The following is a 72,089-nucleotide window of genomic DNA, read 5'->3' as shown; positions in this document are numbered from 1 at the left end:
TCTTAGAAATTATTTAGACTGCACATAATTTTATTGCATCCAAATTTAATTTCTGTTCCTATGAACTGTATTTCAACCTTTTATTAGCACATATCTTTCCTTTGTAATGAATGCATGTCAGGAGGAAGAGTTATTACTTTGCTTGATGGGAGAAAGAGACAATTTGCTTATTTAGTGTATCCTTCAAGTACATTTAGTGTTTGCAATGCCTGTTTTATTCCCTTCCTGTCATCCTTTCTTCACCTGTCTCATACCCTCTTGAAGGTTTCTTGACTGCCTTCTTCACTGCCCATTCTGGTAATTTTTTTTCATGGATCTATTACCCTTTCCATCAAGAAGTTGATGGACCCTACACTTTTTTGTCTGTGCCCTCTATTCCTCCCTCAGTTTTCTGTTTGTGAAGACCACTTCCATTTACCTGACATAATGTTTTGTATAAATATGTCTCCCTGTCTCTTCTGTGTCTAGTGAAAAGGGTTCAAACTCTTCTGGTCTGTTTTCATGTCATTTAGTTTTCTTGTGGTCACATGCCCTCCTCAATGTGTGGCTCCCAGAAGAGAATCCACTACAGAAGCTGTGGCCTGACCAGGGCTCAATAAAGCAAGACCTCTTTGCCTCTAAAGTCAATCTCCCTGATGATGCACAATCTTACTGTGCTGTTATTGGTCCAGTCCAGATGCTGTCATCATTAACATAATCATCTCCAGTTCTTTTTCCTGGTCTCTTTCCATCACTAAATGCAGCATTTTACATTTGTCTACAGTGGACTTCAACTACCATCCTTCTGCCTACTCGACCAACTTTTTCAAAACCTTCCTACCATCCTCCGCTGCTACAGTTATCTCTGTGTCATCAATGAATAGTACAATCCTGTTTTTGTTCATACAAACTACTGTCTGTCCTTCCCCATCCACCCTTTGTCCTTTCTATTTTTGGCTAATGTTGACCCATTCACATCTATCTGACATTGAGTATGGAGCCAGGAATACAGTCCTGACTGTTACTTGGATGACCAAAGATTAAGTAACATTCTAGGTTCTAGGTGATCAAGTGAGGGGAGCATGGGAGATGGTACCTGGCACTGTTTTACTCATCTTGGTAGGAGCAATGTGGTCCATTCCACTGTATAGTTGACATCTGCTGGAGCAGTATATTTTTGCAGCATTATGGACCAGAGATATAGACTGGGTTCTAGCAGGTCATTCACAGGGGATTTCATGGTGCATGTTTGTAGGAACTTATATATGTCAGGTGGAAGGTTTTAAAAGCCCTCACTGTGATACAAGTAGATGATTCAGCCATCATAGGTGAAGTTATTGTTAACAGAAAATCTTTCCTTGTCTCCAAGAAAATGTATAACTTATGAGTGATGTAGTGTTGCCATGTAATTATCTGGCCTGGGAACAGTTAGGGTCGATCTTTATTCAAGGACAGCCAAGGTCTGGAGAAATGAAACCAGATCTTCAGGTCATTGTGATGAGGGCAGCACTGTGCAAAACAAGTAGTAGATTCTTTGTGTGGTGGGCAGGTGGGGTTGGGGTGGGGGCAATGCACTCCTCATGGTTTCCTGGATAATGGATATAACTGGACTGCTCTCAGCACACTACCTAACCAACAAAAGTATGTTTTGTAAGACTAACCATCTCTGGATTGAAAGCTCCCATGATCAACTGAAGTGGACTGGGGGAATAAATGGACAAACCAAGATATAGGCTTGATAGTTGGTAGATATGAGGTAGGGGAAGCATATAGAAAAAAAATCTACCTGACATAGCAGAGTATTGATAACAAGCAGTTAAATAAACCTGAATAAGAATGTGAATTTATTTCATTAGATGTATGAAACAAACACAAAGTGTGCCTGACCTTGGATCGATCCCTGCAGTACTCCATTAGTCATGTTTCTTATCTCTTACATTGCCCTTATTACCACAGTCTTCTAAGTACCTCAATATTTGCCCTAGCTCAACCATTGCAGTTTTCCTAGCAGTGGCCAATATGACAATGAGTCACAGGTCATGGTGAAGGCCAGGCAGACCATATCTACCAGTACTACCCTGTCAAGCTCTCATGCAATCATAAAACTTGATTAGACTTGACTGGCAGTTCCTTTGGCCATGAAACCATTTTTGCTGTTGTCCTGGAGACTTTTTTTTTAACAATGAAAAAAGCATTCCTTCAGGACGTTTTCTGAAACTGTCATGGATACTGCTGTTAGGCAAACACTTCTGTAGTTGTCCAGATTTTGCCTGCTTTCTCCCTTCTACAGAGGTGCTATTCTTGTTGCCTTCCAGTCATGAGATCCTTCTGTACTAGTCAATGATCTGCTGATCTTCATCAGTGAATTTTGCAGCACATTGGCCAGCTTTCTATAGTTCCCAGGAGGCAGATGATCAGAATCCCTCTGCTTTATCATCCATAATGATAGCTAGTTTCCCAGTCATCTGCTCACTTTTATCCTGGTGTTTTTTCAGTAATCTCCTCACATGGCTCTCCTTCGTTCCCTGCCTGACATCCTTGTTCCATGTACCTAAAGCCTGAACCTACTATGTATTCACAATATTGTAGTGTCCTTTGTAACCGATCAACAAATAGGCTCAGGCTACGAGTAGTTATAGAAATAAATGCTGTGGTGACTGCAGCAAATAAACAGCAAGGAGTGATCTTTTTTCTAGCCTTAAAAGTTACCTGTCACTACATGTAACCCTATCCTTTAAACAAAGAATCTCTTTTACTCATAAGACATACGTTTTAATCTCTAATAATGCCAAATATAATTCCTTCCTGCCTTATCCTTTATGCTTACTGTTTCCTCCATTTCCCCCAATCTGGCCTGGCTGACATAGAATTTCATTTTTATTACTCTTTATGTTGCAGTGATTTGAAATATTAACAAATCTGCATTCTGACCTAAACTTACTCACATATCACCCCCATCCCCTTTGGTTCCATGCTTGATCCAGGTGAATTCAAAGAATGGGTTCTTCATTATACAGACTGTATATACCTCTCTTTTTTTTTACTCCCTTGTATCCCCTGTATAACACTGAGCCTACATGGTTTCACCAAAGGGGAGCCAAAATATAATACTGTGCTAGTGTTAGCCCTCCAGTGCTCAGACAATTAATTTACTCTGTACTGTATACAAAATCTTTATTAAAACATATACTTTAAACCTGAACTTAGAGCTTTCATCTCATTAAGCATTTAGGGACTTCAGAGTTAAACAATACATGTGACAGCATTTCCTTTATATAACTTTGCCAATCAGTTAATTAACAACATAATCAATTTTTTTAAAATTGAAAAATAAAAAAACACTTAAATGTACCAATAAATACTTAAATGCATCAAATACAATAAATGTAATTATTTATTTATTTATTTATTTATTTATTTTACATTTGTTTGGATAGTTCGACTGGGTACATGTCCATTTTCAGCAGAGGCCCGGGGAGAAAAGCTCCAAAAAGACATTCAACAAACTGTTACATTTTTACAGTTTAAAACACAAAATAAAACACAAATAAAAGGATTTTTACACAGATGTAAATGAACACAAAAACAGATATACAAACAAATTATTACATAAAATCAACATATTATACAATTCTTGCCTTCATCTTTAAAAAAAACTCACAATTGCTACACTTTAATTTATACCCAGTGATTCCAAAAATATGCAGTAAGTATTTGCCCATAGGTGCGAGTGAGTGGTACAGATGAACTATCACAGCAGGGCTAGCCACCCAGTGGTGTAAACCCTGGCTCAATATAATTGTCACTGTTGAAGTGACACCCTGACCCCATGTGCAGAAATGGGAAAAAGGAGTAGAGGATGGATGGATTTTGTTGCATTCAGTCTAATTTGCCACATTAGTTCCTTGAATTCTAGAAAGTTTTCACAGTTACCACCTCTGTCATTTATTTCAATTCTATCTATAATAAAAAAAATGAACTTCTTAAAAGAAAAACATATCAATGATAGTTTATATGAAGCACTAGTGACCCTGCCTTTCTTCATATCATGAACATGCTCATATATTTTATCTTTTAGTTTTCTAGTGGTTTTTCTCACATAAAATCCTGAACATGAGATGCATGTTGCTAAATACACAGCCATGTTTGTATTACAGTTGCATCTCCTGGGGTACTTTAGAGCCTTAATCAATAATTGTTCTTTCTCAAATGTTTCATCATCAGAATATAACCTTGAAAGGTGTACCAAGTGATATTGAGCTGTTTGTCATTATGCAGTGTGTGCAGTTAATCTAACAAATTTGTTTATTTTGATGGTGAGTTTTTCCACCAAATTTCAGGAGTTGCTATGGGGGTGAAACACACCCCAGTATTTGGTTATGGATATACCTGTAGCTCAGGCTGCTGCAGAAAGACTGACCTACTGCCAGCTGTGATATTGAGAAAAGATAAGTGCTTATTCTCACTTTTTGTCTGCATTTTGATTTAATATCTCTGTAATCTGTACAACTGTACTTATTCTTCTTCTTGTGTGTTATAGCTGTATATATCTTAGTGTTGACCTAAGTTGTAGTGAAATCCTTTATTTGGAGACCTTGTCTGTTTTCTTAGTGGCAGTAAGTTTTCAGAACTAGTTTCATCCGGTCAAAGTATTCCTGCATCTGTATTGTTTGGTTTCTGTCCTGTGTTTTAAATCAGATATACCTGTTGCTCAGGCTGATGCAGAGAGATTGACCTACTGCCAGCTGTCACATTGAGAAAAGATAAGTGTTTATTCTCATCTTTTGTCTGCATTTTGATTTAATATCTCTGTAATCTGTACAACTGTACTGTAATCTGTACAACTGTACTTATTCTTCTTCTTGTGTGTTATAGCTGTATATATCTTAGTGTTGACCTAAGTTGTAGTGAAATCCTTTATCTGGAGGCCTTGTCTGTTTTCTTAGTGGCAGTAAGTTTTCAGAACTAGTTTCATCCGGCCAAAGTATTCCTGCGTATGTATTGTCTGGTTTCTGTCCTGTGTTTTAAATCAGATATACCTGTTGCTCAGGCTGATGCAGAGAGATTGACCTACTGCCAGCTGTCATATTGAGAAAAGATAAGTGTTTATTCTCATTTTTTTGTCTGCATTTTGATCTAATATCTCTGTAATCTGTACAACTGTACTTATTCTTCTTCTTGTTTATCCTCACCCACCTTCCCTGTTCTTGTTTTGGTGTTAGTGTTGATGGCTCTGGAATTGCCTGCCCCTCCTGTAAGTCTGTATTTGAACACTCCTCCTGAGTCCATCTAATTTGCTCACTTAACCGAATACAGTGAGATCATATTCTGAGTCTAGTGTTCACTCTACAAAATAGAGAGAGAAGATTTGAGAAGGCCAATCCACTTAGGTTCTTCCTTCCTCTCTCCGTGCACTTTACTAACAAAAAAAATGTCTGCTTTTACTGTATTTGTGTTTCCTCCAACTTTATTTTGCTTTTGCCTCTTCTTAAAAGTACTCAATTTTATTTATTCTGCTGCACTTATTGCTGCATGGCAGTAGCCTGATTAAATTGTAACTGTTATTCTAAGTCTTTTGGTTTAAGCACTTGGGCTTCATACCAGTTGTTTTACATTAAGAAGGTTTGTGGTCTACACTGTTGTGGCAGTACAGGTAGCTTACATCCTTCTAAGCTGGGAATTGCTGATTGAAAGCTCAGTGTCTGCTATTCTAAAAGTGTATTAGTTCTGGTTTAAGCACTTGGGCTTCAGGCCAGTTATTCTACATTAAGAAGGTTTGTGGTCTGCACTCCTGTGAGAGGAGAGGCTGGATTCTGCCCTTCTGAGCTGGGAATTTCTGGTCACAGGCTTATTGTGCCTGCTTATTCAAACTGTTTCTTTCTGAAATTGGTGCACCTTGTTTCTGTAGCATAGGACCAGATTCAGGCCTGCTGAATCTAGCTTTGTTTGTATAACTTGAGCACTGATCCAGGCCATCTTTTTTGGAGAAGGTTCCCCTGCACCCAAGTAGCGAGAGTGTGCAGTTAGAACTTGTCTGATTGAAGACTGCTGGAACAGGGCTCAGTTTTGATTTTTTTCTGGTTAATTGGGTAACTTGTTCAAATCGGATTGTTTGTTTTCTATTGTTTTATATATAGATAAAAAAATTGCACTTTATTCATCTGCTTTTACTGTATTTGTGTTTCTTCCTACTTTATTACTAGGGGCATTGACTACAACTCTGAACTGCGATATATAACAATAAGCATCTTTTTATGGGTATATAAAGTTTTTTTTTGATTGTATCTACTTTATTTTCTGAAAAAAAAAAATATATATATACTTGTTTCCCACTCTTCTAAGCTAGTATAGTCCAGTTTTCAGGTTAGTGCTGAATTCAGGGCTGTGTTACAAATCTCTGTGTTTGCCCATACCTTACTTGGATAGAAGGAAGTTTCTCTGTTCACCTGTGAGAGAGGGGAGCTTTGAGCAGCCTATCTGTCCCTGGAGGAGTGGTTTCAGACAAGAAAGTAGTAGTTTATTGGCCATTTTGGGCTAATTTCTATCTCTTTCATTTTCCTGCTGTAAAAGCCGCATTTGCCCGGTTCTGCGCATGGGCAGCGCCAGTTAGCTAGGGTATAACTATTTCCAGCTCCACAAAGTCTCCTCTTCAAATTTTCCCTTGGAACTAGACAAACTTTCAACTTAAGCACTCAAGCCATTCATTTCTCAGTCCAACACTTGCTCAAAACTCATAGCAAACACTTATAAACCCTAGCACTACAGAAGGACAAGGCTTTCTATTCGACCTTACCAGCCATTCAGTAAAACAGTTTACTGTACCTATCCAGGGATGTCCAAAGGGCAGTTTCAGGTGTACTCTCCAGTTCAACTGGTGAATCTGGTTATTTTGAGGCAATGTTACAACTGCCTCATGTACACAGACAACCCTCTCCTCCTACCACCAAACAATAATACATGCGAGAAATGCAATTATACAGCCAAACTGGAGGCTAAGCTCTCTCAACCCAAGACTGGATCAGACAGTCAACAGGAGAAGAGAAATACTGGCATCACACCACCAGTCTCACATAGACCCATTAAACCAGCACCAGCAAAAAACACACGTAAATACACGAAAACATACTTGGAGGCTCTAAATAAAAATCTGCAAAAGCAACAGACCCCTCCAAAGCAGACATCCAAGCAACCTCCACCCCCCAACACAGACCATGAAACACATACTTCACAAAACCAGTGTGCCATGCAATCACAGCCCTCAAGGCAAAATAACATACCCAAAATACTAGTAATAGGTGACTCTATAGTCAGGCACACTGATGTCCCACTCACTTGGCTGAATAAGGAGAAGATTACTGTTAGCTGCCTGTCGGGTGCCAGGATCCGCCACATAACACAAGCACTCAGGTCACTCCAGAACAAGTACAAATATGACTCTGTCATTGTCCATGTTGGTGTGAATGACCTGAGCCGTACCTCCCTGGACTACATGAAAAGAGACACGGAAGAGCTCTCTGATCACGTAGCCCAGGCCGGTATGACCCTGAGTCTGAGTAGCATCCTGCCCTCACCAAGAATGATACCATGGTATAAAGAAAAAATGATCAGTTTCAACAATTGACTAAGTTTCTGGTGTTATTCAAAGGGGATCCAGTGTCTGTCTTCCTGGGATGACATGCTCGACAAGCCACACTGCTTCGCTAGAGACGGCTTGCACCTGTCACCCTTAGGCTTTCGAATACTGGCCAAGGCTCTTGTCACCCCCATAGTGCCTTTTTTAGGCAAGGCTCAAAAGACAAACCCACCTCCATAAATAGCACAAGTAACAAAAATTTGAGGGTAATACTACTCAGTGCCAGAAGTTTAAACCTCAAAATGCATGCACTCGAGGCACTCCTCAGTATGGAGAAAATCGATATATGTGCAGTAACAGAAACCTGGTTTAAGGCTCCAGAGAGCACCCCAGCACTACCAGGCTACAACTCATACCATACATTTTGGCCACAGAACCCAGACCGAAATACAAAAGGTGGGGGAGTATCCATATTCATCAAGGATACCCACACCTCCAGGTTAGTGGCACAGCACAGTGCTTCAGAGATTATCCACATACAACTAACAATGGGCAAAACTGCAATTCAAATTGTAGCTTGTTACAGATCACCCACCATGTCCCAGGACCCCCATTCCACATTTCTGAAAACACTGAGTAACATAAAGGTCCTATCAAACACCCTAATATTGGGTGATTTCAACTACCCAAACATTAACTGGGTGAACTACTCAAGTACTAACTCCTTTGCCCAACATTTCCTAGAATTTATAAACTCAAATGCCCTGGAACAACTGGTCAACACTCCCACCAGAGGTGACAATATATTGGACCTGGTCATCACCAACATGGGCGACCGGTGTTCCATACCAGAAGTCAACCACTCGCTGGTTAGATCTGACCATAAACAAATCACTCTGGATATCCACATTCTGCCCCCACCCCTAGACAAGGAAACCACCATGAAAACCTTTTCAAAAGCAAACTTCACGTTACTTAAGATGGAGGTAGAAAGTTTCAAAGCCCCCATGCTAAAGGATAACGCTGTCCAAGCTGCAAAATCCTTTACTAATGCATTCTATGGGCACCTACAAGAATGCATGGATTGTGCTATCCCAAGCAAAACCAAGACTCGCTCCTCCAAGAAAAGGAAACCAATCTGGTGGACCCCTGCCACAAACATACAATAGAAAGAGGAAACTAGTACAGAAAAGAGTAAAATCCCAAGAAGGGAAGACATCCCTGATCAGTATCAGCAAGAAACTACGATCCCTCATGAAATCGTCCAAGGCGAGCTTTGAAAGAAAACTTGCCAAGGACTCCAAAGATAACCACAAGGCATTCTTTAGCTATGTCAAGCATCTAAGTGGCAATGCTCAGATCTGCTCGGAGTTAGTGCAGAATGGCACAAAATACACTGAACCAACCGATATTGCCAACATCCTAACAGACAGGTTCAGTGCAAACTTCACCCCCAAAAGAGCCCATAACCATACCAGAAGGCTGTAGAGCCCCTGAAATCACAGACACTCAGGTTAAAATAGCCCTCTCCAAAGCCATAAACACAGCATCAATGGGACCGGACAGTGTCCCAGGCTGCGTCCTACATGAGCTCAAAGATGAACTAACCCCTCACCTAAACACACTGTTCAAACTCAGCCTCTCCAAAGGCTACATACCCATAGAGTGGTGCACAGCAATGGTTATTCCACTCCACAAAAGTGGAGCCACAACAGACCCCGGGAACTATTGCCCTATAAGCCCAACTAGCTTGTTCTGCAAGGCTATGGAGCGCATCATCATGGAACTCATTAACAGAGACATTGGGAACCTCCAAATACTGGACCCTACCCAGTTCAGCTTTGTTAAGGGCAGATCATGCCTCCTAAACCTGATGGACTTCTTTGAGACAGTTACCAAGGCTATAGATGAGGGAAAGGTGGTACACACAGCCTACCTAGACCTTGCAAAGGCCTTCAACACCATTCCCCATTCTGGTATTATAGACAAGCTCACCAGCCTGAACATAAACCCCTATGTCACAAGATGGGTTGCCAGTTGGCTCACGGACAGAACCCACATGGTGAGAGTTGCGGGAGCTAGGTCTGACTCTAAACCGGTTACAAGTGGCGTTCCCCAGGGCTCAGTCCTAGGACCCCTCCTGTTCGGCATATACTTCTCAGAGGTACAGACAAGCACAGGAGGACTATGGCTGACCAAGTTCACAGACAACTGCAAACTAGGGGCTATAATTGACTCATCGGCTGACACAGACATCCTCCAAAAGGGTCTCACTGAGATGGATACCTGGTGTCAAAATCATGGCCTCAAGCTAAATGCCAAAAAGTGCATAGTTATTCCTTTTGGAAATAACAAAGTACCCACAAACTACCACATAGGTGGTAGTCCCCTAAATACGGAAAATGTAATAAGGGATCTGGGGACCCATGTAGATAGTAACCTCTCCTTTGATAGTCACATTGCCAAAGTGGTTAGAAAAGCCTTCTATGTGGCCCACCTAATCAAAAAAAGGATTTGCATCCAGATCAAAAGAGGTCATTGTGCCCCTCTACTCATCACTCATCAGACCCATCATAGAGTACAATGCCCCATTTGGGATGTACCTTACAAGACACCTGCAACAGCTGGAAAGACCACAGAAGTACCTCACCAAGAGGATCACTGGCCTCAAACAGATGCCCTATGCAGCTCGACTGAAGAAACTCCAGTTGTACTCGATTGCATACCACCTGCTCAGAGGTGATTTCTGCCTGACATACAAGGCCATGTCCAACCCAGAATTGATGGACATGCTCCACCTAAAGAAAATCTTATCCCGTCGAGCCACACGCACTAGGGATCTAAACCTCACCACAACAATATATAGGACGTGCTGTAGGGATAGATTCCTGTCCCAGAGACTTCCCATGCTTTGGAACAAGATTCCAATCTACATTAGGCAGAGCTCCTCACTAGCACTCTTCAAGAGAAACCTTGATGAGTGGATGGGAAACAGAAAATTTACCCCGGGGATCACTTCAGTGGCTCTGCTGAACAGAGGCACAGGGAACTAATCTAAGGGGATGGCAAAAGCCAACACATTCTGGCTAGGCTTATAAATGCCTTTGGGCAGATGGCCTAGTACCTACCTATGAACCTATGAACCTATGGCAGAGTGGGAATGCCATTGCTTAAAAGATTGTCCTTTCAAGAGCCAGTTGTATAAATATTTCAGGTTTTTGGATGATATATTTATTCTTTTGGAAGGGGGATGTAACTTCCTTCGAGCAATTTGTAAACCTATTGGAGGGCACTACTGATTTTTTGAAATTTTCTTTTGCTTATGATCCTGATGATATGGTTAAAAATAGGTTTATATCCAGTATATATCATAAAACAACTTGCTCAAATACATTTTTACTTTACCACAGTTGCCACCCTTTTAGCCAAAAAAGTGTAGTAAAAAGCCAGATGGTATGCCTTTTGAGGTTAAGTTCCAATGATGAAACATTTGAGAATTAATTGGAGTTTTTGATTAACTTGTTTAGGGAGTGGAGTTACCCAGCCATGGTTTAAATGGTATAAAGATTGAAATCTTGAATGGGAGGAAAATTAAATATGCCCCTATTCTAGAGTCATCGGAATGGGTAAATAACCAAACGGATGAGGGGGAATATAGAAAAAGCCAATAGGCTATCAAGTTCTCATAGAAATGTGGCTATGTTAATACCATACAACAATGTGGCCCCCTAGTTTGTTAAAGGTTATGTACAACTGTTGGGATTTAGTTTTTACAGATTAATTTAGAAGTATATTGGGAAACACACCCAATGTAGTATATAGTAAGGGTAGAAACATCAGGAGTTATTTGGAAATCAATTACAGCAAGACAGAGAAAGCTTAAAAAATGGAAAAATGTGGACATTGTTAGAATTGTAGGTTCATCAGTGACGGTCCCTATGTCATTGTGGAAGGGGCTATTAAGGCTCTAAAGTGCCCTGGCAGATGGAGTTGTAATACAAAAATGGTTGTATATTTAGTGACATGCATCTCATGTTCAGCATTTTATGTGTGAAAAAACACTAGAACCCTAAAAGATAGAATATAAGAGTATGTTTATGATAACAAGAAAGGCAGGGTCACTAATCCATTATATAAACACTCATTGGCATGTGCTTCTTTTAAGAATTTTTTTTCACTGTAGATAAAATTGAAACAAATGACGGAGATGGTGACTGGGATAACTTGCTGGAATTCAAGGAACTAATGTGGCAAATTAGATTGAATGCAACAAAATCACAGAGTATAAGTGAAAGTGTATCAATTATGAGTTTTTTAAAGAGGAAGGCAAGAGTTATATAATATGTTGATTTTATTATTTTATGCATTTAAGTATTCATTGGTACATTTAAATATTTTGTTTATTTTTCAAATTAATAAACTGATTATGTTGGCTAATTAATTGACTGGGAAAGTTATATAAAGGAAATGATGTCACATGTATTGTTTAACTCTGAAATAGTCCCTAGATGTTTAATGGGATGAAAGAGCTAAGTTTAGGTTTAAAGTACATTTTTTAATAAAGATTTTGTATATGATATGGAGTAAACTCATTGTTTGAGCACTGGAGGGCTTACAGTAGTACGTTATTGTATTTTGGCTTGGTTTTATTCATCCCTGGTTACTAGTACTTCATCAAAGGGAAGGACAATGGATGCATTATAACTTTTTTGGGGTTTTTTTATCCTTTCTTTACAAATTTCACTCATACATGTTCTATTGTACTTTCTGTTTATCTATTTCATTTGTTTTAATGTCTAAATTTCTTTCTGATGCATTGTATCCCCTTTGTAAGAGGTAATGGTTACCTGTATTTGCATGTGGGAACTTGGACAATTACCTGCATTCCTTCCAGTATATACAGACTGCTCCTGATGATGTCCATGGTCCTGCTGATGCATGTAGACATGGAAATGTCTAACTGTATCAGGCATATCACTACACACCTAACTGAGATAGTTCATGCACTGGGTCTATTGTGTATTGCAGTACTGCATACTATGTTTGTAAGAATGGCTATGTTATTTGATGCTGCAAACACAGTCAGTAGCTGTCGATGTTGTTACAGGAAAATAATAGTATCTCAACTATATAAAAAACATGCTGACAGTTATTTTCTAATAATTTCTGAATATGTCCATAGCTGTTTGTTACCATGTCAGAATCAAATCCACTGAAAAACAGTCATGCTAGCAGAAAACACAAAGTCCTGGAAATATTAAGAATAATTTATCTGCAGTAAATTCTGCTTTCATAGATAAGTCTGTTGTGCAATGGTGTTATGGGGTATTCTTACATGCTGTATAAAAGTTTATTTTCATACAGTGGTAGTTTATTTTAGCAGTGAAGTTTATTATCTAGCTTATCCCTTCTTGATGGGCTACAAACGGCAGAACTAATATATTATATATATAAAAGGGGTTCCTATTGAATTGTCAACAGCTTAAGTTGTCGAATGCTTAATCATCGACACCTAATCGTTGAATGCTTACAATAGCGAACAGCCACATAATCAAATTCTTTTCTCGGGAAAGAATTTGCGTGGCCATTATGAGGGATTTTCCCTTTCCCCTATGTAGAGCGATCTTGGAGTTGGCATATTTAGTTAGGGGGTGTGTGGGGGGCACTATGTTTGGGTGTGTTTGTGTATTTTGTTTACGGACGGCCAACCAAATTCTTTCCCGAAGAAAGAATTCGATGATGTGGCTGTTCACTATTGTTAGCTTTCGACGCTTAGGTGTCGATGTTTTAGGATTTGACAACCTAAGCTCTCGATGTTATGATATAGATGCTATAAAAGAGAGCACAGTTAGTGTGATTCTGTTAGTAGTCAGTTAGGGATCTTACTGTTTAATTAACAAACCTTTAATATTTCAGCCATCCTCCATTGCTATGTTGCCTTCTGTTTTGAAATAAACTCATCTTCATTCTTCAGTAATTTAACAAATTTATGCCATGCTACACTTTTTTGTACTTCCATTAGTTGGACAAAGGTTAGTTATTTTTAACTTAATTAACTGACATGGCAAAATATTATAACAATATTAGTTATTTCAGTGTCTTCTACACCATAGCTGTGTGTAATTCCCATAGTCTGTCCTTTATTATTTGTTGAGTCTTCATTATTAATATTTCACACTAAGGCACCAGAAAGCACACATTCATCTTATTGTGTTATAGAGTATGGACTCATGCAAGGCATGGATGTAGGTGTATCAAATGATCTAAAAAGCTGATGTATTTTAGCTTTGTTTTTCACAAAACTTTAAATAAAAAATAGCCAGTATTTTGTTTACCCTGGCTGTGCAGATCACGTTTCATTTGTGTAATCTCCTTATGAGTGAGATTTGACAGTAACACAGTTTTCATTAAAAAAAATGATTGCTGGAAGGTAAAAAGGCTTGAATAAATGCTTTTTATGAGGAACAATTTTTGTTTTTTCCTATCAACTTTTATCAAAAATAAATTTAATTTTTAACTTTGTGTTTATATTTATTCATGCTAATACCTTTCCAGCATTTCTAATTGCCCAATCAATGTGATTATTTTAAACACAGTTCCATGATTTGTGTTTGTAACAACAGAAAATAGTTCATCTTCGTCACTGCTCAAGGAAACCCTGTACACCTGAGCATCATAACTTAACAGTAACCCACAGATGGGTGTGGATAACATAGGATTTACTCCTGGTTGGTGCATATTGATAATTAGAGCAACACTGGAGTGATCAAAGTCAGCCATAAGTAAATATTGCATTATCCACACCCAGTCATTGATTACTTCTGTCATAGAATGACATTATCTAAAAAAGAAATTCTTGCATAGTACATTCCTGTTTCAGCTGTATTTCTGTTTTCTTTTATTATTTTTAACTAGGAGTCAGGAATATACACTTGTAGAAATGTTAGTTCCTGGTTTCTAATTCTCTTTCTAAGTTGAGTTTTTTAACTTGCTGTTTGGGATAGAACTAAAAAAAAAAAACGGCAACTACGAGATCTCAAAGTTGGTAGCCACGTACTACAGTCATGCTTTTAATACAGTTGTGGTGAACTTAAATGAGTCTGATGCATGAAACTGTTGAAAATATTCATTTAGAATGAATAGTTTTGCCCAAGAAACTTGGAGAAAAAATTGCAAAAAAGACCCAACCAGTAAAACCTTAAATCTCCTGTAGTGGAGGCCAATGGGATATATACAAATGACCCCTTAAGAACATACCAGTGTTTCAGCTATATGGCTTCAGTGTGCCCATGACTTTTTACATTTTTATGGGTACATTCAGGATAATAAAACAAAACCTTAAAAACTTGAAAAAGACAAAATCTTAGAATAATCCTTAATCCTTATGTTTTGCCCTGTCTATTCCCTTAGTGTACAGATTTTCTGATTTGTCATACTGTGATTTCCTTAAACTACAGCACAGACCTTACAGATTCTCTGATTTGTCATACTGTGATTTCCCTAAACTGCAGCACAAGCTTTAATCTTTCTGTACATATCAAAGTTGTCACTATGATTCTCTATGCAAAAATAACATAAAATGCCCAAAATTTCATGGGTGCTCTGTGTAGAAAAAAATATTAAGAAGTGCTGTGTTGGTCCTCTAACAGAAAAAAAAGTCACTGAAAGACAGGCGTGATGTAATACCTTTTATTGAACCAACATATAGGTTATGCAATTACTCTAGCTTTTGGGCTACCAGGGACACTCCATCAGCAATACCTCCCTATAAAGGTCTCCTGCTAATCCCAAAGCATGAGCAATTAAATGCAAAATATATGTTAATCCAATAAAAGGTTACATTTGTATTCTAGTGTCTTTGTGTTTACCAGTAACTGGCTACCACAATGGCTACCTCTCACCTTTAATGAGATGGATGAATCCACAGTTTCTTCAACACTAAAGTGCAAATAGATGTTTGCAGTCATAGAGTGTAATCCATTTGCATGTGGCCACATAGTATAATAAGCATATCTGTTTGACTGATACTATACGTTTTCAGATTTACTGAGTTTACTCTAGAAGTAGTCTGGGACATCCCCAGGGAGCCCAAACTCACAATAATCAACTTCCAACACTGTTTTCATTGTAACCAGAATTCATGTATGTATTTTTTTTTTTATTTACCAGAGTAAAGTTCTTGTATTTACCATAAACTGTTCCCCTTCCTTTTAACCAAAGTGCAAAAATTAGCAAATTAGTGTCTATGTCAGATTATTAATGGGACTTGTTTTTCCTAGTCCCTGTCATGCAAAAGACTAGTTTTTGTTATGTCTCCACAGACTAATATTTTTCTAATATTGAAGTAGCTAACAGTTAAATCAATACACAAAAAAAATTGTATGTCCAACATTGTCCAAGTCATACAAGGACTGGTACTGGGAAAGATTAGTATATGCATCTGTTCTTTTAAAATGCATATGCACGTGTGTGTGTGTGTGTGTGTGTGTGTGTGTGTGTGTGTGTGTGTGTGTGAGTGTGCGCGTGTGTGTGTGTGTGTGTGTGTGTGTGTGTGTGTGTGTGTGTGTGTGTGTGTGTGTATGTGTGTGTGTGTATATAACTATGTGCACCCTTGGTTGTGTTGATTTGTGTGCAAATGTATACACATGCATGTGTGTAGGTGTGAATGTGAGCATGTGTGTGCATATGTGTGTACATGCAGGAACATCATATTTGTGTTGTTATTTTATTCTTCTCTGACAAACAATGAAAATCTCACTATAGGTAAAACTGATCTCTACCATTATTTACATAATTCTGACTATGAAAATATATCTTATGCCTTCTTTCAGTTTTTTTCTGAATCTCATTAGTAGACAGTTGCCATTTCTAGAGTGAGGAATGAAGTAATTTGATTGGCACCTCTAGTATCCCACAATGTACGCATTCAAAGCAGTCATCATTCAATACAACGCTCAGAATACTATATGGCCCTTGCTGACTTCCAACCACAATCATTTCATTTTAGGTAATAAAAAGTTCCTATATTTACCCTATAGCCTTTGTAGCAATTTCCACATTTATTATTTCTGTAGCCTTTAGTTGTTGCATGCAGTTTGCTACATCTGACTGGTCATCAGTACCTTGAAGATTAGAAAGAAATGTAGTGGTTCCAGTGTTGGTATATGAGACTAAATACATAACATTGTACCAACTGCTATAATCTGTCTTGGTAAATCATTCTTGTTTGTCAAACTAACTGTGCCTTAAATATGGGCAGGGACCTGCTCAGGTGATGTGACATGACATAGCTCCTTCAACTGTTTAAACATTTTATCCAGATGAATCTCCCTGTGATCATGTCAGCTAATCCATGTCTGTCTCTATATCTGTCTGTCTGTCTATCTGCACAACCTTTTCCCTCCAATCTGATTGTACCAGTGGTCGTTTCCCCCAAGATCCACTGTTAAGCACTGCCGGGTCTACATTTTAATGAATTCTTTTTGTATAAAATCACTACTTCCTACTTTATGTTGATAACAATATTGGTTACTGCTTAGGCTAAACATCTGGGAAGTTTCAATTTTCTTTTTCATTAATCTATTGGAACTTCAAAACTGCTTTGTTTCAAGTAAAATCTCTGTAGGGTAGGAAAAAAAAATCTGAATAACTTCCTGTCTGATAGCTTGAGACATGGTCACTCATGAAACATTTACGCATCCATGACTGATTAAGCACATACATTTATGTAACACCAACCACAATGGTCAAAACAGAACTTTTGTAGAGGTATAAGACTTCTCTCCTTGGACTGTTCATGTGATGGCTCAAACCTTGCACCCACCTTACTTACACGTACAAACTCCACAGTTTTACGACAGGAGGAAAGTAGAAAATCCCCAAAACAGTACATAGTGAGCATTCTTACACATGTACTGGTACCACACTACAAGAAGAACAATAACAATTAGCTTTATGGAAAGTCAAGAATAGTGACATTAAGGGAATTCATTACGAATTTAGAAAACTGGACAAAATTTCTCTGTAATTAGCAGGGAAGCTATACTATCAAACCCACTCCCTCTTAGCTACTCTCACACCTCCTCCTTATATTGTTTTAAGATAAGCTCCTTCATTTAAAGGTTTAGAGCAACTATCAGCTATTCTTGTCTGGAAAATTCCCTCAAGGGTCTCATTTCTCCATTTCGGTCCAAGTATCAGTGACTCCTCCCATGGCTACAGCAACAGAAGTGTTCCGCGGGTATCAGTAGTCTGTGTAACATCACACAATATTCTTTTTATGCTGAGTCCCTTAAACCTTCAGTTTTGGATTCACTCTCTTGCTTTATCAATCTCCAGATTCCCCTTGTTTCACGCACTTTAAGCTGCTTGTTATCTTAATTACAGAGAGGATGTAGGTGGTAGTTAAATTACAAGAACAAATTTAGACAGCTTCATGACAGGTGAAATTAATCTCCATATAATAAAACAAACCATCAGGGCTGTATAACTCCGAACAAGGAGGACTTTCCTGAACTTACCAGTCATACTAAATGCAATGGCCTTGTTTAACCATCAGTTGACATGTCTCAAATCAATTGCTGAGGCATAGCATTTACTTTGTAGTTGCTCCTTGATCTTAGCCAGGAAAGTTCACTGGTTTATATAAATATAACAGAATTATACACATGGAAGGTTACCTAAGGTTTAGGCAAATCCAGGGCCACCTTTTGATAAAAATGGTCAAATAACAGTCCACGCAGCAGGAAATCTATTCAGAAACAAGCAACAACAAAATACATCAACATTTGGGAAGTGTAAATCTTGACTTTAATTAAAAACACTATCACTGTTTGTCTTTAATTAACTTAACTATTACTTATGGTTCATGATTTGTTGTAAATTTCTGTTGGTGTTGCTAGTTTTGAATATTACACATTTTACCTGGTTTGGATTTGTTAATGTGATATTTTGGGAATCAACACCAGATGGGCCTTATATTGTATATTTGTTACATAAAAGGTTGTCTGTGTCATACAGGATGCAGTAGGGACAAAGGTGAGGGTGCTTTAGGAATTGGACTTAATAGATACAAGCATGGTAAGAAGACATCAATGTGGGCTACTGGAGGTGGAAATACACATGGAAGAGCATTACAGCATGAAGTAGGTAGTGCTTATCATTCATTCAGTCATTTACTGCCCCTGACAAAATATTTCAGGACTTTGCCACCTGTTATCTGTGATGCTTTCTTTTAAGGAAACACTGACTTTTTCCCTTAAACTTTACAGTTATTTATTAATTTAGGTATTGTAATCTAAGCATCATACAAAAATTAAGCACGCTGGTTACAGGGTGTTGCATTGCTTCTTACAGGCAGACTAGCTTGGTTAATGTTAAGCTCTGGCCATGCTAAGGTTACAATCACTGTCTAAAAGTCTGAATGTGGAATATGATTCTTAATTCTAAAGATGTTTTTGAGATGAAAATATGAAGGTTTAATAAAAAACATCACATAGTTCTTCAGTCTCTGAACATTATGTAGGAGGGCTCCAGTACTTTGCACTCAGTATAAAAATTCTGGCTTCTGACCTCTTGTGCCCTTTCTAGCTGTCACCATTGTCCAGTTTTACCCTATGCTATTCCTCATTAACATTTCCTTACTCGAGCTGTCCATGGGGATACAGTCTGACTATATCATATACAGTTGTTTGAATGTACTCTTCTGGTGTGTAGAAGCTAAAATATTTGTTACTTTCCATATGCCCATGTATTGTCATTCCTATGTACCTGTGTGTATACTTTGATCTAGGTTAATCTCCTTTTCCCAGTGACGCCATTAAATGCATACATGACTTCAGACACAGTCTTTCTAGTACACTAAAAAGTGTCATTATGATTGCAGCATCTCTTCAGCCCAGTTCCCTAGCTTTAAACCCTAGCTTCCTGAAGATTTTCCATCACTGCCTTTTCACAGAGCATGGTAGGACCCAACCTAGTGGTGAGTATATCCACTGAATTCTTCCTATTTCTATACACTTTGGACCAAGATCTCCTAAAATGCACGAGTCCATGGATTATACATCACTCTATTGTAGTACAGAAATGTTTATTTGTTTGCATTAATGTCCAGCTATCAATTATCTGAACATCTTACAGGCCACACAAGGACATGCTTAAGACAAGCTTTATGGTTTTTGACCACATCACCAATGTCTGAGAAGTTATACAACTGGTGAAGTTTGCTACCATACCCCAGTGTGTTAGATAACATTAATATACTATACAATGCATATTGCATAAGGGACTATCCAACCCTAGGGTTTTATCTAACTTTAGTATACTATGCAATGCATATTGTATAAGGGAATCCTTTAACATTTGACTCATTACCATTTTTTCTCAACTCAAGCATTAAAGGCAGGATTCACTGTAATTTGATCTTCTAATTTAGCAATGTCCTCAGTACGTTCAGTCTCAGTATTCGAGAAAAAGTCATTCATCAATAACACATAATCAGCGCTTAACTTAAGGTTCAGTTGTTGCCACTTCACTAGAAGATCCGGATAGGTGTTCATATAGCTAGGCATTTTCAATATTCTAAGGCCTCTAGGTACTATCCCCAACTCCAGATAAACTAAAAAGCTTAGCCGTTGCCACTGGAGTTTTTTAAATGTACGTACCTCCTTCTCTAAAGATGAAATTAGCTTGTTCAGCTCTTCTGACTCTTGGGCAATGGCTCTCACTCAGCTAGCTTTAGATGAGTTCATGAAGGCCAATAGGGGATTATCATTCCTATGTAAGATATTCTTCAGAGTATGGCCATCTCCTAGACCATTATTATTCACTGCCATAGCATATGAAACAAGGGAGTAGTTGTGAAGCTACCGGAGAAGGTGGACATGAAAGTCAGATCCAAATCAAGGGGCAGGTCCACCCAGCAGCCGCAGTCCTTGAAGTGAAAGAACTCCAGTCCGCAAGGTCGGAACAAAGCGAAGCACCCCAAGTAAGTAGTCTGCAGAAAGGCACAAAGAATATTGTAAACTTGTCTGATGTTGTTTTAACAACAGAAGGCTTGAATATATTTGGAAAAGGTCTGCAATTTATACCTAGTGGGGGAAATAGGGTATCGGATGTGTTTATTGATCTTTAGCTCTTCACTAGAAATTTGAATTTAAAGATTATGTTTAAAGACTCTAATATGGACTATAATAAAGCATGTAAAAGTGCAAGCACATTTATTCCCTGTAGTATGCCGATTGTATCAGCATTTTATGACTTATGCAAGAAAGAAATTAGGGCACTACACAATGATGTTAAACCATGCAGATTTTATAATTTGTCTTTTAATGAATGAGCAGCACTTAGAAAATTGGAATGTGAACAGGATTTAATTGTGAAACAAGCTAATAAAGGAAGGGCTATTGTTTTATTGAATAGAAATGATTATATGCAATGTATGCTTGAATTTTTGCAAGATGACAAGATTTTTCTTAAGATTGACTTTAGTCAAGTAAAAAGACGGGTTTCTGACATAAACATAGCCCTATTTGAAATGCAGTTTCAGAATGTAATACCCCTGGAATTATTTAACTTTTTCACCATGCCCTGTCCATTCATACCCTTTATTTATGGACTCCCAAAAATACACAAGTCTTTATCCAACCCCCCCGATGAGAACTATTGTCTTGGGGAGGAGGTGGATAACTGAACCCCTTTTGGTCTATGTGCAGGATGTTTTGAGTAAATACCAATGTGTAGGAGTTATATAAAAGATTCTGCTGACTTTTTGATTCAATTATTTAGATGGTATAAAGATTACAATCCAGACTGGCTTCTTATTTGTCTGTTTAGACATTAATTCTTTATTTACAGTAATTCCTAACACATATGGAGTGGAAGCAATACATGAATTTTTGAACATGGATACTGACGACTCATAGCCATATTGAAATTATTTGCCAGATTATTGATATAATTTTAACAAATAATATTTTTTATTCAATGGGGACCCTATCTTCAGATATCAGGGGTAGCCATGGGTACTCCCATGACGAATACTTATGCCAATCTGGTATTGAATCAGTGGGGAATGAAATATATCTTTAAGGGTAATTGCTATTTTACAAAAGATTTGTGGATGATTGCTTCCTGTTATGGGAAGGGGATGAAGTTAGTCTCAAAGATTTTATAGTCTATTTGGAGAATAGTACTAACTTTCTTAGTTTTAAGATGGAGTGCTCTCCAGAGATGATAAAATATCTAGATATAAAACTAGAAAAGAAGGATGACAATATGAAGACAAGTGTGTATAAGAAAGCTGTCCATGCTAATAAATATACACACAGAACCAGCATGCATGCCCCACATATTTTTAGGGGCATATTAAAAAGTGAGTTTTGAAGGGTAAGGAGATTGAATACAGATGATGATACGAACTTAGAGCAGATGAATGCGATGGCAATGGAATTTATTGAAAGGGGATATCCATTAGAGATGGTGAATGAATTAATGAATGAGGTCATAAGTCAAAGATCTGACACAACATCCCCTTATTTTAGGATAAGGATGGGTTGTTCTGATCTCTCATATTCTAGGGGTACTGATAGGCCTGATAATAAACTGTGATATGTGTTAAATTACAATATTAGGTTGAATGACATAGAGAAGATTATTAGTAAGTATTGGAATATACTATTAAGCTGAAAGATACAACAACAACAACATTGGAATATACTATTGTCTATGCTGGAGATGAGAAATGTTCTACCTGATATTCCAAGATTTGCATATAGAAATGAGTGAAATCTCAAGAGTAGATTATGTTACAAAGAAGTGGCGAGAACAGGTGATGCAACTGCTAGTAACAGAAAGGGTACTTATCTCTGCCTTGGATTATTGTTGTAGGGATATAGTCACTGATACTTGTTTTACACATCCTATAAGCCAAAGGAAATATGACTTTACTACTCATGCTGATTGTACTACAATGTATACTGTTTATTTGGCTATGTGTTTCCTGTGTTCTGCATTCTATGTAGGAAAATGCTCTATAAAATTGAAAGAGTGCATTATTGAACACAGCTCTGAAATCAAAAGAAAGGTAGAAACAAATACTTCATCTAAACACATTTTAGATTATGGTGCTGCACATAGGTTTAAATTTGGAGTTATTGCAGTGATTCAGAAAAACCCAGGGGGTGGAGATATTAATAATAAATTAGAAAATGCAGAACTTACATGGATACTTGAATTAAATGTTGATATGCCCCCAGGTTTAAATGGGGCTGTAATCTTAAAACCTTTTCTACGTAAGAGGCAAATGAGCTTGCACTAATAATGAAAGTATGTTTTTAAATTTCACTAATATCTTAATGAATGTTTTATGTTGATTGGCTGGCTGTGTCTGATGTTATGTATTTAAATGGTTCTAATTTATTACTGGTTATGCACTGATGAAGGGGAAACCCGAAAGCTTTGTATTTTTATTTGGTTTTTACTATTTAATTGTGAACGTTTCTGTTGTTCGTTTTTTTTTTTTTTGCATTGACAAAAAATAAGAGTTTCCAAGCATTTTACTGATGGGGCTTTGACTGTATGGAAATGATGATGTGAGTTTTCATAGCATCATAGAAGGTTACTAGGCTATCGACCCAGAGGTCATTTCAAGCCTAGCTGTTTCATCCCAATGTAATACCATAGATACTCTAGTCAATAACCAGGATTGTATTTAGTAATGACTGCCTATGTCCAGGACAATTGTTGGCGTTATCTCCAGTAAGAATTTATGGTGCCCCATCCACCCATCCAGGTTCCTTTTGAACAGTGTCAGAGAGGTGCTATGTTTCACATAAATTGACAGCCTATTCAAAAGATGCAGCAGTTGCTGGAAGACAAATCTGTCCCTCCAGCACTTCCTATTCAAGTCACAGGCCATATTTAGGTCCCTGGAATGGGTAGCTCTAGTCCTGTTTGATTTACGGATATGCAGCAAATTTATTAGGTTTGGGTTGAAGATTGCTCTGTAAGCCAGGCATAACTCTCCCCTAAGAAGTCTATACAATACGGAATATAGTGTCTGGACTTTAGACAGTTTGTGTAAGTAGTGCTGGAGTCCCTTGATCTTCTTAGTTAGAAACCTCTGAGCTCTCTCCAGCTGCTGCAGATACTTTGTACAGGGCATTATACTCAATTATGGGCCTGATTAGTGGTGAGTACAGAGGAGTTCTGGAGGCAATGCCTTTGCTAATCAAGTGTGCTACATAGAAATCCTTCTTTACTACAGTAGTTACATGGTGGTCAAACTTAAGATCACTGTCCACTTGTGATCCAAGATATCTTACCACTTCTTAGGTACATAGGGTATTGTTGTTAATCTGATAGTATAAAGGGACATTGTTTTTACCAAATGGAATGATGATGCATTTCTTTGCATTCAGTTTGAGACCATGAATAAAACACCAGTCTTTTGCATTATACCTTGACCAGGTTTTTGAATTTATGAAGTTTACATATCCTATAAGGAAAACAGAGTTAAGGGGTAAGCTATAAGGCTGAACACCTAATTGAGGATGGACATCAGTATACAAGCTTGAATGAACTGTTAACGCTTAAATTCTTGCAGAGAGGTTATCCTGAAAAAAATCAGTTGTAAACTACATTAGAACTAGCCATTTGGTGGTATAAACATTGGATCTAGGAGATTTGTCACACTGACCAATGGTGATGTCACATTCGACCCCATATAAAAATGGGAAAAAAGAGGCCGATGGTGATGACAGCTATTAACACTGTAGCAGATGGAGAGGAAATTATTTATCTCCCTTTTATTAAGCACAGTACTAGAAATAAGAATGCCCAGTCACAGCTGTTTAAAATAACACTGGTAAGTTCATATGATCATAGATTAGTACTAGCCTAACTGCCCTTGTGGGCTATTTTAAGCCTAGCTATTTACCCCATGTGAGAATCAAACTCTGCACCTTGAATCTGTAAGGTAAACAATTAACCATTATGCCAATCTCCATCTCTAAAGCTGTCAGTAGTTGTGACCTGTTTTGCTGATGCTGATGCCATTAAAAAATATCTGAGAAAGTTTTGTCTGGCTTTCAGTCTATTCATGGAAAAGTTTGAGGCCAACCCAGATTTATTTATAAGAGAGGGAAGAATTTGAAAGATGTTTCACAGCACTGGAATATTGTGTAAAATATAATTCAAAAAAAGAAAGCATATGTTTTCTTGTGACTTTTGACATCAGTGTCAGTTTATTGATCATCAGAAGGAATCTATATGTATAAAGAGTAGCTAATTATTACCACGTGGTGCTTTTTCTTGAATTTCTAAGAATGTGATATATGCAGCTTGGTGCGATTCCCATGCTGATGTTTATTTACATTGACAAAACTTCACACCAGCTGGAACAATGCATATATGAACACATGTATGTCATTCAGTGTGGGAATCTTAATAATGCTCTTTGTAGAAACTCAGAAGCATGTAGGAATTTTTAAAAGTTTAAGTTATTAATCATGTATTAACTGATCCTGGAGGAAGGAACATTGATGGTGTTTTGGATTGGACAGACTAACAGTGGAATGTCAAGCTGAATGCCTGTAATTAGCCTGATATTAATAAAATGGAAAAGGTTATAACAATGTTAAATAAATGGAAACTAAAGCATTAAAATGTGTTTAACTTTTACTTCATTGTACATATTTTTCTTAATGTTTTATCATATAAATCTGTACTTCATTTAAATGTCATTCTGACCATTAATTATTATAAATAGACTGCAAAGTGTGTTTTAACTCATAACCTGAAGAAGTTGAGGAAAACACTAACTCTCTGTTATTTTAACAAAAGAAGTTTAGATTTATACCTTTTGGAAGTGTGATTCACCAATTAATGCATTACAGCACATGCAGACTTCACACAGCTGATAAACACTAGTTACACAGTATGTCTTCCTAGTTCAGTATGTGTAACTTTGTTTTTATTTTATAAGGCTGTAGTTTCCATGTTTATGACTTTGGCACTGGGCATCATTTTTTACAATGAATCTTTCTTGAAGTTCTGCCAGCACAACTGCTTGTCTGCTCTTGAAAGTGTTTTGAACATACCAGATTAGATAACATTATTGGATCTTCCTTGGCAAAGTATTGGTATGTTTAGTACGTGAAATGTAGTATGCGCCATGCTTTGAAGGAGACTGCTCCCTCTTGACCTATGGGCTATTTTTAGAGGATACCCAAGATATTATTTGCATTAGTTAGGACGGAGGGCTACAACCTTTTCTCCTGAAGCCACCTGTATTTCTTTGATTGCCTCTTGTGACTGTGGCATTGACAAGTATCAGTTGGCTGAACAGCATCTGTTTAAAATATCAGCATTATTAAAATGTTTGTTAGAATTTTGCTGTTAAAATGTATTTCTATCCCAGTTCTTTTATTAATTTCTTATCTAGGAGGCTACCTTGGTAAGGATCTTAACAACATGCACATACACAAACACACACACACACATATATATATATATATATATATATATATATATATATATAAATGGGTCTACTTCATTTGCCCGACACCCATTTGCCCGAGACCAAATGACCGAAATTTAATTTGACCGACACTTCATTTGACCGAAACTTCATTTGACCGACAATTATTATTGGCAAGAAAATGGGATATGCCCCCTTCCCCACTGTAGTGCGACCCTGGAGTTAGAATATATAGTTAGGGGGGGTGGGGGGTACAGCCCCCTACAATGGGGGGTGTGGGGTGCGAAGCCCCCCACTTAATTTCATATGATATTGTTTAGTTTTGCTTTAATATTGCTTAGTAAAACAAAAGTAAGTGGGGGGCTTTGCCCCCCACAACCCCCCAACTATATATTCTAACTCCAGGATCGCACTACAGTGAGGAAGGGGACATATCCCATTTTCTTGCCAATAATACTTATCGGTCAAATGAAGTGTCGGTCAAATGAAATTTCGGTCAAATGGGGTCGGGCAAATGGGTGTCGGGCAATTGGAAGTTCAGGCAAATGAAGTAGACCCATATATATATATATATATATATATATATATATATATATATATATATATATATCAATCTATATAGCTATATATATATATATATATATATATATATCAGTATCTATCTATATCTATATATATCTATATATATATATATATATATATATATATATATATATATATATGTGTGTGTGTGTGTGTGTGTAAAATGTTTGTTTTCATCTACTGGTGAAGAATCTGGTACAGCTGAACATCGTAAATCAGCTCTACTAGCTTTTGAGGAAGATTGTGGATCAGTGAGGTTTTGGAAAATTGCCCTTGCTCCACTGTAATCCAACCTCAGTGTTGATGTATATGATTAGCAGGTGGTGTAAGGGTCGTGCCCTCCTACAACATAAAGAAAGATATCATTTTTTTGCTTTGTATTCAGTGATTTACGTTTCAAAAAATTAGGGTCTATATCATATGAGCGAATTGCACAAATTACGAACGCTCATAATATCGAATGTACCGGACCTCAAAGTGCTATTTCTGAGATTGTGGTACAGTGAAGAATGGGATATTTGCCCTTTCCTCACTGTAGTGTAATCTCGTAGTTGGAATATATATTTGGTGGGGGTGTGTGGGGGGTGCAGCCCCCCACAATAGGAAGTTTGAGGTCTGGTACGTTCGATATTATGAGCGTTCGCAATTTGTGTGATTCGCTCATATGATATAGATCCAAAAAATTAGGTGTTCGATGGTATGAGGTTTGATTTCATTACATTATTGATGAAATGTCATAAATCCACACACACACACACACACACACACACACACACAAAATATATATATATATATATATATATATATATATATATATATATATATATAGGTCTACCTGAAAACACCGAAAGTCCACAACACCAACAGCGAGAACACCGACACTGGAAGATCGACAATGGAAAAGACCGAAAGTTAAGAATCCCGACGCTGAGAACACTGACATGTTAAGGTAAGTGTGCGATAGGGACGGACATTAGGGTCAGGGTGTGAGTAAGGTAAGTGTGTGATCGTGACGGATGTTAGGGTAGGGTGCGGGTCAGGTAAGTGTGCGATAGTGACAGACTTTAGGTTTAGGGGCGGGTTAAGTGAGTTAGGGTTAGGGTGCGGGTAAGGTAAGTGTGCAATAGTGACGGACTTGAGGGTTAGAGGTGGATTAAGTGAGTTAGGGTTAGGGTGCGGGTAAGGTAAGTGTGCAATAGTGACATACTTAAGGGTTGGGGTGGATTAAGTGAGTTAGGGTTAGGGTGCTGGTAAGGTAAGTGTGCGATAGTGACGGACCTTAGGGTTAGGGTTTGGGTTAAGGTTAGTGCATAGATAGTTGTGTATGTAAGGTTTAGTGTAGGTTTGTAAGGTTTTTGGTGTGCTTGTGTTGTGTGTGTGTTTTTCGGGAAAGGTATTTGTTTTGTTGATAGTCGGGATTGTGGTTTGTCGGGCATGTGAAGTTTCATGTTTTTGAACTTTCGGTTTTGTCGTGTCGGTTATTTCTTTGTCGGTGTTTTGGTATGTTGGTGTTATCAGGTAGACCCATATATATTTTTATCTATATATATATATATATATATATATATATATATGTATATATATATATATGTACATATATATATATATATATATATATATATATATATATATATATATATATATGTATATATATATATATATATATATATATATATATATATATATATATATATATATATATATATATATATATATATATATATATATATATATATATATATATATATATATATTTATAGATGTCTCTTCAAATCTTTTGGTTGCCAACTTTTGGCAAGGGGAAATGTAGTCAGGATATCAGAGAATGTCCCATGTTCTTCTGTATACAACTAATCTGGCACCATTTCAGAGAGTTGGAAACTTAGTTCACATCATAAAATACATGCAGATGTGAAGACTATTATTGACAGAAATTTGTGTTTTGGTTGACTGTCTCATATGGCAAGTCTTACAACATGTGTGTGCAACAACAGTAATGATTCCATTATAGTTAAGGTCGGTCATGGTGCATTTGAAATGGCATGTGGAACAAATGGCCAGGAACACATTAGCATATGATTCATAAGTTTTACAGTATTGTGGGACTGATCTAAACTTATCATCCAGGTGAAATGGCTTGAAATAAAATAAAAAAGTACATATCAAAGTACATTCCCCAATATTCCCGATATTCAGAATCTTGTATAAAGTTATAAAATAAGTCTATGTCCACAGCTAAGTAGCTACCTGTTGTCAGAAACAGTGACATCCAAACCATTAATTCTGTTCAAGCATTACTTTAGTCAGAGTCTCCTATTGTACACTTTGCATACTTATCAATACTTGAAGAAGCATTTATATCTTTCTACATCTATAGATCTCCTTAAAATCATTGGATTGCATACATATCTGCTGACCTGAGGAGATCTAAACATAGTCAAAGTCTTAAAACATAAGGAGAGCAAGTTTAAGATGACTTCACTGCTTAGTTTAGCAGAAGCATATCGGTGTCAACCAGGAATGGAAATTAAACCAGAAGTAGATAAAAATCCGGCAGCAACTGAATGTGCCAAAATAGCAAAAGAATATAAGGTGAAGGTTATATGATGAGAAGGCAAGAAATGTGGAAGAGGCATGAATATAGTTACAAGTACAGAAAACTCCTGGAACAACCTCATGTCGAGCAATATCTGAAACAGGAATGGTTAAGGAGTAGTGAATTTAAACCAAAAGATGAAAGGCTAATATTAGTGGCTCAGGGTAGTGGACTATGTACATATTTGTTTACAAAGTCCATTTAACATTTGAGAGAAACAAACAAATGCAGGTTTTGTGAAGCAGAATTGGAAACAGTCGCACATCTTGTTGATGGGTGTGATACACTAATGGCAGAGGGCCTGTATACTGTAAGGTATAATAATGTGGCAAGACTGTTGCACTGAGGATTATGCAAACATTAAACAGCTGAGAAGCATTGGAATCATGACCCCTAAAGCATTATAGAGAATGATGAAGTTTATATCACATGAGATCATCCATTGCCAACAGTTCAAAAAATAGATGTGAGAAAACCATATACAATTGTCCACGAAAAGAAGACAAAAGTAGCACTGATCATTGAAATTGCTACACCCAGTGATTACTGTGTCTTATGTACAGAGACACCCAAAGTCAGAAAATACCGGGATTTGCAGAGAGGAATGAGGGCAATGTGGAAGAAGGATACCCAGACAGTTCCAATAGTAGCAGAAGCAATGGGTCTCATAAAAAAGAACCTATGGTACTCATACATGTAACTCCATATGAAGTGAGAAGGAGTCATTTCTGGGCACATTGTGAGTGCTGTACAGAACACTTTTGGCTAACATCAAAAACTGAAACAATACCAATTTCACGAATTTTAATCATGCTTTGATTTAGGAATGGGATCCATTCCAGTCATGGTATTAGAAACCCAAAAGACTTGGAGAAATTAAACAAGAGGAACAGCAAATCATCTATCTATATATATATATATATATATATATATATATATATATATATTGATTAAGATATGTAAACCTATCTTCTAAGACTGCATTGAATAAATTGGTATATGAGATGGCAAATGCTGCCCCCCACCCCCCACCATACTATTCTTCTGGTTATAAAAACAAATCAATACATTTGAGCTTATTATGGTAAAATGAGGAAACTAGCTTGATAAAAGAAGACTGAGGTCATTCTATTCCCATCATATTAGCTACTGATTGTATACATGTAATATAGGGTAGAGAAGCGTACAACTTATTAACATCTAATAAAGCCTAGAAATATTCAGCCTACCATTTAATCTTCAAAATTAAATCTAACATTTCTTATGTGTCTTCTACAAACAATGGATTTCTACTGGCATAGTTGTTGAGAACATAATTTAACATCAAACTGACATGATGCTGAAAGGAACCCATACTGAATCGTATCTGTCTACCAGCTTGACATAACCAACCTTTATGAGCTTTACTAATATAAAAATGGAATAGCATACACTTGGAATCTAATGCATGCACAGTATATATTTTTAAACATCTTCTTGTGTTAAAAAGAGTAATTCAACTCCTCTGGTTAACAAGTCTGAAAGTTCTCTTCTGTATTCAGATATGTGTTTTTTAAATTAACCATTCGTATCGTCTTATTTAATATGGCATGGCACATTTTATAAATCTTTTCTCATCATCACTATTATGTTTTCACCATTGTTGGTCTGGAATACTGCAATCTATCCTTTAACCATCTTACGTTCTGCAGAGACAGCCATTCATATTTAGTTAAAGAACATTTTTTGATGTTCTCAAATCATCAAATACTCCATTTTAATTTCTGTCTTGCAAACGTTTTCAAAAACATGTATTGTTTCATTAAATAGTCTGGGAATAAAATGGAGGCATTTTAGTTCTTGTATAAACTTCATTTCATATCATTGAGAAATAGTAACAAATGTTCTCTGAAATGTCACTCACATTGCCAGATTCAATTCAGGAAGTTCTAATAAATCTTCATATTGTTTATTAGTCAGTATTACTTCATTTTCTACCACTTGACCTTTGTTCACCTGATGAGTATATTGCTGCCTAAGAAAATATAACATTGACTTGATTTTCCTACAAAAATGAAACAGATTATGATATACAGTACATCTTCCAGCTAAGGAAATCAAGTCAGAACAAATGTCAAACTTTTAACAAAGGACAATAATCTGAAATACTACCTCAGATAAACGGCAGACCTTAAGAAGCCCTGTTGAGGGTTTTGTATCACTGCAGAAATGTCCGTTTTTGTCTTCTGCTTCATCTTTTGCTTCTCCTCTTCCATATCGTCCTTCTTTTGGTCTTCTGTGGTCATTGGTATGTAAACATATCCTATTAGTTTCTGAAGCTGAACTTGAGGAAGGAACTAATTTCATATCTGTGTCAAAATTTTTAAAATAAGTGCTTCTGTAACTCCATTGATCCATCCAGAATAACAGAATCATAGAAAATACAAGGTAAATAGGCTCAGGCACGATTTACAAATCACCACTACTCTCCTTTAGGCCTTACCTTTTTTTAAGACTCAACAGGCCAGACATAACAGGGTTGTATTTGTGAATACCCATCCAGTCGTCTAACTCCATATTGAAGCAAGAAAGTAACTCACATTGCTTAATTCTGAGTGGAAGTTTGTCCCAGAGGGGTAAATGTTGCAAGACAATATGTCTGACAGTGTTTTGCTGATTTGCTAGAGCAGGTTTAAATTCCCACTTCTAGTGTTAATGGGACTGTGTGATTTGTGGAGATACAAGAGATCATGGACTACTGGATCCCTAATGACCTGAATGGCAAGGTACAGATCACCCTTAAGGGGTCTACAGAACACTGAAGAAAGGGGTAGTGCTTCAGGAATCTCCCGGTAGCTCTTGTCTTTTAAGCCAGTTATCTTTTTAGTTAGGAACTCCTGAGGTATTTCCAGGCACTTGATATACACAGTAAGATACGTCACAAAAGGGACCCTGTAGTCAATAATAGGCCTAATCATTGCAGAATATAGAAGGATAAGAAGAGTGTCCCTCATAAACCTCTTTTCAAATGGACATTCTCTCATGTAAGCCACATGCAGTCTCTCATGCCGTAAGGAGATGATATCTTTGTTAAATCTAGTTGGCTTCTCTACAGTTTTGATTTCTTTTTCTTCATTATTTCACTTCCAAAGTATTGATACTTTTTCACCAGCTCTTTCATAGAGCACCAAATAAATCTTATATACACTTTATGACTGACATAAATATAGGTCCCTGTGTTAATATAAACACCTTTACATTTTCATTTTTCAGGATATATACTATTCTGAAAAAAAGCCATATCCTGTTTTGGAATCGTTCATGAAATTAAAGCCATACATTCTCAGGTACTCAAGGAAGGAAGAAGGGGAGGAGCCACGGATATAATATGCATTTAACATTCATGCATGGCAGATACAAGAGTACCTATCTTTGTGATATGGAGTTAGTCCAGCGAAGCACAGCATGACTAAGGTACACTGGACCACAGATTCAAATGTGACATGGAGTTAGTCCACTGAAACACAGCATGACTAAGGTACACTAGACCACAGATTCAGATGTGACATGGAGTTAGTCCACTGAAACACAGCTTGACTAAGGTACACAGGATCCCATATTCAGATGTGATATGGAGTTAGTCCACTGAAACATAGCATGACTAAGGTACGTACACTGGACCACAGATTCAGATGTGACATGGAGTTAGTCCACTGAAACACAGCATGACTAAGGTACACTGGACCACAGATTCAGATGTGACATGGAGTTAGTCCACTGAAACACAGCTTGACTAAGGTACACAGGATCCCATATTCAGATGTGATATGAAGTTAGTCCACTGAAACATAGCATGACTAAGGTACACAGGACCACAGATTCAGATGTGATATGGAGTTAGTCCACTGAAGTAGCGGGTCTATATTATTTTGTTGAATGGCTATTCAGCGAATAACCATTCATTGAACACCTATTTAGTGAAGCCGCTCTTCAGTGAATGGCAAAATTTAACTAGGGCAAACCAGCAGTTGGCCACCATCTGGAATTTGCCCTTTTCCCCACTGTAGTGTGATCTCAGAGTTGGTATATTTAGTTGGGGGGTGTGGGTTGCATAACACCCCACCTTGGCATGTTTTAAAATTGTATTTTGTTTTTTGCATTTGCTCGGTTGGTCAAAGTAGAGGCTGATCCAATGTGCAATGTTATGTCAGAAGAAGTGTTTGCTAGAGTAAATGGTGCAGAACAACTTGATTTGACAAAGTGTGCAAAACTTGTTGATTATGGTGATGAAGAGATTCAAACCGAAGGCTCAGTAGCGCTTTCATGTTACTCTGCTGGGAACAGCTATGACTAGCATATTTACATAGTCAAGAGACACATGCAGTCATTATTAGACCTCAGAGACAGTTTGAAAATGGGACTGTTTTCATTTAACAAAGAAATCCACCATGTAAGCTTGAATGACAACAGCTCAAATTTCACCCAAATTGTTTTTTTCTGAGTATGCTGATATTTTTGCAGACAAACTAGGCAAAATCCCAGTTGTGTACTCCATGAAGTTAGACCCAGAGGTCAGCCTAGTTATCAGACCAGCACAGAAAGTTCCAGTAGCTATGCAGAACAGAGTCAAAACCGAGCTAGACAAAATGGTGAAGCCAGGAGGGTACTTACGTATTATTGCAACCACATTTCCGCGATAATACCACTTGCTTCCCAGAAACCTGACCATTAATGTTGTAGAAATTTTAGGAATTGTCTTTTCTTTCACAGTGAAGGTTGTTTTAAGAAGGGTTTGCAAGAACAGTGGAAAAAATTAGTGTCGCTGTAGTTGTATGCACTTTACTGCCAGCATGTGTGGAGCTATCTCATTTGTGCATTAACAATGCTTACAGCCACAGCGACGCTAACTTTTGCCGTTGTTTTTGATAACCCTTCTTAAAACAGCGTTCACTGTGAAAGAAAAATCTATGTAAACATAACCATAGCTGTGCTGCTAATCTCAATCACCCTTCCCTCTCTAACTTTGCGTTTTCTTAATGGGTAATCCATACGCTTACATGCTTTCTTCCGAGAGCTGCAGTAACCAACACAACGACAATACAGTTCTTGCAAAAAAAAAAAAAAAAAAAATACAGTACTATCAGATCATAAATCATCAAACAGCATTTCATTTAATTTGACTGCAAAACTAAGCAGACACAAATCATGAAAATGAACAGCTTCGAAACAGTCACCAAGGCCATAGATGAAGGGAAGGTAGTCCACACAGCCTATCTGGACCTCACAAAGGCATTTGACACAATACCCCACTCGGGCATCATAGATAAGCTATCCAGCCTAAATATAAACCCCTATGTCACAAGATGGGTCGCAAACTGGCTCAAAGACAGAACCCACAGAATCAGAGTTGCTGGAGCCATGTCAGACTCGAAACCGGTCACAAGTGGCATCCCACAAGGTTCTGTCCTGGGACCTCTTTTGTTTGGTATTTACTTTTCTGAGGTACAGGCCAATGTGGGAGGACTATGGCTCACCAAGTTCACAGATGACTGCAAACTGGGCGCCATAATCGACTCTCCAGCTGACACAAACATCATTCAAAAAGGTCTCACAGAGATGGATAACTGGTGCCAGAGCCATGGTCTAAAGCTAAATGCCAAAAAGTGTATAGTCATACCCTTTGGCAAAAACAATGTGCCCACAAATTACCACATAGGTGGTAACCCATTAAGTACAGAGAAAGTAATTAGGGATCTGGGGACCCAAGTTGAGAGCAATCTCTCCTTTGACAACCACATTGCCAAAGTGGTTAGAAAGACCTTCTACATAGCCCACCTCATCATGAAAGGATTCACATCTAGATCAAGAGAGGTAATCGTGCCCCTTTATTCATCCCTCATCAGGCCCATCATAGAATACAATGCCCCCTTTGGGATGTACCTTACTCGACACCTGCAGCAATTAGAAAGACCCCAAAAGTACCTCACCAGGAGGATCAAGGGACTCAAACAGATGCCATATGCTGCTCGGTTAAAAAAACTCCAGCTCTACTCAGTTGCATGCTGCCTACTTCAAGGTGATCTATGCCTGACATATAAAGCTATGTCCAACCCAGAATTAATGGACATGCTCCACCTCAGTAAATCTAAATCCCTTAGAGCCACGTGCTCGAGGGACTTGAACCTCAGCACAGAAATAAATAAAACATGCTGGAGGGACAGATTCATAACCCAGAGGCTCCCTTCGCTCTGGAATAGAATTCCAATTCATGTTAGGCAGAGCACCTCACTGACTCTCTTCAAGAAGAATCTTGATGAATGGATGGGGGATCGTAGGTTTATCCTGGGGATTACTTCCGTGTCACTATTAGACAGAGGCACAGTAAACTAAACTTTAAAAAGGGCACAGTATACTCAAATCAAGGGGTGGCGTAAACCAAACACAATCGGGCTAGGCTTATAAATGCCCCAGGGCAGATAGCCTAGTATGAACCTATGAACCTATTAAGTTACTTCAAACACATCTAATCCGTATGCTTACATGCTTTCTTCCAGGAGATGCAGTAACCAACACAATGACAATACAGTTCTTGCTAAAAAAATACAGTAGTATCACATCATAAATCCTCAGACATCATTTTATTTAATTTGACTGCAAAACTAAGCAGACACAAATCATGTAAAAGAACAGCTTAAGTTACTTCAAACACCCGTTTTCAGGCCATCATGTGTATTATCGCAACCGCGGAAATGTGCTTGCGATAATATGTAAGTACCGCTAGGAGTAATTTGTCCAGCAGAAAAAACAACTGAATGGGTATCTTCCATGGTAGTAGCTCATAAGAAAAGGTCAAATGATATCAGAATATGTATTGATCCAAGAGATTTGAACAATGCATTAAAAAGGCCTCATCATCCTATGCACACAGTCAATGAGATTGCTGCCGTGATGCCAAATGTCACTGCTTTTTCTGTCTTAGATGTAGAGAGTTAATTTTGACAAATTTCCCTTGATCGAAAATCTTCATTGCTAACCAAATTCAGTACACCATTTGGCAGGTACATATTTCTGAGAATGCCATTTGGAATAAATTATGCCAGTGAAGTCTTTCAGTATCCAATGAAAAAACATTTTTTCTGGCTATCCATATGCTATTATTGTAGATGAAATTCTTGTAGGAGGCAATGGTGAAGTCGAACATAGAAACCTCAAGAAAGTTCTGGAAAGAGCACGAGAAGTGAATCTTAAGCTGGATCTTCAGAAGTGCAAATTCAGATTATGAGAATTTACTTATGTTGGTCATTTGTTTTCCAGTTCAGGCTTATGACCAGATCCTTCTAAGCAAACAGCAATTCTCAAGATGCCAGCTCCAGACAATGTCCAAGCCCTACAACATTTTCTTGGTATAGTCAACTATTTAAGCAAGTCCATTCCAGATTTAAGCCAACCTTCAGCACCGCTCAGAGAGCTGGTATGCAAAGATGTTACCTGGTCCCGGTCAAAACAATATCAAAGAGTATTTGATGCCCTGAAACAGAAAATTACCAGTTCACCCACTCTAAGCTACTATGATGTTCACAAACCAGTAAATCTTTCCTGTGCTGCTTCTAAGTTTAGTCTAGGTGCAGTCATTCTTCAAGAGGGTAGACCAGTAGACTATGCATCGAGACCTCTTACCCAAACCAAGATGCAGCATGCCTAGATTGAGAAGCAACTCTTGGGAATTGTGTTTGCATGTTCGTAGTTTCATGATTATATTTATAGCTGACCTGTCCAGATAGAAACTGACCACCAACGTCTAGTCACTATTTTGAGAAAGCCAATGTACACAGCTCCTGTAAGATTGCAATGCATGATGTTTAAACTGCAAAAGTACAATTTCAATCTTGTTTATATAAAAGGCAGACTTCTTTATCTTGCTGATACCTTATCCCGACTGCCCAGAAAAAACACAGAACAGCATGAGAATGAGCAATCTGATTTTGAAGTCATGGAAGTGAAACATTTTTCTTCCACAACCTTGATAACCTTAGAACTCACACAGCTTCATATCCAGTTCTTCAAAAGCTCAACCTCTTTATTAGTCAAGGATGGCCTTCAAAACAATCTTGTTTATCAGTAGAAGTGCAGCAGTATTTTCCGTACAGAGACAAGATTTTGTCTGACAATGGTATCATCATGAAAGGTCCTAAGGTGATTGTTCAAAAATTCTTACAACAAGAGTACATGAAGATCTTGCATCATGGCCATCCAGGAACTAACTTTACCAAAAGAAGGGCAAGAGGACTAGTATTTTGGCCTTCTATGTCAACAGATATTGAGAAAGGACTTTCATCTTGTTCTTTATGTAATAGTACTAAGTCGCATCAACAAAAAGAACTACTTCAGTTAAGCCAGATTCCTGAACTACCTTGGTCAACAGCAGCCAAAGATATCTTCAAGTGGAATGGTCAACATTACTTGATGTTAGTAGATTCTTATTCACATTGTCTCGAGGTTGACCTACTTCCTAACCTAACTTCCAATACTGTCATTATTAAGTTGAAGAGACATTTTTCTGTCCACGGTAGCCCACACAGAGTCATTTCTGACAATGATGCACACTTTACAAGTCAACAGTTGAAAGAATTTGCAGAAACATGGGAGTTTGCTCATATTATGAGTAGTCCTGATTACCGTAGTGTATAGGAGCTAGCAAGTTAGGCTGGTGCACGGCAAGAGCACTTGTTAGACCCAAAATCAGAAAAAAGGCCAGCACCAAGGAAGGTTCAAAAGTAGTTTAATAAAACTGAAACTAGACCGGTTTCAGCAGCAAGGCTTTCATCAGTAGTATAGTCAGCAAAAAGCACTTAGTCATCATCTTATATAATGTTCTCTAAGGCATCTATATGACATCACTTCCTGATAAGTCAAAAATGCAAACAAGGCAAAAGTAATTGAAAAATACAATCAAGGCAAAAGTAATTGAAAAATACATAGTTCAGTAAACAAAAAAGTTTGCCTAAGTTGCATGCATATCTCCAGATTATAATGAAAAAATCCAAAGAGACACAGTATACTGGTATATCAATGATAATAAACAAACTTAATAAAAAACATACAATAAAGGGTAAATGCCCAAAAATAAACCCGAAACAAAAGTCAGGTTATAAGAACTCTGGTGTTGAATACCAGCCACAGTATCCTAAAATGAGCTGAAATGCAAAAACCTAAGCAATGCAATCTGATAAGAAATAAGTACATATACGTAATGCAAGTGATGGTTAATTACAAATTATAATTTATCATTTAATCCAGGAGGGAAAAGCCCCCAAGTTTAATGATCCACCTTTTTTCTTTGGTATTTAGGATATCATGCCAACCTGTTTTAAAAGATCGATTCCCTATGATATGATCAATGATGGTGAATGTAAATTTGGCAGTGGGATGTTTGATAACATGTCTATATAGTGCATTAGTTAATCTTCTGTTTCTAATGTCACCAAGGTGTTCAGAGATCCTGACACGAAACTGTCTAGACGTTTGGCCAATATAAAATGCATGACATGTACATGTGGCAAGATAAATAATCCAGTCTGAACTGCAGTTACCAAAAACTGTATGTCGTATATTTGTCCAGTGTTCCTACTAGTGAAAGAAGTAGTTTTGAAAATATAGTTACAAAAACTGCAATGTCCACATGGATAAATGCCTGAAAGTTTATCTCTAGTAAGTGTTCTTTGAGTTGGAGTGTGATCCATGACCCTGTTTTTTATAGTGTGAAAATAGATTCCCTAAAGTTTTGCCTTTCCTATAGGAAAAATAACATCGTTCTCCCAGATAATCTTCCAACAATGGATGAGAATTCAATATATTCCAGTGAGTATTAATAATATTTACTAAATTGGCACTATTCCTGCCATAAGTGGTGACAAATCTACATACATCTGATTCCTCATTATGAGTTTTAGTATTGTATTGGAGAAGAAAATCCCTGGATTTAGCATTACTAAATTGGACTGCTGACTCAATAGTATGAGTGGAATAACCTCTGGACAAAAATCTCTTGGTTAGATCCATTTGATGACTCTGAAGATCATCCACTGAGGAACAAATCCTTTTCATCCGCACAAACTGTGATTTCGGTATGTTCCGAATAATATGTTTCGGATGAAAACTATCAGCATGTAGAAGGGTATTATATTGTGAGAATTTTCTGTGTACGGACGTTCTAAGAGTGTTATCCTCCTGTCGAATTAAATTGACATCCAAATAACTGATTGCACTCCTATTATATTCCACAGTGAATTGATACCCCAGATGTTCCCATTCAAATGTTGAATAAATTCCTGGAGGTATTCCTCACCTCCTTTCCATATAAGCCAACAGTCGTCCAGGTATCTTCTCCATATATCAATCTCAGGTAGATATATGTTGTGCAAAGGGTCATATAAAATCATATCTTCCATGTAGCCCATAAAAAGATCAGCATAAATGGGTGCAAAGGATGCACCCATAGCCGCCCTGTAGTTGCCAATAGCAGTTTTGTTGGAAATAAAAACATTTTTAGTTAGAATGTGTTCAGCCATACACAACAATAAGGTGTTCATCCCTGGGGGGTATAAATTGGTTTTATTTAGCCAGTATTCCAAGGCATTAATACCAGCCCAATGAGGGATGCTGGTATAAAGCGAGGATACATCAAGGGTACACATAAGCCATTCAGGGTCCAATTGAGACTCGGAGACTATCTGCAAAAATTCAGTCGTGTCCTTGATTCTTGCTCTAACACATGTTAACAGTGGTTTCAATTTTCAGTTAGAAAAACAGACAAGGGTTCAGTGAGTGACCCAATGCCAGATACAATCGGTCTGCCTGGTGGCTGATCAATGGACTTATGAATCTTAGGAAGTAGATAGAGTTGTTGTTTCGTAGGATCCTTAACCGTCAAATGAGTTTTGGTTTTATCAGAGATAATTCCAGATTCTACAGCCTTTTCCAAAAATTCATTAATTTCCAAGGCAAAACCTGGAGTCGGATCAATCTCCATCTTCATGTAATGATGATGGTTGGAAAGTTGTCTAAGACCTTCATTCACATAATACTCAGTATCCATCACCACCACCGCACCCCCTTTGTCGGCAGAAATAATAACAATATCCGTATTGTTTCTGAGTTGTGTGAGTGCTATTTGTTCCTTCCTAGACATGTTATGCTTTATAGTGTCAACAGAACCCAAATTGAAGTGTATATCCTTTATAACCGCCTGCTGGAAAACAGCAACATGTTTATCCATGGGAGGGTTAAATGTAGATTTGTGAAATCTAAAATCAGATGATCTTTGAGCATTGTCAGTTTGATCTTGTTGTTGAAAAAATAATTTCAAGTTAATTTTCCTACAAAAATCCATTGTATCAGAAACCAAAATACTTTCATCAGTGAAAAAAACAGGTATGAAACCAAGGCCTTTATTAAGAAGGGAATATTGATCATCAGTCAAAATATGACTTGAAATATTTAAAACATTAGTACATGAATGATTTACTTCACTATCGACATGAAGAGCTCTTCTAAGTTTTTGACCTCTGTGTTTCCTTCCTGCCCTGTGTTTGGAATACCTGGAATACCTCCAGGAATTTATTCAACATTTGAATGGGAACATCTGGGGTATCGAATTCACTGTGGAATATAATAGGAGTGCAATCAGTTATTTGGATGTCAATTTAATTCGACAGGAGGATAACACTCTTAGAACGTCCGTACACAGAAAATTCTCACAATATAATGCCCTTCTACATGCTGATAGTTTTCATCCGAAACATATTATTCGGAACATACCGAAATCACAGTTTGTGCGGATGAAAAGGATTTGTTCCTCAGTGGATGATCTTCAGAGTCATCAAATGGATCTAACCAAGAGATTTTTGTCCAGAGGTTATTCCACTCATACTATTGAGTCAGCAGTCCAATTTAGTAATGCTAAATCCAGGGATTCTCTTCTCCAATACAATACTAAAACTCATAATGAGGAATCAGATGTATGTAGATTTGTCACCACTTATGGCAGGAATAGTGCCAATTTAGTAAATATTATTAATACTCACTGGAATATATTGAATTCTCATCCATTGTTGGAAGATTATCTGGGAGAACGATGTTATTTTTCCTATAGGAAAGGCAAAACTTTAGGGAATCTATTTTCACACTATAAAAAAAACAGGGTCATGGATCACACTCCAGCTCAAAGAACACTTACTGGAGAAAAACTCTCAGGCATTTATCCATGTGGACATTGCAGTTTTGTAACTATATTTTCAAAACTACTTCTTTCACTAGTAGGAACACTGGACAAATATCGACATACAGTTTTTGGTAACTGCAGTTCAGACTGGATTATTTATCTTGCCACATGTACATGTCATGCATTTTATATTGGCCAAACGTCTAGACAGTTTCGTGTCAGGATCTCTGAACACCTTGGTGACATTAGAAACAGAAGATTAACTAATGCACTATATAGACATGTTATCAAACATCCCACTGCCAAATTTACATTCACCATCATTGATCATATCATAGGGAATCGATCTTTTAAAACAGGTTGGCATGATATCCTAAATACCAAAGAAAAAAGGTGGATCATTAACTTGGGGGGCTTTTCCCTCCTGGATTAAATGATAAATTATAATTTGTAATTAACCATCACTTGCATTACGTATGTACTTATTTCTTATCAGGTTGCATTGCTTAGGTTTTTGCATTTCAGCTCATTTTAGGATACTGTGGCTGGTATTCAACACCAGAATTCTTATAACCTGACTTTTGTTTCGGGTTTATTTTTGGGCATTTACCCTTTATTGTATGTTTTTTATCAAGTTTGTTTATTATCATTGATATACCAGTATACTGTGTCTCTTTGGATTTTTTCATTATAATCTGGAGATATGCATGCAACTTAGGCAAACTTTTTGTTTACTGAACTATGTAATTTTCAATTACTTTTGCCTTGATTGTATTTTTCAATTACTTTTGCCTTGTTTGCATTTTTGACTTATCAGGAAGTGATGTCATATAGATGCCTTAGAGAACATTATATAAGATGATGACTAAGTGCTTTTTGCTGACTATACTACTGATGAAAGCCTTACTGCTGAAACCGGTCTAGTTTCAGTTTTATTAAACTACTTTTGAACCTTCCTTGGTGCTGGCCTTTTTTCTGATTTTGGGTCTAACAAGTGCTCTTGCCGTGCACCAGCCTAACTTGCTAGCTCCTATACACTACATTGATTTTCGTTTGTGCTGGCTGTTGGCGTTTGGGAGTTCTACCATTCAGGTAGTCATCTTTTTTGTGGATTGCTTAGGATTTTTCATCCTGGACATCGTTATTTTCGGATGCATGGCATCTACATCGCTTTCTTTTTAAAGGATTGACTTTTGGTCATCCTTTTTTGGTTTTGTTGGATTATCATGTTTATCTAAGCTAACAAGTGAGTATATTGGATGCATTAACGCTGTTGAGTTTATCGTTTGCGTTTACACGTGGTTGCAAGTGTTTTTTCCACCATCTTTCGGATTGGGATTTGTTTTTCAAGATCGTTGTGGTTTCCATACTGTTTTTGGACATATCAGGACTTCGAGGATCGATTTGGCCTTTTTGGACATTGTTTGGAACAACTTTTTAAGGGTCCTAATACATTTCAAACTTCATCTTTCCAGGTACTGTTCTTGACATCTATTTTTGGATTAATTTTCATTGGTAATTGTTTTACCATAATGAAGAAATTTTCTGTGACAATCATTTAACTGTCTGGATGGTGTTGTTAAGTCGTTTTTTCTTGAACACTGGACTTTAGAGAACTGTTGTAGCACAATATAACAGTGCCATTTTTTCAGGACTTTTCATGTATGTGTTCTTAGTTTATAACACGTGTATATTTCATATTATTTTGCCTAGTCGTTTTCTTTTTTATACTGGATTTCTGAGTACTGTTGTAGCACAATACAACATTGCTATTTTTTCAAGGACATTTCATGTATGAGTGCTCATTTTATAATATGTGCATAATTTTATTTTATTTCATTTGATTATGATGAACTAGCCATTGTTATATACACTAGGTTGATACAATATTATTGCTTATATCTGTTCATTCCTATGTTCCTACTGATTCATGTTTTGTTTTACATTTGAGTCAATATTGGTCACATATCTTGAGGGCTTTTGTTTTGTTTGCCCAGTGTTGCACTCAGGTCTTCTTTTAGAATAATTGCTGGGTATACAGTGCTGACAATAATCATCTGTACATTTATACCTTTGATAACAATTTCATCTGAGGACTGTATTGAACAATTATTGATTTCTTAATATTATCTGATTTAAATAAGGTGCATAAGTGTGTCTGGCTTAAATTCATTACATATTGGTATACTCCATATGGATTTAGCCACGTCTGAACAACTGTAGGTTGTGCATTACTCAGAACATTGCATTTTAGACATTACAGGCCTTTGACTTTTTGGTCTGTATAGCATTTTTGCCTAGGTGCTAGGGTTAATTATTCCTATATATAGGGTTACATTTGCCATTTATTCTGGCTTCAACTTCTTTGTGACTCTGATTGTGATTTTCTGTTTTGGACTTATTCGTGATTTGCCAATTCAACCCTTAAGAATAAAAGAATGTTTTCAGGGTTCATTTTATTTTTATTTTTATATCTTCTTCCTCCGGTTCATTGCAACTTATTGTCATGGATCTCAGTAAATTGTTATCTGGTTTATGCTCCGACAAGGATGACTTAAAAATTTTTGGCATAGGAACTGAACATACAGAAAAGGTGGTTTTGGTAATCATGGATCCAGTTGACGGTTGCGAAAACTTATTCTTTCAATTAGGTAAACAAATTAAGATGCTTAGAACAAACATTTGGCACAGTAAATTGTTTAAAGCTTACCAAATACAGAATATATCCCCTAGAGGATTGAGATGTAAAATCCAACCACTAGTGGGCACACGGATGAAACTCTGTTGAAAGATTGGCAACAAGCACAACAGGAGGCTGCCATGATTAGAGTTAACATTTTGGCCTCTTTCTATGAGAGAACAATACAGAGTAATATTATTGAAGTAGAAAAACATGTAACAACCTGAAACGGTTTGAACATGAGGCTAGTTTTCAGGGTTGTCTTGGCAAATTATCTAAAGAAATCTCTATTTTGGAAAATAACCTTAAGAAAAGAAATTGCACAAATTTGCCGGGATAAGGAAGATTATGATAGGGGCAAACAATTTGATTCACAAAGGGGTGTGAGGTTTGCTCATGGTACCAAGAATGCTTCATTTATACGCAAAAAGACCAAGGTCTATTTTAAAAAGACTGGGCCTAGCTTTATTACCTCTGGTGAGGATTCTTCGACTACTGATACTGAGACACCTAATATTGGTGATTCTCCAAATGCTAAAAGGGTCGAAGGACTGAGGTCCCTTTAGGGGAATAAACACAGGGCAGGAAGGAAACACAGAGGTCAAAACTTAGAAGAGCTCTTCATGTCGATAGTGAAGTAAATCATTCATGTACTAATGTTTTAAATATTTCAAGTCATATTTTGACTGATGATCAATATTCCCTTCTTAATAAAGGCCTTGGTTTCATACCTGTTTTTTTCACTGATGAAAGTATTTTGGTTTCTGATACAATGGATTTTTGTAGGAAAATTAACTTGAAATTATTTTTTCAACAACAAGATCAAACTGACAATGCTCAAAGATCATCTGATTTTAGATTTCACAAATCTACATTTAACCCTCCCATGGATAAACATGTAGCTGTTTTCCAGCAGGCGGTTATAAAGGATATACACTTCAATTTGGGTTCTATTGACACTATAAAGCATAACATGTCTAGGAAGGAACAAATAGCACTCACACAACTCAGAAACAATACGGATATTGTTATTATTTCTGCCGACAAAGGGGGTGCGGTGGTGGTGATGGATACTGAGTATTATGTGAATGAAGGTCTTAGACAACTTTCCAACCATCATCATTACATGAAGATGGAGATTGATCTGACTCCAGGTTTTGCCTTGGAAATTAATGAATTTTTGGAAAAGGCTGTAGAATCTGGAATTATCTCTGATAAAACCAAAACTCATTTGACGGTTAAGGATCCTACGAAACAACAACTCTATCTACTTCCTAAGATTCATAAGTCCATTGATCAGCCACCAGGCAGACCGATTGTATCTGGCATTGGGTCACTCACTGAACCCTTGTCTGTTTTTCTAACTGAAAAATTGAAACCACTGTTAACATGTGTTAGAGCAAGAATCAAGGACACGACTGAATTTTTGCAGATAGTCTCCGAGTCTCAATTGGACCCTGAATGGCTTATGTGTACCCTTGATGTATCCTCGCTTTATACCAGCATCCCTCATTGGGCGGGTATTAATGCCTTGGAATACTGGCTAAATAAAACCAATTTATAGCCCCAGGGATGAACACCTTATTGTTGTGTATGGCTGAACACATACTAACTAAAAATGTTTTTATTTCCAACAAAACTGCTATTGGCAACTACAGGGTACGGCTATGGGTGCATCCTTTGCACCCATTTATGCTGATCTTTTATGGGCTACATGGAAGATATGATTTTATATGACCCTTTGCACAACATATATCTACCTGAGATTGATATATGGAGAAGATACCTGGACGACTGTTGGCTTATATGGAAAGGAGGTGAGGAATACCTCCAGGAATTTATTCAACATTTGAATGGGAACATCTGGGGTATCGAATTCACTGTGGAATATAATAGGAGTGCAATCAGTTATTTGGATGTCAATTTAATTCGACAGGAGGATAACACTCTTAGAACGTCCGTACACAGAAAATTCTCACAATATAATACCCTTCTACATGCTGATAGTTTTCATCCGAAACATATTATTCGAACATACCGAAATCACAGTTTGTGCGGATGAAAAGGATTTGTTCCTCAGTGGATGATCTTCAGAGTCATCAAATGGATCTAACCAAGAGATTTTTGTCCAGAGGTTATTCCACTCGTACTATTGAGTCAGCAGTCCAATTTAGTAATGCTAAATCCAGGGATTCTCTTCTCCAATACAATACTAAAACTCATAATGAGGAATCAGATGTATGTAGATTTGTCACCACTTATGGCAGGAATAGTGCCAATTTAGTAAATATTATTAATACTCACTGGAATATATTGAATTCTCATCCATTGTTGGAAGATTATCTGGGAGAACGATGTTATTTTTCCTATAGGAAAGGCAAAACTTTAGGGAATCTATTTTCACACTATAAAAAAACCAGGGTCATGGATCACACTCCAACTCAAAGAACACTTACTGGAGATAAACTTTCAGGCATTTATCCATGTGGACATTGCAGTTTTGTAACTATATTTTCAAAACTACTTCTTTCACTAGTAGGAACACTGGACAAATATCGACATACAGTTTTTGGTAACTGCAGTTCAGACTGGATTATTTATCTTGCCACATGTACATGTCATGCATTTTATATTGGCCAAACGTCTAGACAGTTTCGTGTCAGGATCTCTGAACACCTTGGTGACATTAGAAACAGAAGATTAACTAATGCACTATATAGACATGTTATCAAACATCCCACTGCCAAATTTACATTCACCATCATTGATCATATCATAGGAATCGATCTTTTAAAACAGGTTGGCATGATATCCTAAATACCAAAGAAAAAAGGTGGATCATTAAACTTGGGGGGCTTTTCCCTCCTGGATTAAATGATAAATTATAATTTGTAATTAACCATCACTTGCATTACGATATGTACTTATTTCTTATCAGGTTGCATTGCTTAGGTTTTTGCATTTCAGCTCATTTTAGGATACTGTGGCTGGTATTCAACACCAGAATTCTTATAACCTGACTTTTGTTTCGGGTTTATTTTTGGGCATTTACCCTTTATTGTATGTTTTTTATTAAGTTTGTTTATTATCATTGATATACCAGTATACTGTGTCTCTTTGGATTTTTTCATTATAATCTGGAGATATGCATGCAACTTAGGCAAACTTTTTTGTTTACTGAACTATGTATTTTTCAATTACTTTTGCCTTGATTGTATTTTTCAATTACTTTTGCCTTGTTTGCATTTTTGACTTATCAGGAAGTGATGTCATATAGATGCCTTGGAGAACATTATATAAGATGATGACTAAGTGCTTTTTGCTGACTATACTACTGATGAAAGCCTTGCTGCTGAAACCAGTCTAGTTTCAGTTTTATTAAACTACTTTTGAACAGTCCTGATTACCCACAGTCAAACAGCTTGGCTGAGCATGCAGTTCAAAGTGCAAAACAGCTGTCAGAGAAGTCCAAATATGACAATACTGATGTTTTTCTAAACTTGCTAAATCGCAGCAACATTCCTCGTGATGATTATCCTGGTTCACCTGCCCAGAGACTTATGCCGAGACAAACCAGAACCCTTTACCAATCAGCAGCAATTTATTGGTTCCATGTGCTAAAAATAATGAAGCAGTAAAAGCCCAACTGTTGAAAAAGTGTTTGTTCTGGAAGTCCTACTATGATAAGACCAGCAAACTGCTCTGTTCATTAAAAGAAGTGTTGATAGTGAGGATGCAGACATCGAAAGGTTTTGATTGCATCGGATTTGTGAAAAGTTTGTGTCAAGAGCCAAGATCGTACATCATGGAATCACAAGGAATGGAATTAAGGTGGAATCAGAAACATTTATTACCAGTGTTCAAGCTAGTGTTACAGCATCTTGCCTGTGACAAAGACTCAATTCTCAGAGTGACTTGTCCAATGTTCTTGTTCCAGAGGACATTCCATCAGCAATCCCTGTTCCTGAGAATATCCCCGAAAGTCCTGAAGTAGAACATTCCCCATTGATTCTTGTTGCTAAACCCAGTCCTAACTATTACATTACGAGATCAGGTCACATTTCCAGACCTAATTCCAGATACACAGCAACCTGGACATGACTGTTGTTTTGTTTATTATTGTCTGTATAACTGCATGCCTATTCAGATGCCATTGCCTATATGAGACAGCTCAGTAAAAGGGAGGATGTAGATCAGAGTGTGTGATATACCTTTAAGAAGTATTCCAGTCAGTGGGCATGTGCATATAAGTACTGAGCATGTGCAAGCAACAGTGGCATTTTGATTGAGCAGCCAGAGTGATAGCATGCATGTGTGTAGTAGTCAGTTAGCTAGTTTAAGTTTAATGTTCCTGCCATCCATTCTGATGTGTTTGTATATAATAAACTAATTAAACTAATATCCAAGCCTCTTCATCTTATTCAGATGTACAAGACGAGCAACACACAGGACCACAGATTCAGATGTGATATGGAGTTAGTCCAATAAAGCACAGCTTGAGTAAGATACACAGGACCAGAGATTCAGAAGGTTATGTGACATTGCTATAGGATGTGTGTTCAGTGACTATGACAATGAATGCTGCATGTTAGAAGAAGCCAATCATTTTTCTCATTTTTTAACTCATATATTGCCATCTTCAAAATCTGTTTAGCAGAAATAATAATGCTTTTTCCTTTTCTGTGAACGTCTTCAAGATTGGATGGATGGTACTTCAAACACAAATTCAAGGATGGAAGAACTGTCCATTTACTCCATTTGTTGATCATGTTTGCTGTTGATATAGTTCTGAGTGCCATATGTAATAAAGCCATTTCTAGCATGTGTGAGGTGTCAACTATCTTTTTAGCACGCAAATTTTCTCATTGGCAGGGTCACTGGAAAATTGCACTTGAAATTTCTGCAATTTTTATCTTTCTCTCCACACAAAATCCACAAATTATTAAAGAATTTTTGAGACTGTAATTTGACAAAAAATGCTACCAATATTTGCAAATTCAAATAAATGGAACAAAGGATAGCAACAGTTTGGTAAAATGCTACAGTATATGGCAAGGAAAGCTATGGTAAGTCATTTTTCAAGGGATTTATTCTATGCCTTGTTTATTCATTCAGACTACATGTTGGAGCTTGATCACGTCAATCCTGAGTTAAAACAAACAGGCAGTGAACTTTTCAGTGACAACGAAAAGTGAACAATAGGTGTGACGAAAGGTGAAAATAACCCCATTGGATAAATGCTAATTTTTGTTCTGAATGACTGAGTCTCCCTGCTATTAATGGTTAGTCTAAAATGATTTAAATTTATGAGAGATTTAAATGACATGGTTGTTTAAAAAGTTGAATATATTGCTAGTTTAAGTCACCTAAATGCATGCTTATAAAATATAAAGAAACTTAGAACAACATGTTTAGTAGTGGCAAGTTTTCATGAAGGCAATGCTCTTAGCACAGTTTAGTAACCTAAGCTCTAATATAAAAGCACTCTTAATGTCAGTGAGGTTGTCAGTAGTACACAAACTACACCCATCACACACAATTCAAAGCAGATATATAGACCCTCATATGCTGAAGCACTTACATGTAACCTTCCTAAACCCCTAGAAGAAGTACACATAATAAATACCCTCAGCAGCCCCAAATGCACTTTTTCAAAACAACACCCATATCAACACATACAGTCACATCTCATGGAGCCTCTGCTTCTAAGCCCATAAGGCAAGACACCACACAATCCAGCATTCTGGTCATTGGATACTCCATCATGAGACACATTGATGTCCCTCTCACCAGGCTCAGTAATGAGAAAGTCATGGTCAGTTGTTGATTAGGGCCTAGGATCCACCACATTATGCATGCACTCAGGGCATTGGACCACAAGTATCAGTATGACTCAGTCATAGTCAATGTGGATGTGAATGACCTGAGATGTACCTCACTAGACTATATGCAAAGAGACATCATGGAGGTCTCAGAATATGTGTCCATACCTCTCAACTGTCCAGATTTTCACAGAATGTCCAGATTTGTTGCCTCACAGTTTTGGTCTTTTCATCATAAAATTTGTGGTTTTCTGGCAAATCATTGGGGATGTAAGTAATAAATAATGACAGACATTTGAGTTTCAGACTTCATATCCTTCAGAAAACTGTATATAAACACAAAACCTTTTATTCTAGCAACTTTCTAAGTTTATAAGAGCAATATTTAAAATCTTTTCCTATTTTTGGGCCTTTGCTCCCCCCCTTATATTTGGTTTTGTCCAGATTTCATAGACAGAGAGATTGAGAGGTATATATGTGTCCCAGGCTGGGATCCCCAAGCATTGAGCAACATTTTACCTTCTCCAAGCATGATGCCACAATACAAACAAAAGATGAATGACTAATAATTGGTTTAGTTTCTGGTGTCATTCCAAGGGAGTGTAATATTTGTTAGCATGGAAGGAGATGGTCAACAGACCACGCTGCTTTGCCAGGGTTGGTCTGCAATTCTCCCCTCCAGGCTTTTGAATATTAGCTAAAACATTGTCTTCCTCCATAGTGCCGTTTTTAGGCAATGCCAAACTTAAAGTACTTCCGACATAGCAAATCAAAACCAAGGAAATCTAAAGGTATTGCTGCTCAATAATAGGAGTCTAAACAAAAAACTCCACTCCCTAGAAGCTATCTTCACCCTAGAGAATGCTGATGTCTGTGCAGTCACTAAGACATGGTTTAAAGCAGTGGGGGAACACCGACGGTGTAATGCTATAATGCCTTCCACACATTTAGACCAGATTCTGCACAGAAAGGGACTAAAGATGGAGGTGTCTCAGTTTGCATCAAAAATAAATATACCTCAAGGCTAGTCAAACAAAGCAATTCACTTGTGCTACTCCATGTTCAAATCACCATAGGCAAAATCCAATACCACTTCATTGCAAGCTATAGATCCCCCTCTATTACCCAAGAAATCCATACTATGTATTTAAACTTATGGAAACACTCACCATCCAATCCAATACCATATTTATGGGCTACTTTAATTATCCCACTATTAACTGAGAATCCTCTACAACACCAAATGTACAGGCACAGAGATTCCTGGATTTTGTAAACAAACTCCCTGGAACAGATTGTCAATACACCAACCAGGGGTGCAACCATACTGGATCTGGTCATCACTAATATGGGAGAGTGCTGGACACCTCTAGTGTAAAGTCTTACCAGATAAGGTCAGACCACAAAATGGTCTCCTTTGAAGTAAAAATAAACCTTGGATCCCCAGGTAACCTGGAATATTCAGGAACTACTCTAAAGCTAACTTATTGCTTTAAGTGATAACCTGGCAAATTTTCAAGCCCCTATAAACCCTGAGAACACTGCTGCCTATGCAGAACTGTTCACAGAAACCCTATACAAGCATGTTAATAACTGCATAGAGGCAGCTGTACCCACCAGGAAGAAGTACAGAACTAGCTCAAAAAACAAACCACCCTGGTGGAATTACAAAATCAGTAGGCTGTACAACAGAAGGAAGAAAATCATGGCAAAAATTAGGAGGTGCAGCACCCACCAGGGTAAAAGTACTCTCATCAAACTAAACAAACAACTCAGAAAGCAACTAATGTCTACCAAAGCCAAATTTGAGGTATACTTGGCCTCTCAGACCAAGGGCAACCTCAAAGGCAGTACGCAGTTGCCTGCAGAGCTCATTGTAAATAGAGACACCTATACTGAGCCAGAAAATATAGAAAACCTACCAAATGACAAATTCAGTTCCAACTTTACCCCCCTCGCTCCTCAACCTCCCCTCAGGAAATGCCACCAAATATAACTCCTTCTGCTATCACTACCGAACAGGCCCTTAATGCTCTCACTAAGGCCAAAAACACTGCATCCTTGGGCCCAGAAAATATCCCAGAATGCCTTCTAAACAGCATGAAACATGACCTATCAGGCCTTCTGGAATTGCTATTTAACTGTAGCCTCCAAACAGGTTTTGTGCCTCATGAATGGAGAACAGCAACAGTCATCCTTCTGCACAAAGGTGGGCCATCTACAGATCCTTGAAACTACAGACCCATAAGTCTCACTAGACTTCTATGCAAAGCCATGGAAAGAATGATCATGGAAATGATTGATAATGTCATAGGAATCCTCCACACACTGGACCCAACCCAGTGTGGTTTCATCAAGGGCAGATCATGAATACTCAACCTGGTGGACTTCTTTGAGAAGGTCACTAAAGCAATGGATGAGCGCAAAACAGTTTACACTGCCTACCTTGACCTGGCCAAGGCATTTGACACAATACCCCACTCAGGCATTGTTGACAGACTCAAGGGGTTAGGTACAAACATGTATGTCACCCAGTGGATAGCCAACTGGATCACAGACAGGACCCAGGAAGTTAAAATTGGGGAGTCCACTTCTACAAAAAGGCCAGTCACAAGTGGAGTCCCTCAGGGATCAGTCCTTGGACCACTATTTTTTGGGATTTATTTTTCTGAAGTCAAGGCCAATGTCAAATATCTCTGGCTGGCTAAATTTGGAGATGATTACAAGTTAGGAGGTGTCATTGAATCCAACACTGACACAAATGTTTTCTAGGAAGGACTGACACAGACAAACAACTGGTGTCAGAGCCATGCACTAAAACTAAATGCCAAGAAATGCATAATAATATCCTTTGGGAAGTCATCCACCCCTCGTAACTATCACATTGACAACACACACCTTACAGTTGGCCCAGTAATTAGGGACTTAGGGACACAGAAACACAGTAATCTAGCCTTTGACCATCACGTGTCTACAGTAGTGAGGAAATCCTTCTGTGCTGCTCAACTTATAATCAAAGGTATGTCATCTATGGCCAAGGAAGTCATTGTTTGACTGTATTCGGCATTCATTGAACCTATCATTGAGGACAGTGTCCCATTTGGTATATCCAACAAGTGTAACATCCACAGATGTTCCTCACTCAAAGAATACAGGGCATACGTAAAATGTCCTACGTGGATGGCCTCAAGCACCTATCCCTGTATTCTGTCTCCTAAAGGCTGTTGAGGGGAGATCTATGCCTGGCATAAAGGGCATTGTCAGACCCCACTCTGACAGACCTGCATATCCACAAAACAAACAGCACCAGAATTACCTGTTCTAAAGACTTAAAATGTGTCTGTGGTATAAATAGGACCTGCTGGAAAGACAGGTGTATATTCCAGAGACTACCCCGTCTCTGGAACAGGCTTCCCATCCATGTGAAGCAGAGTTCCTCCCTAACCCAATTCAAGTGTAACATGGACAATTGGATGGGGAACAGGAAATCCATCCCTGGTTTGGCATCTATGTCTCTAATGGACACAGACAACCTGTAAATGGTTCATCTGCCAGGCCCCTATTTCTAAATGTTTCATCTCCCAAGCCACTGCTTACACTTATCAAGGGTATCAGAACTTGTCAGAGATTTGGGCTGCATGGCTAAACTTAAAAAGGCCCTTGTGATCATTAGTCTAGTAAACACCTGTGAACCTATTAATGCAAGCTGCAGCATTAGAGGATAATGGGGTTGTGTATTAAAGTGCACATTTTTCCTGCAGTTTTTGCAAAATATTTTCACACTTTTTGATAAAATCTTCCACAATTTTCTAGTAACCCTGCTCCCTGGTAAGTTGGCTTTTAGTGTTTAAACTCCGGTAAATATTGTTGGGTTAAATGTATTGTCACTTCCTTCACATAAATACAGACATCAGTCACTATCAATAACTGAAAGTCTGTGATACTCAGGTTCATGTTTTAATGCATCACTGAAAGAAACTCATTTCACAACAAGCTCTATTATGAGTACATCAACAATCTAAGAATGTTACTTTTTCTTTCTTTTTCTGTTTTACAGTCATAATCACTTACATGTACTGAAATATCGCTTACATAATCACAGTTTCACATTATAATGGAGACATCTGGACTGCAGTGGAAAAGCAGTCAAATGACCAAAGTCATACCCATGCATTTTCACTTCCTTTAACTGAAGTAAATGCATCAAAGAAGGGGCATTTTGATACAAAATTGTAATGAATTGGCATCTGATTCTTGGCTATTTCTAAATATGTGATCACAAACACATTTTGACTTGTATTTATAAAACTTTTGACTTTGATTGTACTTTATGTCCTTATCATTTTATGCACTGTAAAAGGTAGCTGCTCAGATTAAAAATAATATGACATTTTGTGTGGAAAAATACAAGCATATATTTTATGGTATAGAAGGCACCCAGAGAAATTACTCACATTTTCCCAGCAGGCGACAACAAATTTGTAGTAAGTGTAAATTGTTGTCCACTGTAGAAGCACACACTGCAAAGATGTTCTTAATCTTCCACTAGAGTTTTGCATAAAATTCAGTCCAAAATCGTTCCACCACTCCCACTTTGCTGAGATCTACAAACTTGATTTCAAATATAAAACCAACAAAGGCGTGTCATGGAAGAGTTAATCTGTGCATGGAGAAAAATCAGAAAATGAATTTTAGAAATGAATGTCAAATGTAAAAAAGTGATTGCATTAATGTTAGCTTTAAGTTTGTCTCAACAGAATTAGAATGGTGAGAGGATGGCGTAATGGTTAAGGTGTCTACCTTAGAAACACAAGGTGCAGGGTTTGATTTTCACATGTGGTAATTGGCTAGGCTTAAAATGGTCCCTGAGGAAAGTTAGCCTAGTGCTAATCTATGAATCTGTTAGCATGGTGAGAAAAAATATTTTGGCATTTAATGTCATCCCATGAAGGTGATATATTAGTTGTTTGGTATATATGCAAGTGAGTGTGTGTGTGTGTGTGTGTGTGTGTGTGTGTGTGTGTGTGTGTGTGTGCGTGTGCGTGTGCGTGTGCGTGTGTGTGTGTGTGTGTGTATTTATGCAGAATAACTGTTTTCTCTTATTAACTCATTGCTTTAATGGTCACATTCTACACATAATATTGCTTAATGATACATAAGCACTAATGCACAGATAATTTGGTGCTGGGTTCCCATAGTTATAAGGGCTTGTTGTTCTAGTAATTGTGTTTAATAGTTACACTGAATTATAACTGGTGCAGGGATAGTACGCTCTCTCCAAAGGTATAATCTAGTGCATGATAAATGTTTTACAGAACAGCAGTCAGAAGGAAAGTGGTGCTGACAGATAAAAAGTATAGACTACAGGTAACGGCAGGCTTTGATAAAATGGACATTCAGGAGATTATTTTAAAAAACATGGTGTAAAAACTCTAAGATTAACATACAATCAGATTAGAATAAATGGCAGAAATGAACCTTAGGATCACTATACAGAGATAATGGCTCTTTTGCTTTTTGTGAGTAACTGCAGAAAATCTGAATCACTGAGAGGTTGAAAAAATGTTGAGTAAAATAACAGGAGAACAGTTTACAGAAAAGGATAACAGCATCTATTAGGATTAACCTGTGTAGAAATGCTAAGGATGTGATAATCATATCACTTAATTACAGGCATACACATTAAAAAAGATAAGGAACATCACTGTCTTAAGATAATCCTTAGCATAATATATTGGATATTTTTTTTTGGTGCATTCAATACAGAGGGGGTCTGATGGTGACCCTCGAGTTTGGGTTGTTGTTAGTAGTTTCTGGGGTGGTATCTGAAAAATATGTGAAACTATTGATGCATAGAAAACTGAAGAGTGAAATTGTCACTGAAGAAATATAACTAAAGCCAGATACTACCTTACTGGAGATAACATGCATTAGTGATTCACATTGTGTAGCAGTAAGAACCTGGATGTCATCCTGCAAACTATCAGAGTTATTATGAAAATGAAAAACAGTTAGGGTTAGACACAACACTATGCAGCAATGTGAAAGGCCAGAAAAATGTATAGCATACTAAACTGGGAAATTACCTAGCCACTGTGCTACACAAAATGCCCCTTGCTCTGCATAACAAGGAATACACCATTTCGGTTAATTAGCCCATCTCTAGTCTTTGCTGCCATCTTTGAAACCTCTTGTATTCATGTCCATTCCTGCATAATCTTTGGAGCCCCAGCAAGCTTTTATAAGGGTTCACAGCCACCAGTAACTCTATTTATTTTTATTAATTTCAGCACTCTTTATAGAGATTTGGAGGTCATGAAGGAAAAACACTGATGCATATTTCTAGTCGGTGAAGTAACCTATATATAAATCAGCATAGTGTTATTAGTGCTTTTAGATTATCAGTTTCTTTGTTTCACACTTAAGTTTGGGAATACTGACATTACACACATATATAGAAATTCACCCTTCCTCCACCACACACCACCACAATGTCTCCAGCTATTACAACCATTGTCTTGACTGAGTACACCTCAGAGATTTTATTTTGATCAAATTAATAAAGAAATAAACAGCAACAGACAGTAATCAGGCACACATTGTGCAAAGCATTACAACTCCTCCCGTTATGTACCCCCCCACACACACACACACAGACACACACATACAGGTGATTTGCACCTGTTGCTGCTACAGTTACTTGCATTGTTTTTTTTTTCTTTTCCCATACTTGCTGTCTGTGACTAGTAAGTGGAGGGGAATGGCAGAACCTTCTGACTGTTACTGACTTTATTACTTCAGTTTTATTTGTTTTTTTTTAATTATTATTATTTTCTGCTTGCTGTTGGTAGCTAGCAATGGGAGAGGAACGGTAGGACCTTCTGACTGCTTCATTTACTTTCATTACTTCAGTTTTATTTATTTTAATTATTATTTTTATGCTTGCTAACTGTAGTCCAAGACAAAAACCAACCAGGAAGAACAAAAAAGTAGAAGGCAGCCAAATAAGTACCATGGATACATGTATACTCCAAACCAACCTCTTTATTTGGGATTAAGTGCTTTCGTCAGACACTCTGACTTCCTCAGAATAAAGATTACACAAATCAAAAAGTTTAAATACCCTCCCCCAGCACATTAATTACTTATATCATATCCTGTTTAAATATTAAAGGTACAATATAGAAAAACAACTAAAATCTGTTAAAATAATGTACACAGTTTTAAAATTCAAGCACACAAACAGCACATCAGTCAGTACCTGTTAATATCACATAAAGTACATGGATTTAAGCTTCAATAGTGCCATAATACTGACCCTATCATTAAGGCCAGGTCTAGTATTTGCATTAAGTTTAATTTGCCACTTTAATTCAAGAAATTCAAGATAATCCTCCACAGGTCCTCCCCGAAACCCTAGATCAACATGATCAATTGCACAAAACTTAAAATTATGTGTAGGAAACATATCAATATGCTTGAACAATGGCCACATATACCACCCCTTTTGAAAAATAGTGGTATTTCTTCTTTGGGTAAATAACCCCAAACTTCTTAATATAAACATTATCACTGTCTACGATGAAATGACATTGTGCACACCTGCCACATTTAAAACACCCACCGCCCCTAGGCAACATCCTATTCCTTTCCAACAAGCCTTTGAGGCACATGTCTTTCTTATAAACAACTACCGGTTTATCACCTATTAACCCACTAACCTCTTCATCTAAGGTAAAAATCATCCAAAACTTTTCAATAATATTCCTGATGTCATAAAAATTGAGTGTAAAAGGGATAGTAAGGGCCCTAGAATACCTATCATAGTTGTCCGTACAAGAGCTTGTATCAATCTCACATGTGTTAGACAAAAGTTTAGCTATTATACCAGTTTGTCTTTTATATTTAACTTCATTTTCTATTGTATTAATAAACTCCAAGGGGTACCATCTTCTCATTAACATCCCTTTCAATGTCTCACATTCCTTATAAAAGTCCTCATCTTCTGATGTCATTCTGGCAACCCTGACATATTGCCCCTTAACTAAGGCTTTCCTTTGGTGTTCAGGGTGCCAGTTTTCAAAGTGCAATAGTGTGTTAGAGTAGGTGGGTTTACTATAAAGTTGTGAAATCAAAACCTTTCTCATATAGTCTTTTTTAATAGTAATATGCAGAAAATTCAAACTATGCTCATCCTTAGTCATAGTAAATTCAAAAAAATTGGTAGTCGCATTAATATAGGACACATATTTCTCTAGGTTCTCATCCCCACCTTTCCAGAGGAGGACTATATAATCAAGGTAGTGGCCATACAGTGCCCAGAACTTTCTAAAATGGGAGTTCATAATAAATTGATCCTTCCAGTGTGCCAGCACTATGTTGGCAAATACTGGTGCACAGCATGCTCCCATGGCCGCTCCTTGTCTTTGTTTAAAAATGTGACCATCAAAACTAATAAAGTTGTTTTCTACGACCAATTCCATGCATGTTCTTAGAGTCAGTATTGTCCCATGCCCCCAGTCAGTATCATTAAATAAATATTCATAAAACCCCTCAAGCCCTTTTTCATGAGGTTTCACAGAAAAAAGTCCTTAATATCCATAGTGACCATAATTAACCCATCATCATACATTTCGGGTTTAATTTTCACAAGGAAATCCCATGAATCTTTAATAACCCACTCCCTTTTCTCCAGTACATCTTTCACTTTGGTGTCAATATACTTACCTAGGCAAAACGTTTTTGAGGCCTTAGCATCTACAATTGGACATAAGGGTGGGTTAGTAATAGATTTATGTATCTTTGGGATCCCAAAAATAGTTGGTGTCCTAGGGAACTTTTGTACTAAGAAATCATGTACCTCCAAGTTAATTTGCCCGTTTAATAATAGTTCCTCTACTGTGAGGTCAATATTCCTACAGGCAATATTGGCAGGACCTTCTGACTGCTGCAATTATTTTCATTAATTCAATTTTGTTCATTTATTTATTTTAATTATTATTCTGTGCTTTATGTCAGTAGTTAGCAAGGAGAGGGGAATGGCATGACCTTTTGACTGCTACAGTTACTTTATTACTTCAGTTTTATTTGTTTATTTTAATTATTATTATTTTGTGCTTGCTGTTGGTAGCTAGCAAGGGGAGAGGCATGGTAGGACCTTCTGACTGCTTCATTTACTTTCATTACTTCAGTTTTATTTATTTTAATTATTATTTTTATGCTTGCTAACTGTGGTTCCTAAACTATGGTTAGTGATGTTGGAAGGGGAAATGATGGCTTGCAGAGAAGATTTCACCCTAAAATGTGGCACACACGTTTTGTGCCATGAAGAGATGCACTTATTTTTTTACCAGGTCCTCCAGTATATTAACTCACTCCTTTGAAACATGGAGCAGCCAACAGGGATGGCTGATTCTCTGAAACAACATTACTGTTTATATTCACTACTACTTATGTTTAATTTCTAGACTGTTTGAAAAATGTTCCAAAAATATGTATAAGCTTTGATATCTGCTCTATAACCTACATTACTGTGCTCATTTCTCCAAGTCATAATTTGCTCAAGACATACTTCCAATACAATTACTGCACTGGTGTAATTTTAATTTTTTAATGTATTCTAAAATATCTATAGCTATTAAGACATGATTTTATGAAACATGATCGCCAGTTATCCCGTAATTATTTTCATTATTTGCATGCTTATGCGTTAAAGTTACTTTGTGCCTGTGTTGTGGATGAAAAAGGTCCTTTTGTCCAGCTCACTTATCCAATTAGCAAAACTAAATGAACACATAAATAAACCCGTAAACATAATAAAGAAGCTTGGTGTCAAGTATTAAAACACACCAAAGCAGTCTGTTTTCCCCTATAATGTCCCCCTCACTTAGGCATTATTGCCTGAATATTATCCTTATCCAAAAATGAAACATGGGAAGCTAAAACTTATGAAACTTAAGAAAAATATAATAAAAGGTCAATTTGTGAGAGGATCAAGGATGACGAGTGGGGAAATGGATTTTTTAGAAGAATGTAATAAATTAGAACTGATGTTTATAGAGAGAGGTTATCCACATGAATTGGTTAAAGGGATTAGAAAGGAAGTGGAGACAGGTAGACTGACTAAATTTCAACCTATAAAAGGACAAATGGAAATTGAAAAAGTGACAGAAGTCAGAATAGGAATGAATGAGGAACCACTTAAGAAGAGATTAGTGGTTGAATTTAATAATTTTAATAAAAATATAAAAAAAAGTATTCATGAAAGAATGGGATAAATTTGCATTGTTAACAGATTTAGACGAAATTAAGAAAATGGAACCTAATATTACTTATAGGAATCCACCTAATATCAGGAAAAAATTAGAAGGGTTGAATAAGTACAATAAAGTTAATATGAGGACAGGAACATCAAAATGTGGAAAATGCTCCCAATGTGTATATGTTATGAATCAGAAAGAGTTATACATAGAAAGTAGAAATAAAAATATAGTAAGTAAGGAATTTTATACTTGTAGTACACAGGGGGTAGTATACATATCTGTTTGCCAACAGTGTCAGGCATTTTATATTGGCAAAACGGAGAGAGTGTTCCGTAGGCGCATATATGAACACTTATATGACATCAGTAGGGCTAGAGAAACAAATGCACTTTATAAGCATTCAAAAACATGTGAAGGAGCCAATTATTTATTCTTTGTGTTAGAACAGGTCAAACCTGATCATAGAGGGGGTCCATGGGAAGTAAAATTGGAAGGTAGGGAATTGTGGTGGCAGGTTTTTCTTGATGCCAGTAGGAAACCTGGGTTAAATGAAACTATTTCCATAGGACCCTTGTTAAAATTAAAACACAATAAAGTGTAGTAATTTTAAGAAAGATTTTTTAAAAGAATTTTTATACACATAATTATTATATTAAATTATTAAATAGTTATTATTTTTAATTTTAAGAGAAGTATTTATTATATATTTATTGATAAATATTTATTATAATTATTAGTGTAATACTTTTATAAACAGTGTCATTAGAAGGTGCTTTTAGGAACTCAGGTGCTTTATTAATTTTTAACACTAGAGGGAGATTTAGCAATGGAACAAATACATTCATTTTAAATCTGTTTAGTTAGAGCCACATCAAAGTATATTTTGTAGAGTTTTATACATGAAATTCACATTATTTATATATTCTTAATTTTTAAATGTCACAAATATACATAATTTATTCTATAAATGCTTTTTAGAAGTTTTGAAACATAAATACATTTTACAATAATAAATATTAATGAGGGTAATGAATATTCATGGGGAATAGAACATGATTCGTTTGTTTGAATTAATTGAACTGTTTTATAGGTTGATAGTGAATTTATTTGATATATAAAGTGGTCATTATGTTTTTAATATGTATCTGATGAAGTCCTAATGTGTTGGGACGAAAACGCATGTTTGGAAATAAAAGAGCGTTAATGAATTATTCGCTTACTTGAACTGTTTTATATTCAAATACGGCAACGTTTTGACTGACTGGTTTACACTGTGATAGTTATAACTCCTGGACAACTCTTTGGTGTATTATTTTTTTTTTGAGTTGTATCACTCCTTTTTGTGATTACTGGTTGTTTTCGAGTGAGGAGCTTTACTTCACACATCCTGGTCATGGCTTCGGAGGTGCAAGAGGAAACGGGACAAGCCAGGAAACTAATAGGGCAGTTAACCGAACTGATAGACTTGCTTATGCCCCTTTGTAGAAGTCTACTTACTGGGAAGACGAACAAAGACACTGATGTGGAAATACTGGAAGCGAACAATGGCCCAGCTATTAAAAGGAAAAGGGAGCTTATTGGTGAGGAATCCTTAATCGGCGACCCTGGAGATAAGCAAGCCACATCTTTTGATCTGAGGCGAACGCCAAGAGTCTTACAACCGGAAGTAGAAGCTAGCACTTCGGCTAATGGTTTTATGGACAAAGGGGCTAGACCGAAGACTTTTTTTAAACCAGGTACTGTCAAAACAAATAATATCAATATTAATATTCAAGAATGGTTGAAAAAAGACTACCATTTTCAACTGAACAGTAACAATGACTTTAATAAATTCCCCGATGGGGAACCATATGCTACTAAACTAGATAGAATGTATAAGTTAATGTTGCAGTACAGAACACTTATTATTGAAAACGGGTATTTAAATGAATGTTTAATAAAAGAAATTGTCCCTAAGGGACTAAGGGTATATAAATACCCTAATAATGTTCAAGTAGGCTCTATATTTCATACGAGTCTAGTCAAAGCATTTAATAGATGTGGATTGGAAATAGTCCAACTGATTATCGAAGAAAATGATAGAAATATAAGTATGCTTGATAAGGAGATTAATGAGTTGGACATATGTATTAAACATGATCTTATTCATGACATTAATGGTGAAAAGGAAAAATATCATAACATAAGAAAAGAAATTGATGTTAAATGTGAAGTGATTTTACATCGCAAAATGGGGAAACTAAACAGAGATTTGAAAGAATACGCTGAAAACATTAGTTATCCCAAACCTGCATTGTATTATGACAGAAACAGGTTTAGGTTTGGTAATAAAAAGTATATTGAAACCAAAGAAAAAGAAGTTGATTATGAATATGAAAATGAATTCCCACCCTTACAAAGAACAGTACAAGATGTATATAGAGGGAACAGGGAAGGAAATTTTCAGAGGAGAGGGTGGAGAAGGGGGAGGGGGAGATTTTATTGATGAATACCCCGATCCCTGGTTTTAAGATAGATGAGAATGCACCTGAAATTATTACGGAGAATGATACCAAAAGCACCTTTAATGGATTTACTATATACAATTTCAGTGACACAGTATTAAATAAAACATATTTTAGTTTATTAAGTAAGGGGTTGAAATTCAACCCAGTAAAGAAAGGTGAGGTAACAAACACCATTTTAGATATTAAAATGTTTATGAGAAAAATTAATTTGTCGATACTGGCATCTAGGGTTGGTTTTAATAGAAATGATATGGGTCCTGCCCAGTTAGTTAGGAATTCTTTATATAACCCCCCCCCTTATTACCACAAATTAAGAATTTCGAGAACGTGTTGGAAAGGGAAATTAGGAAAGAAGGAGAAAAAAGTAATTCAGGAAGGATGTACAAAAACTTGAAGGATGATGAATATGAGTTATTAGAAGAGTTACAAAATAATACTATGTTAAGATTTATGAAACCAGATAAAGGGGGAGGAATTGTCATCATGGGGAAGAATGATTACGAAGTTAAAATGTTTGAAATACTAAATAATGAAAATAAATACTCAATTGTTTCAAAAGATGAAATGTTAATAGCACATAAAAGAATAGATATTTTATTAGAAAATTTGGTTCTAGAGAAAGTGATTGATATTAAAACATTTAAATTTTTGGAAGTTAAAAAACCTAGGGTACCCATGATATTTGGAATACCCAAAATTCATAAAAAACAGAGAGATCCACCCTTTAGACCTATTTTTACAGCAGAGGGGGCAAAAACAGTACCTTTAGCTAAATACGTTGATAATAAGGTGAAACATATATGGGTCAATAATAAAAATATTTTGAGAGATTCTTGGGATTTTTTAAGGGTATTGACACCAGAAATATATAATAAAGATATCTTATTTGTAACTATAGATATAGTTGACTTATTTACATGCATCCCACACAAGGAAGGGATGGAATATTTTGAAGATAAGGTTTTTGGGGATACACAATTATTACATGAAGAGAAAATTACTATAGTCACATTGATGGACACTATACTTAAAAATAATTTTTTAACTTTCAATGGAGAATATTATAAGCAAAAGACAGGAGTCTCCATGGGGGCTGCATGTGCCCCCACTTATGCTAATATTGTCCTTTCCAAATGGGAGGAAAAATATGTTATACAGTCTGGATATAGTAAATTTTGGACACTTTATTACAGATTCCTGGATGACATTATTATTTTTTGGATAGGAGGAGAAGATAAGTTATTAGAATTTATGGAATATATTGGCTCCACCACTAATTTTTTGAATTTTACATATGTTGTGAATAATGAAATTATTAATTATTTCGATGTGGAAATTATAAAGAAAAATAATCAATTTGAGACCAGAGTATACAGAAAAAATACATATGTAAATTATTTTCTCCATTACGATAGCTCCCATCCTCCACATTGTAAGAAAAATATAATAAAAGGTCAATTTGTGAGAGGATCAAGGATGACGAGTGGGGAAATGGATTTTTTAGAAGAATGTAATAAATTAGAACTGATGTTTATAGAGAGAGGTTATCCACATGAATTGGTTAAAGGGATTAGAAAGGAAGTGGAGACAGGTAGACTGACTAAATTTCAACCTATAAAAGGACAAATGGAAATTGAAAAAGTGACAGAAGTCAGAATAGGAATGAATGAGGAACCACTTAAGAAGAGATTAGTGGTTGAATTTAATAATTTTAATAAAAATATAAAAAAGTATTCATGAAAGAATGGGATAAATTTGCATTGTTAACAGATTTAGACGAAATTAAGAAAATGGAACCTAATATTACTTATAGGAACCCACCTAATATTAGGAAAAAATTAGAAGGGTTGAATAAGTACAATAAAGTTAATATGAGGACAGGAACATCAAAATGTGGAAAATGCTCCCAATGTGTATATGTTATGAATCAGAAAGAGTTATACATAGAAAGTAGAAATAAAAATATAGTAAGTAAGGAATTTTATACTTGTAGTACACAGGGGGTAGTATACATATCTGTTTGCCAACAGTGTCAGGCATTTTATATTGGCAAAACGGAGAGAGTGTTCCGTAGGCGCATATATGAACACTTATATGACATCAGTAGGGCTAGAGAAACAAATGCACTTCAAAAACATGTGAAGGAGCCAATTATTTATTCTTTGTGTTAGAACAGGTCAAACCTGATCATAGAGGGGGTCCATGGGAAGTAAAATTGGAAGGTAGGGAATTGTGGTGGCAGGTTTTTCTTGATGCCAGTAGGAAACCTGGGTTAAATGAAACTATTTCCATAGGACCCTTGTTAAAATTAAAACACAATAAAGTGTAGTAATTTTAAGAAAGATTTTTTAAAAGAATTTTTATACACATAATTATTATATTAAATTATTAAATAGTTATTATTTTTAATTTTAAGAGAAGTATTTATTATATATTTATTGATAAATACTTATTATAATTATTAGTGTAATACTTTTATAAACAGTGTCATTAGAAGGTGCTTTTAGGAACTCAGGTGCTTTATTAATTTTTAACACTAGAGGGAGATTTAGCAATGGAACAAATACATTCATTTTAAATCTGTTTAGTTAGAGCCACATCAAAGTATATTTTGTAGAGTTTTATACATGAAATTCACATTATTTATATATTCTTAATTTTTAAATGTCACAAATATGCATAATTTATTCTATAAATGTTTTTTAGAACTTTTGAAACATAAATACGTTTTACAATAATAAATATTAATGAGGGTAATGAATATTCATGGGGAATAGAACATGATTCGTTTGTTTGAATTAATTGAACTGTTTTTATAGGTTAATAGTGAATTTATTTGATATATAAAGTGGTCATTATGTTTTTAATATGTATCTGATGAAGTCCTAATGTGTTGGGATGAAAACGCATGTTTGGAAATAAAAGAGCGTTAATGAATTATTCGCTTACTTGAACTGTTTTATATTCAAATACGGCAACGTTTTGACTGACTGGTTTACACTGTGATAGTTATAACTCCTGGACAACTCTTTGGTGTATTAAAACTTATGAATGCTTTTCCAGTAGCTGTACTGATTTGAAATTAAACTGGACCAGGCTTCAACAAGTTCATAAAAGCTGAAGCTATTTAAGTTACTTATAACAGAGCCATGAACCTAAAATTAGCAAGCACACACACACATAGACATATATATATATATATATATATATATATATATATATATATATATATATATATATGCAGCTGTTTCATTAAAAAATCCTAATTAACTATCTATTCTATCAATGGAATGATGGCTATAGGGCAGCTGATTGAATGACTAGCTATGCCAACATCTGGAATATCAAAATTGTTATGCTGAAATGGCAAATGCTGGCATATTTTGTGCATGCCCTGAGGATTACCAAATGCAACCCCCCACACCAATTGCTAATTATATATACCTACTAAATGATCACGCAAACCCTGGGGAAAGGGAATATTCACCTGTTCAGGGATTGTCAATCTCATACATCTGTCAACGATCTGCATTAGTTGACCAAACAGATGTTGATGTGGCTGGTCATTCAACCAGCTGTCCTAAACAAATTCAGAGAATGCACATTATGACAGCAGAACTGGCTGTTACATGTTCTTACTTCCATGGTTGTTCATAAATACAGTAGCATAGGTAGAGTGGAGCATGAGAGGCATTTGCACTGTACATCTCTATGTGTGGTCTAAATCATGGCAACCAGTTTGCTACAGTTTAAAAGTAATAAAAAAAAACTTTTTTTTTTAACTAAAATCTGACACTGTAACATACTGTGCAGCAAGGGTATAAACTGCAGCAACTGTTTGTTAAAGTTTTAAATGAAGAAATCATTCGTTTTTTAAAAATATAAACACACGAGAGTCCCCAGAAGCAGTGAATAAATCCACAATACCAAGGAAAACAGCTTCAAACACCCAGTGGAACAGAAGGCAAAAATCTGTAAAAAGCAGCAATATTTATTCACAAAGAGTAAGCGCTTTTGTGATGATCAAAACCGCTTCATCAGAAATAAAATCAACAATAAGAATACATGCATATATATCATACAGCTTAATTAATTCACCTACCAGCATGTTCAAAATTCCCTCCAAAATCATCAGTCGAACAACATAAAATCCAGGACAGCTTTAAAGACACATTACATATATACACCAGTTGTTCATTCATTTTAACTTTCTTGACTTTAATGCCAGTTTCAAGGGGACACAGTCATTCATACCTAATCCCCTATGTGCCCCCAATCTTAATATCCACTGAAATTCAACATTCTGTTTTAGTGATGAGATCCCCTAGTCTAGAATTCACATGTAAGACTTGCAAAACTTGAAAAAGGAATGTATGTTGGTCACCAATGGAGAGGGTATGTTTAGCTAGGGCACTATACTCTAGTCCTCGCCTCTCCCTGGGTGACCAACATACATTCCTTTTTCAAGTGAAGCAAAAGATATACATTCCTTTTTCAAGCAAAAGACAGCTGGATCCCTATCAGAAGTGCAGACATGACAATGTGACTCGTAGTACTTCAAAAAATAAACAGCAAATCCAAAAGAAAAGCAGTTATTTGTTCCAGACATGTTTGCTCTGGAATTTTAGCTCTGCCTGTACCCTCCTCAGTCTGGTGTCTGTGTCTTATATACCCCATATATGCCAACTCCAAGACTGCTGTACCTTAGAATAAGATGAGTTCTACAAAATACTGCAGTCTCAAGAGTGTTTTTTTACAGTTCTGAGGATCACAGTTATTTCCCAGATCATGTAACAGATATCTAAGACATTCAGTGCAAGTGTGTCATGCCTATAAATATAGTCTGATGTACTTTTGCCAGGAGATTACTGCCACCTCATTATCTATTGCTGTTTATGTTTCTGACTGTTGATAGCTGTACTCATATCAATAAGGATCATTCAATCTATGTTAATAATGAGCTTATGACAAGTTAAAATACAAGTTACTATGAAGTGAAAATAAAATCTCTGATATTGCAATCAAGCACAGTCTGTGAGACAACTATTTGATTGGGATTAGTTGTGTTTTTTGCAGATTAGCCAAGTAATTAAAAAAAATAATAAATACAAAATCTAGCAGTATGAACATTTTTATTTCATCAGTTTTCTGATGTTAATCCCATATGGGGATAAAAACAATCACACACACACACACACACACACACACACACACACACACACACACACACACACACACACACACACGCACAAAATAAAGACTAATGAAAGTATAGAATCCTAGAGTTAATAATTATTTTCCTGAAACATTCTCCTCTGCAGTTTTTTTTAAGCAAGGGAAAATGCATTGATGAAGAACACTTCCTCTCAGTGTGAATGGCAGCATTCAGGCATTGAAGCCAAGTCAGCAGACTTGAAAACAAATGTTTATTTCCTGTTATAAGAATTTTGTGAGGAACTGCTTACACCAACAAAATGTCGGCCCTTCTTTCTCTTCCAGAATAAACTCATTTAATTTCTTATCTGTGAGTTAAAATATTTACACAGGGTGCAGGACTGGAAAAAGTGATATAGCATAGACAAACTGGGTAGTTAGGCAAGGGTTCTGGAAAGCTTAAAAGAAAAATATGAGGCAGAAAGAACAAACAAAAAAAAATGAATATGCTGCCATATTAAAGAAGTTGTACTAACAAAAGAGAAAATTCTATTTCCTTAGTTTTATCATACAACAGCATTTTTAACGTGTAAAATCATAACTATTACAAATAAATTCCTGAATGAAAGCAATGCACTTAAAGTAGAAGCAGTTAGTAATTATAAATAATAAGGCATTTTTTTCTCTTGATAGTCTGTGTTTTGCCCAGCTGTTGCTTTTGCAGTTAACACATGACATTCTTTAATTCTTTAAGATCCTCAACATCTCTACTTCAGGCATTTCTTCTGGCCTTCATTTATTAAATATTTTCATCAGATCCTGAGACATAGCTCTCTCTCTCTCTCTATATATATATATATATATATATATGGGTCTGCTTCAGATTAATGAAAACCCACTTACCCAAAGATGAAATTGCCAAGAAGAAACTGCCAAAACCTGAACTTAATGAATGACTGGATTGCAGAAACATTACCCAGGGTAAGTATCTACTCATCCAACATTTAAAAAAAAAAAAACACACACAGTGCTATCGCCAATCCATGTAGGTGGGGGAGGGGTGCACCCCCACCCCCCCAACTAAATATACCAACTCTGAGATTACGCTACACTGGGGAAAAGGGCACATTTCCCCATGTTGGATGACTGGATATTTAGCCAGGGTAAAGTTTCGGCAATTTGGTAATTTGTTAAAATACGGTTTTGGGCATTTTGTCTCAGCGATTTCATTTTCGGGTAAGTGGGTTTTCATTAATTTGAAGTAGACCCATATATATATATATATATATATATATATATATATATATATATATATATATATATATACATACACAAACAAAGAGAAAAGCATTTATAGATAAGGCCAGCTCTCTCAACACTTACAAAAAAGAATCATTATGTTACTGCAGTAGAGTGACATATCTCTGAGTCATAACTTAAGATAGGGTTAGAGAACATGAAAACAGCTGCACATAGCTTTTCCAATTAAGTAACACCATAACTTCTGTCTACCATAATAAGACAGTGCAAAAGAAAAAAAACAGCATCCTGATTTCCCTAAAAATGAAGTGTTTCAGGAAACTCACATATGAAAGCAAAATTGTATAAGCATTCTACAGATCTCCAAAGATAAGTAGTAGATCATAAGGTCTCACTCTGTCATGCCTATAACTTCATACTGTGACATACAGCTCCATCAGTTTAACAGCTCTAGCCATAATCTAAGGAACACGTATGAAAACACAAACTTAGCCAGCAAACTCCAACCCATTTGCTAGACATAAATGATGTTAATTTACAGAGTCTTGTAGTAGATATGAACATGTTAATCTTGGTGTGGGATTGTCTGCATGAAGTATGCAACCCAGTGAGTATTCGTCTAATGAGAAGTAAAAGAAACAATATTAGTAGGCCAAGAATATGTTAAAGATATAAATTATGAAAATGTTGTTAACCTGATGTTCTACGTTTAATGCATAATAGCAGAGATGTGAACAGCAAAACTTCATATAGGCTGGTTGTCAGGACAGATAAAACAGGAGAGACAAAGAAACAGCAAGAATGAACGCCATTGTCAGCAAAGCAAGGATAATCTTATGTACCAATAAATGCAGACAGTTGAAGAAAAAATTGTACTTAAGTTCAAGTCTTCCATCTGCTTTGACCTCATAATGGTAAACCTACAGTACTACTTTCCATCAATTAGTTGATGTGAGAGAGCTAAGAATTTCCACCTTCAGATAATACCTATCCTGGCTGAAACCAGAATAATAAAAAGAAAGAGTGACACTAATAATTTCTTTAGGAGTGTAGCTAATAAATAATATGCAACCATTGCATAGGAAAAACAAAATAATCCCCCTCAGCATCAATCTGTATCTGTGCTCAATTATGCTCATACCAAGAAGAGACAGCAGAGGGAGCTCCAGAAAATGTGATAGTACACCAACTCCACTGTAAATGATCTCTTAACGTCCTGGTCAGCAGTTAGGAAACATTTTACAGAAGGTCATTGAGGTACAGAATAGATGGTGTATAGTTTACTGAACAAAATACAATTGGGCACAAGTGGCACCCCACCTTCCTCACCTCCATCCTGCTCAGTCCTTAATTGCTCACCTTCTGTTCTACCCCTGTACACACTTCCCCTTTTCATTTCTTTCCTATACTTACACGTCCAATGTTTAATTTAGTCAAAAATAGACACAAACTCGTCACACATGCCCATCTTGGGCTTCTGATTTATTTATCTTTTTTGATTGTACTATACACAGCAGGTGAGGTCACAAACATCACCATCAGTGTCCCTTTACAACTGATGACAGCTGGCACTGCTTGTTATTCAGCACATTGTCCTCCAGTTCTCTGCTGGCACTGGTCATGCACATGAGGTCTTCATGAGCAGTTTCATACACTACATAGGACACAATTGTCAGGATTTGACTACTTCCCTTTGCAAAGAATTACAATGCCAACTAGGCCCAACATTTATAGGCACATCATTGTTGTAGTACGATACTCATTGCCCGACATTTATAGGCTTATCATTGTTGTAGTACGATACTCATTGCCTGACATCTATAGGCACATCATTGTTCTAGTACAATACTCGTTGCCTGACATTTATAGGCACATCATTGTTCTAGTACAATACTCATTGCCCAACATTTATAGGCACATCATTGTTGTAGTACAATACTCATTGCCTGACATCTATAGGCACATCATTGCTGTAGTACAATACTCATTGCCTGACATCTATAGGCACATCATTGTTGTAGTACGATACCCGTTGCCCGACATTTATAGGCACATCATTGTTGTAGTACGATACTCGTTGCCTGACATTTGAATTATAGTGCAGCTACAGTGGTCAGATTCCGCTGATATGGTGCCTGTTTTTGGTTGATACCATTGGTACATTTCTCTATCCCACCCATTATGTGTTGATTTACATTTTTTACATTCAGCTAGTTGACATTTGTATCTCTGTGTTTCATGACCCTTATTCATTGTCTTGCACATCCCTAAATGTGTTACCATGACTGTTTGAAGGCATGTCTATGTTGTATGTTTAATTGTGTAGCCCTCCTCCTTGTCTACCCTACTACCTTCATCTCACTTCCCTTACTAGATTTCTCAAGTTATATTCCCATATATATCTATCATTACATCAAAAAATAATACAAGTACCTCATGACTCTGTAGAGCTACCACTGCCTTATTTCTCTTGTCACAGCTGTGCACATGAAACCACACGGACATTTTTGATCTTTCAGTAATACAAGTTAATGTGACAAAATGCCAGAAAAAAAGAGTGGAAGGGACATTTTCAAATTTGGAACAAAAGTAATACGTAATACAAAGAAGAAAGAAAGAAAGAAATAAAAACAGGAAGATATTTGGTAGATTGTGTTAAAAAGTAAAAATAATGGGGTATAAGGAAATATGACAGAAGAAAACTGTTGGAGAAGCTATTAACAATGCACAAGAAAGTCAAATGATGTAAAAATGAAACTAAGGAAAAAAATATGTTTATTCAAAGCAAACAACATTTAAAATGGTAGAAGAAAATTACATACATGGTATAAGAAATAAAGATATCATACATAGTGTAGAAAATGAGTGATTATTTTCACTATCATAATAAGTGAGGGAGAAATACGTAAGAATAAATATTATTTTCTGTGAAGAAAGAGAACCAGATATTAAGTTATAGGAAAAAGATTATGTAAAAGCTAAATCAGTATGTAAAGA

Source organism: Protopterus annectens, chromosome 17.part0 (assembly GCF_019279795.1).
Source record: "Protopterus annectens isolate FY-2018-M chromosome 17.part0, PAN1.0, whole genome shotgun sequence".
Taxonomy (NCBI): Eukaryota; Metazoa; Chordata; order Ceratodontiformes; family Protopteridae; genus Protopterus; species Protopterus annectens.
The sequence above is the reverse complement of the archived record's forward strand: the minus strand, read 5'-3'. Positions refer to the sequence as shown.